The 70,774-nt window shown below is 49.7% G+C and overlaps 1 non-coding gene across 1 annotated transcript; it reads left to right on the forward strand.

Moving 5' to 3' along the window:
• The first annotated feature begins 36,523 nt into the window (after window positions 1–36,523).
• trnai-aau lies at window positions 36,524–36,597 on the forward strand. The gene has a single exon. It is a non-coding gene; the product is annotated as a tRNA-Ile (tRNA).
• Window positions 36,598–70,774: the final 34,177 nt, after the last annotated feature.

The following is a 70,774-nucleotide window of genomic DNA, read 5'->3' on the forward strand; positions in this document are numbered from 1 at the left end:
AATCCCGCTGTACCGCTCACTCTCCAGTCTGTTTAATAGCCCACCCAGAGTAATCCCGCTGTACCGCTCACTCTCCAGGCTGTTTGATATCTCACCAAGAGTAATCCGTCGGTACCGCACACACTCCAGTCTATTATCCCACACCGAGTAATCCCGCTGTACCGCTCACTCTCCAGTCTAATATCCCACCCAGAGTACTCCCGCTGTACTGCTCACTCTCCAGTCTGATATCCAACCCCGAGTAATCCCGCTGCACCACTCACTTTCCAGTCTGTTTAACATGCCCCCCCCCAGAGTAATCACACTGTACCGCTCACTCTCCAGAGTGCTTAATATCCCACCCAGAGTAATCACGCTGTTTTGCTCACTCTCCAGTCTAATATCCCATCCAGAGTAATCCCGTTCGACCACTCACACTCCAGTCTGTTTAATCCCCCATCCAGAGTAATCCCGCTGTACCGCTCACTCTTCAGTCCAATATCCCACCCAGAATAAACTTGTTGTACCGCTCACTCTCAAGTCTGTTTAATATCCCACCCAGCGTAATCCCGCTGTACCGCTCACTCTCCTGACTGTTCAATATCCCACCCAGAGTAATCCTGCTCGTCCGGTCACTCTCCAGTCTGTTTAATATCTCACCCAGAGTAATCTAGCTGTACCGCTGACTCTCCAATCTGTTTAAAATCCCACCCACAGTCATCTCGCTGTACCGCTCACTCTCCAGACTGTTTAATCCCACCAAGAGTAATCCTGCTGTGCTGCTCACTCTCCAGTCTAATATCCCATCCAGAGTAATCTCGTTATACTGCTCACTCTCCAGTCTGTTTAATATCCCACCCAGAGTAATCTTGTTGTACCGCTCACTCTTCAGTCTGTTTAATATCCCACCCAGAGTAATCCCGCTGTACCGCTCACTCTTCAGTCCAATATCCAACCCAGAATAAACTTGTTGTACCGCTCACTCTCAAGTCTGTTTAATATCCCACCCAGCGTAATCCCGCTGTACCGCTCACTCTCCTGACTGTTCAATATCCCACCCAGAGTAATCCTGCTCGTCCGGTCACTCTCCAGTCTGTTTAATATCTCACCCAGAGTAATCTAGCTGTACCGCTGACTCTCCAATCTGTTTAAAATCCCACCCACAGTCATCTCGCTGTGCCGCTCAGTCTCCAGTCTAATATCCCATCCAGAGTAATCCCGCTGTACCCCTCATTTTCCAGTCTAATATCCCACCCAGAGTAATCCCGCTGTACCGCTCATTCTCCAGTCCAATATTCCACCCAGAGTAATCCCGCTGCACCGCTCACTCTCCAGTCTAATATCCCACGCAGAATAATCCTGCTGTACCGCTCGCTCGCCAGACTGTTTACTATCCCGCTCAGAGTAATCCCGCTGTACCGCTCAATCTCCAGTCTAATATCCCACCCAGAGTAATCCCGCTGTACCGCTCACTCTCCAGTTTAATATCCCATCCAGAGTAATATCCCTGTACCGCTCCCTCTCCAGTCTAATATCCCACCCAGAGTAATCCCGCTGTACCACTCACTCTCCAAACTGTTTATTATCCCACCGAGAGTAATCCCGCTGTAACGCTCACTCTCCAGTTTAATATCCCATCCAGAATACTATCCCTGTACCGCTCCCTCTCCAGTCTGTTTAATATCCCATCCAGAGTAATCTCGCTGTACCGCTCACTCTCCAGTCTGTTTAATATCCCACCCAGCGTAATCCCGCTGTACCGCTCATTCTCCAGTCTGTTCAATATCCCACCCAGAGTAATCCTGCTCGTCCGGTCACTCTGCAGTCTGTTTAATATACCACCCAGAGTAATCTAGCTGTACCGCTGACTCTCCAATCTGTTTAATATCCCACCCACAGTAATCCCGCTGTACTGAACACTCTCCAGTCTAATATCCCGCTCAGAGTAATCCCGCTGTACCCCTCATTTTCCAGTCTAATATCCCACCCAGAGTAATCCCGCTGTACCACTCACTCTCCAGACTGTTTATTATCCCACCGAGAGTAATCCCGCTGTTCCGATCACTCTCCAGTCTAATATCCCACCCAAACTAATCCCGCTGTCCCGTTCACTCTCCAGTCTGTTCAATATCCCACCCAGAGTAATCCCGCTGTTCCCCTCATTTTCCAGTCTAATATCCCACCCAGAGTAATCCGGCAGTACCGCTCACACTCCAGTGTGTTTAATATCCCAGCCAGCGTTATCCTGCTGAACCGCTCACTCTCCAGTTTGTTTAATATCCCACCCAGAGTAATCCCACTGTACCGCTCACTCTCCTGTATAATATCCCACCCAGAGTAATCCCTCTGTACCGCTCACTCTCCTGTATAATATCCCACCCAGAGTAATCCCGCTGTGCCGCTCACTCTCTAGTCTAATATCCCACCCAGAGTAATCCCGCTGTACCGCTCACTCTCCAGTCTGTTTAATATCCCACCCAGAGTAATCCCGCTGTACCGCTCACTCTCCAGGCTGTTTAATATCCCACCCAGAGTAATCCCGCTGTACCGCACACACTGCAGTCTATTATCCCACACCGAGTAATCCCGCTGTACCGCTCACTCTCCAGTCTAATATCCCACCCAGAGTACTCTCGCTGTACTGCTCACTCTCCAGTCTGATATACAACCCCGAGTAATCCCGCTGCACCACTCACTTTCCAGTCTGTTTAACATGCCACCCCCAGAGTAATCACACTGTACCGCTCACTCTCCAGTCTGTTTAATATCCTACCCAGAGTAATCCCGCTGTACTGCTCACTCTCCAGTCTAATATCCCACCCAGAGTACTCCCGCTGCACCGCTCACTCTCCAGACTGCTTCATATCCCACCCAGAGTAATCCCGCTATACCGCTCACTCTCCAGACTGCTTCATATCCCACCCAGAGTAATCCCGCTGTACTGCTCACTCTCCAGTCTAATATCTCACCCAGAGTACTCCCGCTGTACTGCTCACTCTCCAGTCTGATATCCAACTCCGAGTAATCCTGCTGCACCACTCACTTTTCAGTCTATTTAACATGCCCCCCCCCAGAGTAATCACACTGTACCGCTCACTCTCCAGTCTGTTTAATATCCCACCCAGAGTAATCCCGCTGTACCGCTCACTCTCCAGACTACTTAATATCCCACCCAGAGTAATCCCGCTGTATTGCTCACTCTCCAGTCTAATATCTCATCCAGAGTAATCCCGCTCGACCACTCACTCTCCAGTCTGTTTAATCCCCCATCCAGAGTAATCCCGCTGTACCGCTCACTCTCCAGACAGTCTCATATCCCACCCAGAGTAATCCTGCTGTGCCACTCACTCACCAGACAGTTTAATATCGCACCCAGAGTAATCCCGCTGTACCGCTCACTCTCCAGTCTAATATCCCACCCGGAGTACTCCCGCTGTACTGCTCACTCTCCAGTCTGATATCCAACCCCGAGTAATCCCGCTGCACCACTCACTTTTCAGTCTATTTAACATGCCCCCCCCAGAGTAATCACACTGTACCGCTCACTTTCCAGTCTGTTTAATATCCTACCCAGAGTAATCCCGCTGTCCCGTTCACTCTCCAGTCTGTTCAATATCCCACCCAGAGTAATCCCGCTCGTCCGCTCACTCTCCAGTCTGTTTAATATCCCACCCAGAGTAATCCCGCTGTACCGATCACTCTCCAGTCTGTTTAATATCCCACCAAGAGTAATCTAGCTGTACCGCTGACTCTCCAGTCTGTTTAATATCCCACCCCAGAGTAATCCCACTGTACCGCTCACTCTCCAGTCTAATATCCCATCCAGAGTAATCCCGCTGTACCCCTCATTTTCCAGTCTAATATCCCACCAAGAGTAATCCCGCTGTACCGCTCACTCTCCAATCCAATATTCCACCCAGAGTAATCCCGCTGCACCGCTCACTCTCCAGTCTAATATCCCACCCAGAGTAATCCCGCTGTACCGCTCACTCTCCAGTCTGTTTAATATCCCACCCAGAGTAATCCCGCTGTACCGCTCACTCTTCAGTCCAATATCCCACCCAGAATAATCTCGTTGAACCGCTCACTCTCAAGTCTGTTTAATATCCCACCCAGCGTAATCCCGCTGTACCGCTCACTCTCCAGTCTGTTCAATATCCCACCCAGAGTAATCCTGCTCGTCCGGTCACTCTCCAGTCTGTTTAATATCCCACCCAGAGTAATCTAGCTGTACCGCTGACTCTCCAATCTGTTTAATATCCCACCCACAGTCATCCCGCTGCACCGCTCACTCTCCAGTTTAATATCCCACCCAGAGTAATCTTGTTGTACCGCTCTCTCTCCAGTCTGTTTAATATCCCACCCAGAGTAATCCCGCTGTACCGCTCACTCTTCAGTCCAATATCCCACCCAGAATAATCTCGTTGTACCGCTCACTCTCAAGTCTGTTTAATATCCCACCCAGTGTAATCCCGCTGTACCACTCACTCTCCAGTCTGTTCAATATCCCACCCAGAGTAATCCTGCTCGTCCGGTCACTCTCCAGTCTGTTTAATATCCCACCCAGAGTAATCTAGCTGTACCGCTGACTCTCCAATCTGTTTAATATCCCACCCACAGTCATCCCGCTGTACTGAACACTCTCCAGACTGTTTAATCCCTCCATGAGTAATCCCGCTGTGCCGCTCACTCTCCAGTCTAATATCACATCCAGAGTAATCCCGCTGTACCCCTCATTTTCCAGTCTAATATCCGACGCAGAGTAATCCCGCTGTACCACTCACTCTCCAGTCTAATATCTCACCCAAACTAATTCCGCTGTCCCGTTCACTCTCCAGTCTGTTCAATATCCCACCCAGAGTAATCCCGCTCGTCCGCTCACTCTCCAGTCTGTTTAATATCCCACCCAGAGTAATCCCGCTGTGCCGCTCACTCTCCTGACTGTTTAATATCCCATCCAGAGTAATCCCGCTGTACCCCTCATTTTCCAGTCTCATATCCCACCCAGAGTAATCCCGCTGTACCGCTCATTCTCCAGTCCAATATTCCACCCAGAGTAATCCCACTGCACCGCTCACTCTCCAGTCTAATATCCCAAGCAGAATAATCCTGCTGTACCACTCGCTCGCCAGACTGTTTAATATCCCGCTCAGAGTAATCCCGCTGTACCGCTCAATCTCCAGTCTAATATCCCACCCAGAGTAATCCCGCTGTAACGCTCACTCTCCAGTTTAATATCCCATCCAGAGTAATATCCCTGTACCGCTCCCTCTCCAGTCTGTTTAATATCCCATCCAGAGTAATATCCCTGTACCGCTCCCTCTCCAGTCTGTTTAATATCCCATCCAGAGTAATCTCGCTGTACCGCTCACTCTCCAGTCTGTTTAATATCCAACCCAGAGTAATCCCGCTGTACCGCACATTCTCCAGTCTGTTCAATATCGCACCCAGAGTAATCCTGCTCGTCCGGTCACCCTCCAGTCTGTTTAATATCCTACCCAGAGTAATCCCGCTGTCCCGTTCACTCTCCAGTCTGTTCAATATCCCACCCAGAGTAATCCCGCTCGTCCGCTCACTCTCCAGTCTGTTTAATATCCCACCCAGAGTAATCCCGCTGTACCGATCACTCTCCAGTCTGTTTAATATCCCACCCAGAGTAATCTAGCTGTACCGCTGACTCTCCAATCTGTTTAATATCCCACCCACAGTAATCCCGCTGTACTGAACACTCTCCAGACTGTTTAATATCCCACCCAGAGTAATCCCGCTGTGCCGCTCACTCTCCAGTCTAATATCCCATCCAGAGTAATCCCGCTGTACCCCTCATTTTCCAGTCTAATATCCCACCCAGAGTAATCACACTGTACCGCTCACTCTCCAGTCTGTTTAATATCCTACCCAGAGTAATCCCGCTGTACCGCTCACTCTCCAGACTGCTTCATATCCCACCCAGAGTAATCCCGCTGTACCGCTCACTCTCCAGACTGCTTCATATCCCACCCAGAGTAATGCCGCTGTACTGCTCACTCTCCAGTCTAATATCTCACCCAGAGTACTCCCGCTGTACTGCTCACTCTCCAGTCTGATATCCAACTCCGAGTAATCCTGCTGTACCACTCACTTTTCAGTCTATTTAACATGCCCCCCCCAGAGTAATCACACTGTACCGCTCACTCTCCAGTCTGTTTAATATCCCACCCAGAGTAATCCCGCTGTACCGCTCACTCTCCAGACTACTTAATATCCCACCCAGAGTAATCCCGCTGTATTGCTCACTCTCCAGTCTAATATCTCATCCAGAGTAATCCCGCTCGACCACTCACTCTCCAGTCTGTTTAATCCCCCATCCAGAGTAATCCCGCTGTACCGCTCACTCTCCAGACAGTCTCATATCCCACCCAGAGTAATCCTGCTGTGCCACTCACTCACCAGACAGTTTAATATCGCACCCAGAGTAATCCCGCTGTACCGCTCACTCTCCAGTCTAATATCCCACCCGGAGTACTCCCGCTATACTGCTCACTCTCCAGTCTGATATCCAACCCCGAGTAATCCCGCTGCACCACTCACTTTTCAGTCTATTTAACATGCCCCCCCCAGAGTAATCACACTGTACCGCTCACTTTCCAGTCTGTTTAATATCCTACCCAGAGTAATCCCGCTGTCCCGTTCACTCTCCAGTCTGTTCAATATCCCACCCAGAGTAATCCCGCTCGTCCGCTCACTCTCCAGTCTGTTTAATATCCCACCCAGAGTAATCCCGCTGTACCGATCACTCTCCAGTCTGTTTAATATCCCACCAAGAGTAATCTAGCTGTACCGCTGACTCTCCAGTCTGTTTAATATCCCACCCCAGAGTAATCCCACTGTACCGCTCACTCTCCAGTCTAATATCCCATCCAGAGTAATCCCGCTGTACCCCTCATTTTCCAGTCTAATATCCCACCAAGAGTAATCCCGCTGTACCGCTCACTCTCCAATCCAATATTCCACCCAGAGTAATCCCGCTGCACCGCTCACTCTCCAGTCTAATATCCCACCCAGAGTAATCTTGTTGTACCGCTCACTCTCCAGTCTGTTTAATATCCCACCCAGAGTAATCCCGCTGTACCGCTCACTCTTCAGTCCAATATCCCACCCAGAATAATCTCGTTGTACCGCTCACTCTCAAGTCTGTTTAATATCCCACCCAGTGTAATCCCGCTGTACCACTCACTCTCCAGTCTGTTCAATATCCCACCCAGAGTAATCCTGCTCGTCCGGTCACTCTCCAGTCTGTTTAATATCCCACCCAGAGTAATCTAGCTGTACCGCTGACTCTCCAATCTGTTTAATTTCCCACCCACAGTCATCCCGCTGTACTGAACACTCTCCAGACTGTTTAATCCCTCCATGAGTAATCCCGCTGTGCCGCTCACTCTCCAGTCTAATATCACATCCAGAGTAATCCCGCTGTACCCCTCATTTTCCAGTCTAATATCCGACGCAGAGTAATCCCGCTGTACCACTCACTCTCCAGTCTAATATCTCACCCAAACTAATTCCGCTGTCCCGTTCACTCTCCAGTCTGTTCAATATCCCACCCAGAGTAATCCCGCTCGTCCGCTCACTCTCCAGTCTGTTTAATATCCCACCCAGAGTAATCCCGCTGTGCCGCTCACTCTCCTGACTGTTTAATATCCCATCCAGAGTAATCCCGCTGTACCCCTCATTTTCCAGTCTCATTTCCCACCCAGAGTAATCCCGCTGTACCGCTCATTCTCCAGTCCAATATTCCACCCAGAGCAATCCCGCTGCACCGCTCACTCTCCAGTCTAATATCCCACGCAGAATAATCCCGCTGTACCGCTCGCTCGCCAGACTGTTTAATATCCCGCTCAGAGTAATCCCGATGTACCGCTCATTCTCCAGTCCAATATTCCACCCAAAGTAATCCCACTGCACCGCTCACTCTCCAGTCTAATATCCCACGCAGAATAATCCTGCTGTACCGCTCGCTCGCCAGACTGTTTAATATCCCGCTCAGAGTAATCCCGCTGTACCGCTCAATCTCCAGTCTAATATCCCACCCAGAGTAATCCCGCTGTAACGCTCACTCTCCAGTTTAATATCCCATCCAGAGTAATATCCCTGTACCGCTCCCTCTCCAGTCTGTTTAATATCCCATCCAGAGTAATCTCGCTGTACCGCTCACTCTCCAGTCTGTTTAATATCCCACCCAGAGTAATCCCGCTGTACCGCTCACTCTCCAGTCTGTTTAATATCCCACCCAGAGTAATCCCGCTGTACCGCACATTCTCCAGTCTGTTCAATATCCCACCCAGAGTAATCTAGCTGTACCGCTGACTCTCCAATCTGTTTAATATCCCACCCACAGTAATCCCGCTGTACTGAACACTCTCCAGACTGTTTAATATCCCACCCAGAGTAATCCCGCTGTGCCGCCCACTCTCCAGTCTAATATCCCATCCAGAGTAATCCCGCTGTACCCCTCATTTTCCAGTCTAATATCCCACCCAGAGTAATCCCGCTGTACCACTCACTCTCCAGTCTGTTTATTATCCCACCCAGAGTAATCCTGCTGCACCGCACACTCTCCAGTCTAATATCCCACGCAGAATAATCCCGCTGTACCGCTCGCTCGCCAGACTGTTTAATATCCCGCCCAGAGTTATCCCGCTGTACCGCTCACTCTCCAGTCTTTTTAATCCCCCATCCAGAGTAATCCCGCTGTACCGCTCACTCTCCTGTATAATATCCCACCCAGAGTAATCCCGCTGTACCGCTCACTCTCCTGTATAATATCCCACCCAGAGTAATCCCGCTGTACCACTCACTCTCCAGACTGTTTAATATCCCACCCAGAGTAATCCGTCGGAACCGCACACACTCCAGTCTATTATCCCACACCGAGTAATCCCTCTGTACCGCTCACTCTCCAGTCTAATATCCCACACAGATTTCTCCCGCTGTACTGCTCACTCTCCAGTCCGATATCCAACCCCGAGTAATCCCGCTGCAGCACTCACTGTTCAGTCTATTTAACATGCCCCCCCCTGAGTAATCACACTGTACCGCTCACTCTCCAGTCTGTTTAATATCCTACCCAGAGTAATCCCGCTGTACCGCTCACTCTCCAGACTGCTTAATATCCCACCCAGAGTAATCCCGTTGTATTGCTCACTCTCCAGTCTAATATCCCATCCAGAGTAATCCCGCTCGACCACTCACTCTCCAGTCTGTTTAATCCCCCATCCAGAGTAATCCCGCTGTACCGCTCACTCTCCAGACAGTCTCATATCCCACCCAGAGTAATCCCGCTGTGCCACTCACTCACCAGACAGTTTAATATCGCACCCAGATTAATCCCGCTGTACCGCTCACTCTCAAGACTACTTAATATCCCACCCAGAGTAATCCCGCTGTATTGCTCACTCTCCAGTCTAATATCCCACCCAGAGTAATCCCGCTGTACCGCTCACTCTCCTGTATAATATCCCACCCAGAGTAATCCCGCTGTACCACTCACTCTCCAGACTGTTTAATATCCCACCCAGAGTAATCCGTCGGAACCGCACACACTCCAGTCTATTATCCCACACCGAGTAATCCAGCTGCACCGCTCATTCTCCAGTCTAATATCCCACCCAGAGTACTCCCGCTGTACTGCTCACTCTCCAGTCTGATATCCAACCCCGAGTAATCCCGCTGCACCACTCACTTTTCAGTCTATTTAACATGCCCCCCCCAGAGTAATCACACTGTACCGCTCACTTTCCAGTCTGTTTAATATCCTACCCAGAATAATCCCGCTGTACCGCTCACTCTCCAGACTGCTTAATATCCCACCCAGAGTAATCCCGCTGTATTGCTCACTCTCCAGTCTAATATCCCATCCAGAGTAATCCCACTGTATTGCTCACTCTCCAGTCTAATATGCCATCCAGAGTAATCCCGCTCGACCACTCACTCTCCAGTCTGTTTAATCCCCCATCCAGAGTAATCCCGCTGTACCGCTCACTCTCCAGACAGTCTCATATCCCACCCAGAGTAATCCCGCTGTGCCACTCACTCAGCAGACAGTTTAATATTGCACCCAGAGTAATCCCGCTAACGCTCACTCTCCAGTTTGTTTAAATCCCACCCAGAGTCATCCCGCTGACTCGCTCACTCTCCAGTCTAACATCCCACCCAGTGTAATCTCGCTATACTGCTCACTCTCCAGTCTGTTTAATATCCCACCCAGACTAATCCCGCTGTATCGCTCACTCTCCAGTCTAATATCCCACCCAGAGTATTCCCGCTGTACCGCTCACTCTCCAGTCTGTCTAATATCCCACCCAGAGTAATCCCGCTGTATCGCTCACTCTCCAGTCTAATATCCCACCCAGAGTAATCTCTCTGTACCGCTGGCTCTCCAGTCTAATATGCCACTCAGAGTAATCCCGCTGTACCGCTCACTCTCCAGTCTAATATCCCACCCAGAGTAATCCCGCTGTACCACTCACTCTCCAGTCTGTGTAATATCCCACCCAGAGTTATCCCGCTGTACCGCTCACTCTCTAGTCTATTATCCCACCCAGAGTAATCTCGCTGTACTGCTCACTCTCCAGTCTGTGTAATATCCCACCCAGAGTAATCCCGCTGTACCGCTCACTCTCCAGACTGTTTAATATCCCACCCAGAGTAATCCCGCTGTACTGCTCACTCTCCAGTCTGTTTAATATCCCACCCAGAGTAATCCCGCTGTACCGCTCACTCGCCAGACTATTTAATATCCCACCTAGAGTAATCCCGCTGTACTGCTCACTCTCCAGTCTGTTTGATATTCAACCCAGAGTAATCTCGTTGTAACGCTCGCTCTCCAGTGTGTTCAATATCCCATCCAGAGTAATCCCGCTGTTCCGCTCACTTTCCAGTCTAGCATCCCACCCAGAGTAATCCTGCTTTACCACTCACTCTCCAGTCTGTTTTTAACACCTGTGCTGGGAATCTCCCCTACTCGGCGGAGCGGGTGACCCCAGCGTGTCGGAGTGGCTATAACTACTTCGGTGTCGGGCCTCCCCAAAAGGTAGTCTCCTCACCTCTAGAGGCCAAGCCCTCACATTGTGGGGCAAGGCCAGCGTCGGAGTAGTTCACACTCGACCCGCTGGCGTGAGCGGCCTCTGGCGCCATACCAGCCGGGGCCAAAAGGACTGCTGACGTCATACCGTAACATGCGCAGGGGAGGGGGTCTCTTCCGTCTCTGCCATGTTGAAGATCATGGCAAAGGCGGAAGGGAAAGAGTTCCCCCATGGCACAGACCCTCCCCGCGATCAGTGGGCCCCGACCGTGTGCCAGACATCGTGGGCGCACCCACCGGGGTCAGATCTCTCCGTGCCCACCCCCCCCAGGACCTCGGAGCTCGCCCGCGCCACCAATACCTGTCAGGTAGGTGGTTTAATCCACGCCAGCGGGAGAGACCTGTCAACGACGGAACTTCAGCCCTTCGCGGGCCGGAGAATTGCCGTGGGGCTCCCACTGACCGACGTACCACGATTCCCGCACCCGCCGAATCTCGGGGCGGGTGCAGAGAATTCGGGACACAGCGAGGGCGGGATTGACGCCAGCCCCGGGCAATTCTCCAACTCCCTTGAGTCGGAGAATCCCACCCCTGATCTCCTCAGCTATTCCGGCCGGTGATGTCGGAAGCAAAGTCGATCGAATTTCATGGAATGGAAACCACCTAATGAAGACATTGGGCGCAATAGTCGTGTGCTGCCGTTTATGCTCCACACATTATATTCAGACTGTTTGAAGTCGAGATGGAATCACAACTCCAACTAAACAGACCGCTGTTAACTACAGTTAAATCTGTCAAACGTGTCTGTAATATGAAAGTAGCAGATGTTTGAGCAAGGATAGAACTGACCCGAATAGGAATGATGTTTCTCAATTAATGAGCCACACATTGAAACTGACTTTGACTCAATCTCTCATCTTCCAGTGCGATCTCTGACCTGTTTGCAATGTTCTGGATTTTCGGGTACCTGCAATTTTAACGATGAAACCTGCAATGCTGGGACCACCAGCTGCCAGACTGTTTCCTCTACAAGCATCATCGGTAATGTTTCTTTCCAAACCAATTCTTTTCCAGATTGTATGAAAATGGAGATCCCCATTTTTAAACATTGAATTCAGTAGCGGTGTTTTTCTTCATTGGCTTCTAACCCATGGCCGGTGATTCCAGTCACTCGAGGGAGGATTGGGGAGGTCTTGTGATGCAGTGCGCAGCCTCACTGCCCTTAGTTTCCAGTCCAGCTCCAGGATTGGATGACCAAGGATGGGGTGTGCATGACGTAACCAAACAGGTTTGAGTGACAACCTGTAAATCCTTCCACCAGATGGAAGTGGCAGACACCAACATTGGGAGCATTGGTCAGCCATAGAACATAGAACAGTACAGAACAGGCCCTTCGGCCCTCAATGTTGTGCCGAGCCATGATCACCCTACTCAAACCCACGTATCCACCCTATACCCGTAACCCAACAACCCCCCCCCCCCCACTTAACCTTACTTTTTTTAGGACACTACGGGCAATTAAGCATGGCCAATCCACCTAACCCGCACATCTTTGGACTGTGGGAGGAAACCGGAGCACCCGGAGGAAACCCACGCACACAGGGGGAGGACGTGCAGACTCCACACAGACAGCGACCCAGCCGGGAATCGAACCTGGGACCCTGGAGCTGTGAAGCATTTATGCTAACCACCATGCTACCCTGCTGCCCATGTGATGGAAAGAGATTTGGAGCCCCTACCATCACTCTCCCTAACTCCAGTTTAAAGCATGCATGTTGCACTGCATGTTGCATCCGGTTCCTTAGACAGCACCTTCCAAGCCCATGACCAGAACTATCGAGATGGACAAGGGCAGCAGATAGGTGGGAAACCGCCGCCTGGATTGTTGGAGGAAAGAGCCAGCACAGTCTCTATGGGCTGAATGGTCTCCTTCTGTCCTGCGCTGCTCTTTGCTTTCCCCAGAGCGAGATAAGAGTTGGACACGGGGCAGAGATAGTCGAGGTTGTTTCTTGGCCAATGACCAGGAATTGATAATGGTCTGGGATAAGCTGAGCTGAATTACTCTCCACAGTCACATTGATCAAAGCCGGAATCTTGGGGAAAGTAACCGGCAGCAGCTTCCAACTCCAGTCTGTGCTTCTTTCCAGAGGGAATAACGACCAGGCGAATTAGCCAACAGTGTTCCACTGCATCGAATGACTTCTCTTTGAACAGCGGAGTGGTTTCCATCTCCCAGAGCAACAGTTTCTGTGAATCTGACCGCTGCAATAATCAGATAGTATCAGGTAAGTTTACAATGAGTAATATTCCAATTGGGATCTGAGGAACACATTTCAGGAATGTGTGTCATGCATTAATTTTCAGCAGCTGTTTGGGCCCCAAACTGCAGGATTAACACCCGCCACTTCCACACTGTTGTAGCAGCCTCGCCCTTTGCAAAGCTTTTGGTCAAAACTCCCCTCACAAAGCTGGTTCTACTTGATGTTTGACACCACGCCTGTGTACGGATTGGGTAATGTTACTATGTTTTAACCCATTGTAAATGCACGGTCTTGTAATTCATTTATTTCTGTGCAATGTATCAGTTGTCCTCATGAGAACACAACACATCATCAATTGGATGTCCCAGCTGAGGGAGTTTAGTGTGACAACTCTTGAAATGGTCTTGCATTGAGTTCAGATACAGCTCCCATCAAATATCCATTCTTGCTCCTGGTCCCACAGAAGGTGTGGGAACCATCAAACAAATTGGGAACAAATTGGGAACAGGGTTCAGCTATTCGGCCCATCAAACCAGCTCGACCATTCAAAGAGCCGATGATTGATCAGATTATATCATTGTAACCTCAGCCCTGCATTCCTGTCTATCCTCCGATAACCTTTAACCCCACACACTCCCCAATCGTGAAGTTTTCCTGCATCTTAACCCTTCCCATCCCGAGTTCAGGGATTTCTAGCACTTACACATGGTTGGGCTAAAAACATCGTATTGGCATTCAGGAAAGATGGGCGATAGCGGGTTTGAGCCTGATTTAGCCCCGAATCCTCACCTTGCCCTTTGCCCTGTAGCATTGTAGTCATATGGAAACGAATAGCCGCCGGGGTCGGAAACAAGCGACGGATTTCCAGCTTTCGAGATGAACCTGGGTGTGTTACAGTGAAATTGTATTGAGGAGGTTCTGAAGGTTTTATCCAATGAGTGTTTCTATTTCAGAGCCTGCCAATACCACAGTCAATGGATTGCAATGTTTCGGATGTTATAACTCATCCTCCGAGTCCTGCATTAACAGTCTGAGGAAAGTGAATTGTGTGGGAGCAGAGAATCGCTGTTTCAATGCGACAGGAATACAGGAGGTATTGGGTAGGTTTGATCATTCTCTTCCGTTTCTCCTCTACTCAATTTAAACGCTTTCTTCGATGTTCAGGTGTGTCCCAGTCTTGTCATTTTGAAGGGAATTCTGTTGAGGAAGAGAGGATAATAGAACAATACAGCACAGGGCAGGTCATCGGCCCATCGTGCCCGTTCTATCCCATTTGTCCCAATCAGTCTGCTCTGTCCCTATAAGTTGACGGAAATCTACAGACTGCTCCTTCAAGTTAAATCCATTGACCAACTTCACCCAGGTTATGCCTGCCTGTGTTTTAAAAAAATAATTTAGGTGATGTGAGCATCGTTGGCTAGGCTAGCAGTTATTGCCCATCCCCAATTGCCCCTTGAGGAGGTGGTGGTGAGCTCCTCTGTTCACCCGCTGCAGTCCCTTCCCTGTACGTACAACCCCTGTGCTGTTAGGGAGGGAGTTCCAGGATGTTACCCCAGCAACAGTGAAGGAACTGCGATATATTTCCAAGTCAGGATGTGTTTCAGGTAATGTGTTTCCAGGTTGATGCTGCCCTTGTCTTTCTAGATGGTGGTGGCCGTGTGTTTCTGAGATGCTGCCTAAGGAGCCTCGGTGAATCTTGTGGAATGTACACACAACTGCTATTGTGCTTTCCTCATCAGCATGTGGATAATAGAACGCGTTCTAACGAGGAGCAGCTCCACGGAGATGTAATCTCTTCTCTCTCTGTTTCCAGTGGGAATTGGGATGGATCTTACCACCAGAGGATGTGTTTCTGAGAATATCTGCCAAAGGATAAGTTTGCTACCATTTTCTATAATACTGAATGAGGTGGCGTGTTGTGAAGAGGATCTGTGTAACGGTGATGTGAGCACTACCACAGGTAAAGGTCACACTGCCACAGTGGAGGGTGTTAGTGCTTTTTCTCTTGTATGTTTGTACTCGACAATGTCTTTGTGTTGCTGGACTCTGTTCCCTACAAAGACCATTTTCGTTGTGGAAAAGCGAGTTTGGGCAAAGTTGTTCCCATCTCAATGAATGGTGAACACCCACAGAGCAGTGATCAATCAGATTAATTATTGAGCAAAATTAAAACATTCGGCCCGTCTAGTCTGTGCCAGCATTTCGAAGGAGCTATCCTTTTTTTAAAATTTAGATTACCCAATTATTTTTTTTCCATATTAAGGAACAATTTAGCGTTGCCAATCCACCTAACCTGCACATCTTTGGGTTGTGGGGGTGAAACCCATGCAGACACGGGGAGAATTTGTAAACTCCACATGAACAGTTCTGACACTGTCTGTTATATACAGAGAAAGCATTTCACTGATAATGCTGGCCACTAAGTCATTACCACCCCCCCCCCCCCCCCCCCCCACCCAAAGCAACCTGATTTGTTTCTGCGCCGGGTGTGGATCCTCCACCTCAGCTAAGACGTGGTGGGGATATAATGGCTAGGTGCCCGTCTTTTCCGATGAGCATCTGAGGGGCGGTTTGCCCCTGTCTCCAGGACCGGCCACAGACATAGCTCCAGCCACCATCTTCATTTTTGAGACGCCAGGGTGCCCATGATGTGGTTTAGCCAATATGGCTCGCCGGCCTCGACTTGGAACTATTACTCGAGCTCCCCTTGGCAGTATCCCGCCTTCCTCAGTGATCTGCTCTCTTCTGCTCCAGTAAGGGTGGAATTCTGCCTGGGCCGGTCTTTCCATCTTCCCCGTTCGTACGATGTATTTTAGTTTTGATAAAACCCCGTCCCTTTTGAGTCCACAAATGAAAGTTTTGTGCGGCCACTGGAAGGGCGTCCAGGAAATGCAGTGTCATCACGGTTTCCTCTATTCTGGGTACTAATGCCAGCATGTCCGGTATTGGCAGCCTGCTTAGTGCATCAGTATTTGCCACCCAGGTTCCCGGCCGATGCTCAAGTTGATACTGGTACGCTGCCAGTAGTAGGGCCCAGCCTTGGATCCGGGCCGAAGCTATTGGTGGTATTGCTTTGTCTTCTTTCAGCAAACCCAGCAGTGGCTTATTGTCTGTGATTATCGTAAATTTCCCCCCATACAAGTATTTGGTGAAATTTCTTCACCGTGAAGATCACAGCCGGTCCTTGTTGGGCGTACTTTCACTCTGCTGCTGCTAATGTCCTGGAAGCAAACGCTACAGGCCCTTCCTGTCCGTTTTGCCCTTTGATGCCAGAATTACACCAACGCCATATGGAGACACATCGCAAAGGAGCACCAACTCTTTCCTGGGGTGATAGTGTGACAAGAGGTTTTCTGAGGAGAGCTGTTCTTTGATCTTCTTGAAAGCCCTGTCTTGGCGGGCGGACCACTCCCAGGCTTGCCCCTTTTTTTAGTAATTGGTGCAGTATGAATTTTCTATAGTATGCCACCAGCCCTAAAAAATCTTAACTCTTGGATTGTGGTGGGGGCCGGGGCATCTTTAATCACCCTAACCCGATCCTCCAAAGGATGTAGTTTTGACTTGTCAACATTGTACCCCAGATAAGTTACTTGAGGTGATAGAAAAACACATTTCTCCCTCTTGAAGTGCGTACCTGCTGCTGAAACCTCCGAGGGACTTCCTCCAGGTTTTGCAGGTGTTCTGCCTTTTTCCTCGTAATGAGGACGTTGTCCAGGTAAATGGCGACCTGTGGTAGCCCTTGTAATATATTCTCCATAGTTCTCTGGAATATCACACAGGCTGACGATACCCTGGAGGGTAATCTTGCATACTGAAAAAGGCCCTTCAGGGTGTTTGTTGTTGAGAATTTTTGGGGCTCTTCATCCAGCTTCAGCGGTAGATATGCGTGGCTCATATGCAGCTTTGAGAATAGGAGTCCTCCAGCCAGCTTTGCAGACAAATCCTCAATCCGGGGAATTGGGTATTTGTCCAGCCGTGAGTAGCGATTAATCGTTTGTTTGAAATCTCCACAAAGGCGGACAGAGCCGTCCGGCTCAAGGATAGGCACCACGGGTGCCGCCCACTCTGCAAACTGGACCGGTTTAATTATTCCCTCACATTCCAATCTTTTGATTTCCGTATCGACTGTCTGCGCTAACGTGAAGGCCTTGTAGTATTTTGGGACTGCCTCTGGATCTACATGCAATGTCGCCTTTGCTCCCTTTATTGTTCCGAGCCCTTCTCGGAAAACCTCTGGGTATTTGCACAGGGGTTCGCTCAGGCGGCCATTTTCCAGCTGGAAAATGTTTACCCAATCCAGATGGATCCCTTTTAGCCAGTTTCATCCCAATAAGCTCGGTCCCACACCTTTCACTACCAATAAAGGCAGCCTAACCAGTTGATCTCCACAAGCCACAGGTACATGTGTTGTAGCCAACAGTCTCAGTGGTTCCCCTGTGTATATCCTCAGTTTTGCCGAGGTCCTGGTTAGGGATAAGGGTTGGAGTCCAGTGCGAATTTTATTAAATACTGATTCCCCTATCATTGACACAGCTGCTCCCATGTCGACTTCCATCAGTTGGGACGTCCATTCAGCCTTATGGTTAATTAATGGGTTTTGATTGAACCATCGTTACACAATTTAGTTATTCCTCATCAGAGGTAGGTGGGGATTATAGGGTGTGCATTCTCCTGTACTCCAGTCTATGTGACCTTCTCCAAGATGTTGGTTTTGTGCTTCTATTTCTCCTCTCTGGCTCCGAACTCTGGCAACAACTACAATATTTTGCTTGGCGAAAGGCTGCAGGGGTTTCCGTCTGTCTGGACCTAATTTTCCCATGCTTGGGAGCGGTTCTGCGAGTAGGCCTGGGTAACTTAGTATCCGAGTCATTCCTGAGGGTGGCTATGCAGTTACCTATCCTTCAGCAGTAGTCCCTTAACTCGTTTTCACTGGTGTGGACATCGACCTCCATCGGAGTACCCTGTAACTCATGCGCTCCACTTGCTACTTTTTCTCAGGACAAAGCCAGCTGCAATGCTTGTTTGTAATCCAGCTCAGCCTCTGCTAACAGATGTTTCTGTGTTGCTAAATTATTTATTCCGCACTCCAGCCGTCTCGGAGCATCTCATTTAGCATCAGGCCAAATTCGCAAGCCTCTGCTAATCACCTTAATCTTGTTAAAAAGTTAGTGACTGACTCCCCCGTGTCTCAGAATGCTGAGTAAACCCGGTACCTTCGCAGGATCAGAGCTGGCTCAGGGTCATAGTACTCTTTTACTAAGTCCGTCAATTCCTGGAAAGTTTTCGTGTCCGGTGCCTCCAGAAAAGTGAGACTGTGCATAATGGCAAAGGCTGCTGGCCCACACGCAGTCAGCAGAATGACCCGTTGCTTTTCACCTGGAGTTATATCATTTGCTCTGAAAAAGTATTTCATCCGTTCTACATATTGGACGCAGGGTCAAAAGAGTCCAACTTCCCAAATAAAGGCATTTTGCCCGTCAGTGGCTGACCTTCAATATGTGGCAGCTGCTAATGAGCAGGTTCCTTTGGGTCGTTCCGTTTTCCTCGTCGCCACTGTAATAAGTTCACAGAGGCAGAAGTCCTTTCACCAGAATTCCTTTTATTTACAAACCCAACAGCTGACCAACTAGGTGCATTCAGCTTGCTGTCTACACTGGGAGTGTAGAGGATCTGACACTCCCTGTTATATACAGAGAAAGGGGTGCCCTGATTGGGCCACAAATCAGGGAACTCATATTCTAATTGGCCAATCTCAAAGGCCTGGCCTAAGTCATTACACCTTGTCCTTCTACATGGAGTTGCTAAGGAACCTTGGCAAATTTCTGTGGTGATTCTTGTGAATAGTAATAATGATAATCTCTATTAGTGTCACAAGTAGGCTTACATTATAATAATAATCTTTATTATTGTCACAAGTAGGCTTACATTAACATTGCAATGAAGTTACTGTGAAAATCCCCGAGTCGCCACATTCGGGTACACAGAGGGAGAATTGAGAATGTCCAATTCACCTAACAACCACATCTTTCGGAACTTGTGGGAGGAATGCGGAGCACTGGAAGAGAACATGCAGACTGTGCACACAGTCACCCAAGGCGGGAATTGAAAATGGGTCCCGAGCGCTGTGAAACAACAGTGCTAACCACTGTGCTTCGTGGCTGCCACTGTTTATCAGTGGTGGAGGGATTGAATGTTTGTGGAAGGGGGAGTAATCAAGTGGGCTGCTTTGTCCTGGACAGTGTCAAACTTCTTGAGTGTTGTTGGAGCTGCACTCATCCAGGAGAATATTCCAGGGCCGGCATGGTAGCACAGTGGTTAGCACAGTTGCTTCACAGATCCAGGGTCCCAGGTTCGATTCCCGGCTTGGCTCATTGTCTGTGTGGAGTCTGCACGTACTCCTCATCTCTGCGTGGGTTTCCTTTGGGTGCTCTGGTTTCCTCCCACAGTCCAAAGACGTGCAGGTTAGGTGGATTGGCTGTGCTAAATTGCCCTCAGGTTAGGTTGGGGTTACTGGTTTACGGGGATAGTGTGGAGATGTGGACTTTAGTAGGGTGCTCTTTCCAAGGGCCGGTGCAGACTTGATGGGTTGAATGGCCTTCTTCTGCACTGTAAATGCTATGATTCCTGACTTTTGCCTTGTGGATGGTGGGCAGGCATTATGGGATCAGGAGGGGAGTTACTCGCCATATGATTCCGAGCCTTTGGCCTGCACTGGTAGTCACAGGATTAATGTGGCTAGTCAAGTTCACTTTCTGATCAATGGTAACGCCCAGTATGTTGATTGCGGGGGATTCAGCAATGGTAAAACAATTGAATGTCACGGGATGATGGTTAGATCCTCTCTTGCAGGACTTCTTCATTGCCTGGCCCTTGTGCGGCATGAATCTAACTTGCCACTTGTCAGCCCAAGCCTGGATATTGTCCAGGTCTTGCTGCATTTGGACATGTACTGCTTCATTATTTGATGAGTCGTGAATGGTGCTGAATATTGTACAGTCATCTGCAAACATCCCCACTTCTGACCTTATGATGGAAGGGAGATTATTGGTGAAGCAGCTGAAGATGGTTGGACTCAGGACACGACCCTGAGGAACCCCGGCAGCGATGTCCTGGAGCTGAGATGATTGATCGCCAACCACCATAATCATCTTCCTTTGTGGCAGATATAACTCCAACCAGGAGAGAGTTTTGCCCCTGATTCTCATTGACTCGTTTAGCTCGGGCTCCTTGATGCCATAATTAGTCAAATGCTGCATTAATGTCAAGGGCAGTCTCTCTCGCCTCGCCTCTGGCATTCAGCTCTTTTGTCCATGTTTTAACTAAGGCTGCAATGAGGACAGGAGCTAATGAGGTCAGGAGCGAAATGACCCTGGCGGAACCCAAACAAAGTGTCTGTCAGGAGGTTATTGCTGAGTAAGTGCCGCTTGATGGCACTGCTGATGACTCCTTCCATCACTTTTTTGATAATGGAGTATAGACTGATAGGGTGATAATTAACTGGGTTGGTTTTGTCCTGTTTCATGTGTACGGGACACATCTGGGCAATTTCCAAATTGCCACATTGATGACAGTGTTGTAGCTGTACTGGACAGATCTGCTAGGGGTGCAGCACATTCTGGAGCATGTCTTCAATGCTATTGCTGGAATATTGTAGTATCCAGTGCCGTAAGCTATTTATTTTTAAAAATATTTTATTGAGGCATTTATATTATAAATTTTAACCGAATAAACAATCATACCAAGAAAAACAAAACCTAGTCAACATGGCTTACATAAACAACACACGAACAGCAATTCAACACCAACCTACTCTCACCTGACCCAACTCTTTCTGCCTCCCCTCTTTAAACCAACCCCCCCTGCTGACAGCTTAGTCCTTTCCAAAAATGTCGATAAACGGCTGCCACCTCCGGGCAAATCCTAGCATCGAGCCCCTCAGGCTGAATTTAATCTTCTCAAGCCTGAGAAACCCAGCTATGTCACTAACCCACACCCCCGACTTGGGCTCAGAGTCCTTCCATGTTAGCAAGCTCCGTCTCCGGGCTACCAAAGGAGGCAAAGGCCAAGACATCGCCCCCTCTCGCCCCCTGGACTCCCTGGTCTTCTGACACACCAGGAACTGCCACCTCTAGACTCGGGACCATTTCGGAAACTCCGACATGACGTCGGCAAACCCCTGCCAGAATCCCCAAGCTTCGGACATGCCCTAAACATATGGACGTGATTTGCAGGCCCACCCGCACAATGCCCACACCGATCTTCCACCCCTTCAAAGAACCTGCTCATCTGGGCCACAGTCATATGTGCCCGGTGGACCACCTTAAATTGTACAAGGCTAAGCCTGGCACATGATGAGGATGCATTAACTCTCCTCAGGCCATCCTCCCATAACCCAGTCTCCAACTCCCTACCCAACTCTACCTCCCACTTCTGATTCACCTCCTCTATCGTGGCTCCATCCCAGTCCATCAGCTCCTTATAGATTTCTGATACTTTCCCCTCCCCCACTCCCGCTTTTGACATTACCTTATCCTGTAGCCCGTGGGGTGGCAGGTGTGGGAAGGTCGATACCTGCCTCCGCACAAAGTCCCTCACTTCCAAGTAACAGAACCCATTCCCACCGGGCAGCTCAAACACCTCCCCCAACTCTTCCGAGCCCCCGTCTCTGAACAAATCCCCAAACTGCTTAATTCCCACCCGCTGCCACCCCTGAAAGCCCCCATCCAGCCCCCCCAGAGCAAACCGGTGGTTGTCACATATCAGTGTCCACACCCTCCAGCCCCATGTACTGACGCCACTGTCCCCCCAGCCTTACAGCCACCACCACTACTGGGCTTGTGAAGTACCTGGCCAGTGAGAACGGCAGAGGCACCGTGTCCCCAAACTCGTGTCTTCCATCCGCTCCCAAACCCACCTCTCCCCCACTACCCATTTCCTGACCATCGCTATATTCGCCACCCAGTAGTAATTTAGAAAGATCGAGAGAGCTATCCCCCCCCGGCCCCGCTCCAGCAACACCTTCTTCACCCGCGGGACTTAACCTGCCCATACAAACCCTGAGGTCACCGCATTCATTTTCCTAAAACGCACCTTGGGAATGAAGATTGGGATGCTCTGAAATACAAACAAGAACCTTGGGAGGACCTTCATCTTAACCGTCTGAACCATCCCTGCCAATGACAATGGGAGCGCATCCCACCTCTTAAAGTCCCCCTTTATCTGCTCCACCAACCGAGCCAGATTTAACTTAGAATTTACAATGCAGAAGGAGGCCATTCAGCCCATCGAGTCTGCACCGGCCCTTGGAAAGAGCACCTCACTTAAGCACCATATCTCCACTCTATCCCCTATCACCAGTCTAACCTTTTTTGGACACGAAGGGCAATTTATCATGGCCAATCCACCTAACCTGCACATCTTTGTACTGAGGAAACCAGAGCACCCGGAGGAAACCTATGCAGCCACGGGGAGGACATGCAGACTCCGCACGGACAGTGACCCAAGCCAGGAATCGAACCTGGGACCCTGGCGCTGTGAAGCAACCGTGCTAACCACTGTGCTACCATGCTTCCCTTGTGCAGCTGCTCCCACCCCCGCTCCACCTGAATGCCCAAATACTGAAACCCCCCCCCTTCTGTAGCCATCTGGGATGGCCACTTTCAGTCTGTAAAATAAACACTCGCAGAGCATACAGGGAAAAATGGACAATGCAAAGCAACAAGCAGGCACAGAGCCTGAATGGATGTTTGGAAGGCAGTCTGCAGACGGAACCGAAACTCTGGTTCGATTTACATATTGATGGCCCGTCTCCCAGGAACAAAGGACTAATGCTCAGGTAGCCGATACGGTCTCAGACATTCCGGCACCTCTACCCCAACAAGAAGACACAAACAAAGCAAGGCCAACGGCCACCTAAGACACGTCCAGCCATCAAGGCACCCGCCCCTTTATTGGTTTAGATCGATGACAATGATCAAGAAGCTGCCCAATTAATTGGGACCAAGTTTAAGGCCCGCCTAAAAGCGCGTGAAGCCCCTCCAAGTATAAGAAGGAACCCCTGCGAAAGGTTCGCTCTCTTGGATTTGGCTCTCAAGCAGAGAGACCCTTCCACCAGCACCACCAGAAGCAGTAAGTTCAAGTTCAACGCTTGCTACCAGATGGATGACCTTAGCTGTTCTCCTGTTACCTCTTCTAACCCAACAGCCTCAGATCCGAACAACGGCCACTGTTCCTCTGACCTAAGTGGGCACCCGAAGTTAAGTATAGGTGTTAGTGAGAGATATAGTTTAGCCTGTAGTGTTATAGTGCATGGGTAAATCATACTGCGTGTAAATAAAGTAGCATTGACTTTGAACTAACTAACTGGTGTATTGGCTCTTTGATCGGTATTCGGGTTGAACCTTGTGGCGGTATCGAGAGATACCAGGTGACTCTGAAAGCATACTCATATTTAGGATTAAGATAGGCGCCCTTATTAGCTCAAGTTAAGTGAGACCCTGTGTTCCACACCCGCATACTATCTCCGCCAGGCCCTCGACACTCCGAATTCCAGGCTATGTTCTGACATCGGTGTGTGAACGGTGGCATTTTACGACTAAACATTCAGCGCAAAACAGCCACCAATCCTACGTTTGGTGGGGGACTAGCAGGCAGGCAGCGTAGAGCCCCCGGCTCTAGCTGCCGATACGGTCAGAGAATTGCCGGGTCCGCAGGCGCGCATGCGCATAGCGGCGGCCTGCAGCGCGCGGATCTGGCCTGCCAAATAGTGACCCCCCCCTTTGGCTGGCTCACGACCCCCGGACCACCCTCAACAGTGCCCCCAGCCCCTGCCAAAGTCCCCCATGCCCACGGAACGGCTCTCCCCCGACTGGTGGCGCTGGACTGAGTCCGCAGCCACCACGCCGAGTTCCTGACAAACAATAGCATGAGAGACTCACACCATTGGGAACTCAGCCAGTGGGGGGTGGAGCATCGGCGTACTACTCATACTAATCGAACAGGATTTTGGCGTCGGCGACTGGAGAATCCCGCCCCATGTCTTTCAAGACTTGTGGGAGGGAACCGATGCACCGGAAGGAAACCCGTGCAGACACGGGGAGAATGTCTGTGCGGAGTCTGCACAGTGACCCAAGCTGGAAATCAAACCCGTATCCCTGGCGTTGTGAATGCAACAGCGCGAGCCGCTGTGCTACCGCACTTCCCATCTTTTTTCCCATCCATTGATGATCGTGATGTTTGTGGAGTCGCAGTCTAACGATGCATACTCTCGTTGGTTGTGGCAAACCTTAAACAACATAACGGGGCTACAAAGCAAAGCCAAGAAGAATCTCTGGCAGCAGCGCACCCTCCCCAATGAACTCTATGCATTCTATGCTCGGTTCAAGCAGGAAACCATCAAACCATTGTCAACTTCCCCAGCAACCTTGGACGCGGCCATACCTACCATCACATCTTCCAAAGTCAGATCAGCCTTCTTAAAAATGAACCCTCAAAATCAACAGGTCCTGACACAGTCTCCAATCATGCATTCAGATCCTGTGCGGACCAACTGGCGGATGTGTCCCCGGCCATCTTCAACCTCTCCCTCTATGTTCCGAGTTTCCCACCTGCTTGATGAAGACAATCATCATACCTGTTCCAAAGAAGAACCAGACAACGTGCCTCAATGCCTTGATATCTATTATTATGAAGTGTTTCGACAGGTTGGTCATGAGACACATCAACTCCATGCTCCCAGAATGCCTTAATCCACTGCAATTCCCATATTGCCACAATCGGTCCACATCAGATGCCATTCTCCCTAGTCCAACATTCACGCCTGGAGCATCTCGACAACAAGGCCTCCTAAGTCAGACCCTATTCATTGACTACAGCTCGACCATCAACACCATAATCCCAGATGATTTCATATTAAAATTCCAAAACCTAGGACCTCTGCAACTGGATCCTCGACATCTTGACCCATAGACCACAATCAGTAAGAATAAACAACACCTCCTCCACGATAGTCCTCAATACCGGGGTCCCACAAATCTGCGTACTTAGCCTCCTACTATACTCCCTATACACACACGGCTGTATGGCAAAATTTGACTCCAACTCCATCTACAAGTTTGCTGATGACAGAACTGTAGCGTGTCGGATCTCGAACAACAATGAGTCAGAGTGAAGGAGGGAGATAGAGATCCTAGTAGCGTGGTGTAACGACAACAATCTCTCCCTCAACGTCTGCAAAACTAAGGAGCTGGTCATTGACATCAGGAAGCAAAGTATCGTACACCCCCCCCCCCCCCCCCAACCCCCCAACCCCAACCGTCTGCATCAATGGTGCCAAGGTGGAGATGGTTGACAGTGCACATCACTAACAATCTGCCCTGGTCCACCCACGTTGATGGTACGACCAAAACAGCACCTCTACTTCCTCTGGAAACTAAGGAAATTCGGCATGTCCACACTGACTCTTACCAATTTTTACAGATGCAACATAGAAAGCATTCTCTCTGGCTGCATCACAGCTTGGCATGGCAACTGCTCGGCTCAAGACCGTAAGGAACTGCAGAGAGTCGTGAACACAGCCCAGTCCATCACGTGAAACCGTCTCCCATCCATTGAGTCTGTCTACACCTCCCACTACCTCGGGAAAATGGGCAGCATAATCAAAGATTACCCCCTCCCAATTCATCCTCCCATTTCCATCTAGCTTTGTCCAGTGACAGTCTTGCCCTGTTCACCAACAGTCCGTATATGTTCCCCCTCTCCTTACTGTCTCTGTTCGTTAGTTCCTCTAGTAGAAAGTCCCTCGGGGCCCTGGGGTACTTTACCATCTCCTTGCCGAGAATGTGTTTAATTTGGAGGTGCCTGAGCCCCTGTCCCGTCAGCAGATCCAGGTCCTCCGTCAGCTTGTCCAAGGTCGCGAGTCCGTCCCCTCTGTATAAGTCCCTAACGGCTACCATCTGAAATCTGGCTAGTGTTCTCGAAATTAGAAATAGGAGATGGAAGTTTGAGAAATAAAATGTTTATTCAAGTGAAGAGAGTGGGATGAGGTAGTGAGATGGAGAAAATAACAAATGGAATGTTGATGATAGTGTGAAGGGATCTCTGATGTAGAAATAACATTTATTCCTCAAATTTGTTCTGTATCATTTTTTAAATTTCAACTCATGACAGAATGAATCTACTGATTAATTTAATTAACACCAACGGTGATAGGTAAGGGAAGTGGGCTTATGTAAGGTGCTCTTTCATAGGGTCGGTGCACGCTCGGTGGGCCAATGGCCTCCTTCTGCACTGTAGGTGTTCAATGGTTCTAACACTACAACTTTGCTGGCTGATGGAAGCAAGGTCTTTTCAATATTTTTCAGGCAGAGGTGGAGAGTTTCTTGGTGAGCCAGGGAATAATAGATTATCAGGAGGGTGCTGGGAAGGAGGCGTGAGGGGAAGTCCAAGCTCCTTTTAATCAAGTGTGCATTTGGTTTGGAGTTCACTCAACATGTCCATGACTATGAATTCCAGTAACAACTGATGTTAAATTAACAGCTCTATATTTTCCTGGATTCTTGTCTAGCCTCTCTCACTATGACAAAAAAAAAATACCTGAAACTTTTTAAATATCGGAAGATATTTGGTAATTTCCTCACCTCTTTAAATAACTGACAAGAGTATCTTTTAGTCCTTTGACATTTGAGTCTCCAAAGACACCTGATTTGCTCCAAGCTAATGTAAGATATATGTTAAACTAGCTAAGTTTGTCCCACTGTCTTGTTTAAAGATTCAGGTACATCGGCCCCAGTTGTAACCAGCACCTCGACAACAGTGGAAAACAGCACCTCGACCCCAGTTGCAGCCAGCACCTCGATCCCAGTTGCAGCCAGCACCTCGATCCCAGTTGCAGCCAGCACCTCGATCCCAGTTGCAGCCAGCACCTCGATCCCAGTTGCAGCCAGCACCTCGATCCCAGTTGCTGCCAGCACCTCGACCCCAGTTGTAACCAGCATCTCGACCCCAGTTGCAGCCAGCACCTCGATCCGAGTCGCAGCCAGCACCTCGATCCCAGTTGCAGCCAACACCTCGATCCCAGTTGCTGCCAGCACCTCGACCCCAGTTGTAACTAGCATCTCGACCCCAGTTGCAACCAGCACCTCCACCCCAGTTTCAAACAGCACCTCGATCCCAGTCGCAGCCAGCACCTCGATCCGAGTCGCAGCCGGCACCTCGACCCCTGTTGTAACCAGCACCTCGTTCCGAGTCGCAGCCAGCACCTCGACCCCTGTTGTAACCAGCACCTTGATCCCAGTTGCAGCCAGCACCTCGATCCCAGTTGCAGCCAGCACCTCAACCCCTGTTGCAGCCAGCACCTCCACCCCAGTATCAAACAGCACCTCAATCCCTGTTGCAGCCAGCACCTCCACCCCAGTATCAAACAGCACCTCGATCCCAGTCGCAGCCAGCACCTTGATCCCAGTTGCAGCCAGCACCTCCACCCCAGTTGCAGCCAGCACCTCCACCCCAGTTGCAGCCAGCACCTCGATCCCAGTTGCAGCCAGCACCTCCACCCCAGTTGCAGCCAGCACCTCCACCCCAGTTGCTGCCAGCACCTCCACCCCAGTTGCAGCCAGCACCTCCACCCCAGTTGCAGCCAGCACCTCCACCCCAGTTGTAACCAGCACCTCCACCCCAGTTGCAGCCAGCACCTCGACCCCAGTTGTAACCAGCACCTCCACCCCAGTTGCAGCCAACACCTCGACCCCTGTTGTAACCAGCACCTCCACCCCAGTTGCAGCCAGCACCTCGACCCCAGTTGTAACCAGCACCTCGATCCCAGTCGCAGCCAGCACCTCCACCCCAGTTGCAGCCAGCACCTCGATCCCAGTTGCAGCCAGCACCTTGATCCCAGTTGCAGCCAGCACCTTGATCCCAGTTGCAGCCAGCACCTCCACCCCAGTTGCAGCCAGCACCTTGATCCCAGTTGCAGCCAGCACCTTGATCCCAGTCACACCCAGCACCTCGATCCCAGTCACACCCAGCACCTCGATCCCAGTGGCAGCCAGCACCTCCACCCCAGTTGCAGCCAGCACCTTGATCCCAGTTGCATCCAGCACCTCAACTCCAGTTGTAGCCAGCACCTTGATCCCAGTTGTAACCAGCACCTTGATCCCAGTTGCAGCCAGCACCTCCACCCCAGTTGCAGCCAGCACCTTGATCCCAGTTGCAGCCAGCACCTCGATCCCAGTCACACCCAGCACCTCGATCCCAGTTGCAGCCAGCACCTCGATCCCAGTCACACCCAGCACCTCGATCCCAGTTGCAACCAGCACCTTGATCCCAGTTGCAGCCAGCACCTCCACCCCAGTCACAGCCAGCACCTCCACCCCAGTCACAGCCAGCACCTTGATCCCAGTTGCAGCCAGCACCTCGATCCCAGTCACACCCAGCACCTCGATCCCAGTCACACCCAGCACCTCGATCCCAGTCACACCCAGCACCTCGATCCCAGTTGCAGCCAGCACCTCCACCCCAGTCACAGCCAGCACCTTGATCCCAGTTGCAGCCAGCACCTCGATCCCAGTTGCAGCCAGCACCTCCACCCCAGTTTCAAACAGCACCTCGACCCCAGTCACAGCCAACACCTCGATCCCAGTTGCTGCCAGCACCTCGACCCCAGTTGCAGCCAGCACCTCGACCCCAGTCACAGCCAGCACCTCGACCCCAGTTGCAGCCAGCACCTCGACCCCAGTTGCAGCCAGCACCTCCACCCCAGTTGCAGCCAGCACCTCCACCCCAGTTGCAGCCAGCACCTCGATCCCAGTTGCAGCCAGCACCTCGATCCCAGTTGCAGCCAGCACCTTGATCCCAGTTGCAGCCAGCACCTCGATCCCAGTTGCAGCCAGCACCTTGATTCCAGTTGCAGCCAGCACCTCCACCCCAGTTGCAGCCAACACCTCGATCCCAGTTGCAGCCAGCACCTTGATCCCAGTTGCAGCCAGCACCTTGATCCCAGTTGCAGCCAGCACCTCGACCCCAGTTGCAGCCAACACCTCGACCCCAGTCGCAGCCAGTACCTCGACCCCAGTCGCAGCCAGCACCTCCACCCCAGTTGCAGCCAGCACCTCAACCCCAGTTGCAGCCAACACCTCGATCCCAGTTGCAGCCAGCACCTCGATAGCAGTGGCAGCCAGCACCTCGACCCCAGTTGCAGCCAGCACCTCCACCCCAGTTGCAGCCAGCACCTCAACCCCAGTTGCAGCCAACACCTCGATCCCAGTTGCAACCAGCACCTTGATCCCAGTTGCAGCCAGCACCTCGACCCCAGTTGCTGCCAGCACCTCGATCCCAGTCGCTGCCAGCACCTCAACCCCAGTTGCTGCCAGCACCTCGATCCCAGTCGCTGCCAGCACCTCAACCCCAGTTGCAGCCAGCACCTCCACCCCAATTGCAGCCAGCACCTCGATCCCAGTTGCAGACAGCACCTCGATCCCAGTTGCTGCCAGCACCTCGATCCCAGTTGCAGCCAACACCTCAACCCCAGTTGCAGCCAGCACCTTGATCCCAGTTGCAGCCAGCACCTTGACCCCAGTTGCTGCCAGCACCTCGACCCTAGTTGCAGCCAGCACCTCGACCCCAGTCGCAGCCAGCACCTCGACCCCAGTCGCAGCCAGCACCTCCACCCCAGTTGCAGCCAGCACCTCGATAGCAGTGGCAGCCAGCACCTCGACCCCAGTTGCAGCCAGCACCTTGATCCCAGTTGCAGCCAGCACCTCCACCCCAGTTGCAGCCAACACCTCGATCCCAGTTGCAGCCAGCACCTTGATTCCAGTTGCAGCCAGTACGTCCACCCCAGTTGCAGCCAACATCTCGACCCCAGTTGCAGCCAGCACCTTGATCCCAGTTGCAGCCAGCACCTCCACCCCAGTTGCAGCCAGCACCTCCACCCCAATTGCAGCCAACACCTCGATCCCAGTTGCAGCAAGCACCTTGATCCCAGTTGCAGCAAGCACCTCGACCCCAGTTGCAGCCAGCACCTCGATCCCAGTTGCAGCCAACACCTCGATCCCAGTTGCAGCCAGCACCTTGATCCCAGTTGCAGCCAGCACCTTGATCCCAGTTGCAGCCAGCACCCCCACCCCAGTTGCAGCCAGCACCTTGACCCCAGTTGCAGCCAGCACCTCCACCCCAGTTGCAGCCAGCACCTTGATCCCAGTTGCAGCCAGCACCTCCACCCCAGTTGCAGCCAGCACCTCCACCCCAGTTGCAGCCAGCACCTCCACCCCAGTTGCAGCCAGCACCTCCACCCCAGTTGTAACCAGCACCTCCACCCCAGTTGTAACCAGCACCTCGACCCCAGTTGTAACCAGCATCTCGACCCCAGTTGCAGCCAGCACCTTGACCCCAGTTGCAGCCAGCACCTCGACCCTAGTCGCAGCCAGCACCTCGACCCCAGTTGCAGCCAGCACCTCGATCCCAGTTGCAGCCAGCACCTCGACCCTAGTCGCAGCCAGCACCTCGACCCCAGTTGCAGCCAGCACCTCGACCCCAGTTGCAGCCAGCACCTCCACCCCAGTTGCAGCCAGCACCTCGATCCCAGTTGTAACCAGCACCTCGACCTCAGTTGCAACCAGCACCTCCAACACAGTTGAAACCAGCACTTTGATTCCAGCTCCAATCAATACAACTGCAGTGACTACCAACAAAACAACTGGGAATCAAGTGAGAAATGAAGGTAAGTGTGCTGTGGGTCCAGACACAAACAGTTCAGCCTTCCCAACAGGAAACATTGGGTGATCCAGTGCAGAAATCTGAACTCTACATTTCCTAGCCACCCCAGAACTTCACCTCAAGTGCAAATAAATGCTCTGATTGAGGCAAAAAGCATAAAATAATTATTGAAGAAAATCCTCAGGATGACATGCCAGTAGTTACTCATATTTCCTTTCATCTTAAAAAAAAACAAATCAAAATTGCAGTCCAGTTTTTGTTTAACTAACCAGACAGAAAAGGATCCCACAATCAGGTCAGTGATCATCTCATTGACTGGTGGAGCAGGTTAGCGGTGGGGTGGGGGGTTAAATGGCCTCCAGTTGTTTTGATATCTAATGTTCACATTCTCAATCTGTCCGGAAGCACAAGGCAGAAACAAGAGTTAATATTGCAGGTAGACGCTCTTTCCGCATCACTGCAGAAACTTGGAGATGTGACATATTTTAGTCAACTCAAGAGTCAGGTGCAAATAAGAAACGCATAAGTGATGACAGGTTGGAGGTCAGGAGTTAATTAACATGTAAATAGTAACGATTTGTCAACCTTATTCTGTTATTTAATTACCAATGCCAAAACCCCACTGTCAACATCCTGTGGGGTTAAAATTAACCAGAAATGTAACTGGACTAGTCATATAAAAACTTTGGCGACAAGAAAAGGTCAAAGGCTAGGAATTCTGCAGTGAGGAGTTGACCTTTTTTTTTAAAAAAGGTATTTTATTACAAACATGCGTCAAAACAGGTTACAGCAAATAAACACCCCGGAAAACATACTTCCCAACGACAGTCTGGACAAGCGTTTCCCCTTTTTCACCCTCCGCCATCCGGCTGAGACGAACAGCCCCACAAACACGGTCACAAATATTCCCCAGCTTTTCTCAAACCCCCCTGCTGAGCCCCTTAACTCATACTTTAACTTCTCCAGAAGCCGGAAGTCGTACAGGTCACCCAACCAAGCCGCTACCCATGGTGGCGATGCCGACCGCCACTCCAGCAACATTTGCCGGCGTGCCATCAGAGAGGTGAAGGCCAAGACATCGGCCTTCCTCCTCTCCATGAGCTCCGGCTCCTCTGAGACCCCAAATATCGCCACCAAAGGGTCCGGGTCCACCTCCTCCTCCACTATCCTGGCTAAGACCGCAAACACTCCTGCCCAGAATCTTCCTAATTTTTCGCAACCCCAAAACATGTGCGAGTGATTCGCTGGTCCCTGCCCACACCTCTCACACTCATCTGCTACCCCCTGAAAGAACCCAATCATTCTCGCCCGAGTCATATGCACCCTGTGCACCACCTTAAACTGTATCAGGCCCATCCTTGCACAAGAGGAGGTCCCGTTTACCCTTCACAGTGCCTCACTCCATACTCCCCAATTGATCTCTCCTCCAAACTCTGCTTTCTATTTCTCCTTGATCTTCACCACCTGCTCGTCACCCTGCTCCCTCAGCCATTTATATATATCTCCAATTCTTCCCTCCCCTTCCACATCCAGAAGCAGCAGTTGTTCCAGCAGGGTGTATCCTGGCAACCTGGGAACCCCCTCCAGACCTTTTGCACAAAGTCCCTAACCTTCAGATACTTGAACTCACTCCCCTTCGGCAGCTCTACCCTATCCCATAGCTCCTCCAGATTGGCAAACCCTTCCTCCAAATGCAAATCCCTCACCTTGACCAGCCCCACTTCCCACCACCTTCTGTATCAATCCTCCCCGGTTCAAACCCATCATTCTCACACAGCGGCGTTAGCACCGACATCCCTTCCACCCTAAAATGCCTCCTCAGCTGATTCCATATCTTCACCGTGGACTGCACCACTGGGCTCCCTGAATACCTACTCGGAGCCATTGGCAATGCTACCGTCATCGTAGCCCTCATACTAGACCCTTTACAAGATTCCTCCTCCATCCTAGCCCACTCTACCCCTTCTCCTTCCCACCACCGCCGCACCTTGTCCACATTCGCCGCCCAATAATAATGAAGCATGTTTGGCAATGCCAACCCCCCCCCCCCCCCCCTGCTGCCTCTGCCTCTGTAGCAGGGTCCTCCCCACCCTCGGCACCTTCCCTGCCCATACAAAGTCCGAGATGATCGTGTCCACTTTCCAAAAAAAGGCCTTTGGTATAAAGATTGTGAGAGTCTGAAAGTTAAACAAGAACCTTGGCAGAATATTCATTTTCACCACTTGGACCCTCCCACCAACGTTAAGTGCCGTGTATCCTACCTCCTAAGATCCCATCTGGCCTCCTGCACCAGCTTAAGTTCCACTTATGGAGCCCCATCCATCCCCTTGCTACCTGAATCCCCAAATACGTAAACGTATCCACTGTCTTCAGTGCTTCCCAAAAAATGGCCGCCAACATCTCCCCATTCTGATTCAACTCCACATGGTTTTCCCCCTAAATTAGCCCGCTGTCCCAGCTTACTCACCGGGAATACCTCGCTTTTCCCTACATTCAGCTTATACCCGGAGAACCCTTCAAACCTCCCCAGCAGGCCCTTCCCATGCTCTCTAATGGATCCGAAACATACAACAAGAGGTCATCGGCATGGAGCGACACCCGATGCTTCCTCTGCCCCCTCATAATCCCCCGCCACTCCGCCGACCTCCTACGAGACATCGCCAATGGTTCTATGGCCAGTGCAAACAGCAATGGTGACAGCGGGCATCACAGCCTTGTACCCTTGTGTATCTCAAGGCTTCGTGAGCTCATATCATTCGTCCTCACCCTCGCTCTTGGTGCCACATACAGCAACCGCACCCATACCACAAACCTTGGCCCAAACTCAAACCTTCCCAAAACCTCGAACAAGTACCGCCACTCCACCAGATCAACTGCCTTCTCCGCGTCCATGGAAACCACCACCTCCGGTACCAGAGCCCCCGGCGGATTCACCACCACATTCAGCAGCCGTCTTATATTACTCCCGAGCTACCTGCCCTTCACGAAGCCTGTTTGATCTTCTGCATCCATCCCCGGGACACAATCCTCAATCCTGCCCGCCAACAACTTAGCCAATACTTTCACATCCGTGTTCAACAGTGATATGGGTCTATACGACCCACATTCCACCGAGTCCTTCCCTTTTTCAGGATTAGTGTGATTACTGCCTGCGTCATCGTCTCTGGCAACTCCCCCTTCTCCAATGCTTCATTAAACGCCCCCAACAGATGTGGTGCCAGGTCCGTCGCAAATTCCTTATAAAATTCTGCCGGGTACCCATCCGGCCCAGGGGCCTTCCCCAACTTCATATCCCTGATACTATCCAGCACCTCCCTCAGCCCCAGGGACTCCTCCAACACCTGCCTCTTTGCTTCCTCCACCTGGGGAAATTCCAGCTCATCCAGAAACCGCCCCATGTCCCCCTCCTCCCCACCAGGGTCCACCTCGGAAAGTCCCGAGTAGTACACCCTAAACGCCTCCTTTATCTTCCCTGCCTCTGACACCACATCCCCAGCCCCAGTCCCTATCTTAAACATTTCTCTGGACGCAGCCTGTTTCTGCAGCTGGTGCGCCACCATGTGGCTCGCCTTCTCCCCATACTCATATTGTACCCCCCTTGCCCTACGCAGGTGCCCTACCGCCCTCCCCGTTGTCAGCCTGTCAAATTGCCCCTGCAACCTTTTTCCTCCTCACCAATCCCTCCACGGTGGGCACCCTGGAATATTCCCTGTCCACCTCCACTATCTTGCTCACTAGATGGTCATGTTCCTCCCTCCTTTCCCTATCTCACTCGGGCCTTAAATGAAATAATTTCCCCCCGGACCACTGCCTTTAGTGCTTCCCAAAAATGGCTGCTAACACCTCCCCATTCTGATTCAAGTCCACATACTCCTTAATCGCCCCCCGCACCTTATCACAAAAACCTCCATCCGCCAACAACCCTGAGTTAAACCTCCACTCCGGCCTCTGCTCTCATCACGTTCAAAACCAAATCTCCAGCGACTGGGGCGCATGGTCCGAGATAACTATCCCCACTTATTCTGCCCCCTCCACCCCAACCAAAATCTCCCAACTCACTACAAACTAATCAATCCTCAAATAAAACCTTATAGACATGTGGAATGAAGGAATACTCCCTTCCCCCTGGGTTCTGAAAGCGCCATGGATCCACCATACCCATCCTCTCCATAAACCCCCCCCAGCTCCCTCGCCATTCGTACCCTACCCATCGACCTGGGGCTCGACCTATCCACCCTCAGCTCCAGGACGCAGTTACAATCACCTCCTATGATCAACTGGTGTGTGGCCAAATCCTCAATCGCTTCCAGAAACTCTCTCATAAAACCCACATCATCCCAATTTGGGGCATACACATTTACCAACACCACCGGCTCCCCTTCCAATACTCCACTCACAATCACATATCTCCCATCCGGATTTCTCACCTCCTTCGCTCTCACAAATCCCATTTCTTTGCTCATTAAAATCACCACTCCCCTAGTTTACAAATTTGATTTGATTTGGATTTGATTTGACTCATTGTCACATGTACCAAAGTACAGTGAAAAGTACTTTTTCCAAGGGAACATACACAGTACGTACATAGTAGACAAAAAGAATCAACAGATTCTGACAAATGGTACATCGACAGACAGTGATTGGTTACAGTGCAGAACAAGGGGCCAAACAAATCAAATACATGAGCAAGAGCAGCAAAATCAAACCCCAAGTGAAAAACCAGTCCGACCCACCCCTTCCTTAACCTAACCTGGCCCTTCACATGGAGGTGCATCTACTGCAGAAAGACCACGCCCGCTGTCAAGCTCCTGACGTGCGCGAACACCCGCGACCTTTTAACCGGCCCATTCAGTCCCCGGACGTTCCACGTTACCAGCCTTCGAGTAACTGACTTCCTGAATCCCAAAGTCTATCTACCATCCACAAGGAGCGCAGTGGAGTGTTCTCCAATTACCCGGATGAGTGCAGCTCCAACAAATGTCACAAAGCTCTACACCATTATTGGCACCTCTTCCACAAACATTCAATACCTCCATCACTGACGGTCTGTAGCAGTCATGTGTACCGTCTACAAGATGCACTGCAGGAACTCACCAAGGTTCAATAGGCAGCACCTTGCAAACACACGGCCACTGTCATTGAGAAGGACAAGGGTGGTACATATTTGGGAACATCTCCACCCGGAAGTTTCTCTCCAATTCACTCAACCAGTGGTTGGGAATGTATCACCATTCCTTACCATCACTGGGTTAAGATCCAGGAACTCCCTCCCTAATAACAGTGTGGATGTACCTATACCTCAGAGGCTACAGCGGTTCAAGGAGGCATCTCACGTTCAACACTTTTTTAAAAACAATTTTCGCCACATTTTTATCATACAAACAGCAAAAGAAAAACAAAAAGAAACAACGGCAAAAATAACCCCACCAATATACAGCCTGAAACATCAACTCGCAAATTCCAAAAATAAGTTAAATAACAGAAACAAAAAACAGAATAATATGTACATGGCCGGTTAGCTCAGATGGTTAGAGCGTGGTGCTAATAACGCCAAGGTCGCGGGTTCGATCCCCGCACTGGCCAACAAAGCGACCCCATCACAAAATGATCCGAGCCTCATATGTTTATGAAGGGGCTGGTTTAGCACAGGGCTAAATCGCTGGCTTTGAAAGCAGACCAAGTCAGGCCAGCAGCATGATTCAATTCCTGTACCAGCCTTCCTGAACAGGTGCTGGAATGTGGCGACTAGGGGCTTTTTACAGTAGCTTCATTTGAAGCCTACTTGTGACAATAAGCGATTTTCATTTTCATTTCAAAAAGAAATCAAACCCCCCACAAGTGTTCAATGGCAACGAGTACCCGAAAGTGCATGATAAACAAACCCATGAATTGCAGAAACCATCCTTCGCACCCCCTTAGCTCAAACTTCACCTTCTCCAGGATCAAGAATTCTAGCAGGGCCCCCCCGTCCCGCCAAGACACAGGGTGGAGAAGCTGACCTCCACTCCAGCAGAACCTGCCTACGAGCAATCAGCGAGGCGAAGGCTAAAACGTCTGCCCAGCATCCGCCTGCAACTGGGCCGGTCCAACACCCCGAAAATGACCTTGAAAGGATCTAGCTCCAAGTCCACATTAACACCCCCGAGATGATGTTAAAAACCTCCCTCCAATAGCTTTCGAGCTTTGGGCAGGACCAAAACATTTGCACATGTTTTGTGGGGCTACTCCCACGCCGCTCGCAGACACTGGGAACACAACTGGCCCTGCTGCCTTCCCTAATTGCATCCTCCCGATTACCTACCTGACCCCCTGCTGCCCTTCCAGCCCAGCCCAAACTTCCTCCCCCAACCTCGGATATTCCAACCTGTCCAGAAACTCCCTCACCTCCCCTAGTGGCTTCAACCTATACACCTTTCCGTAAAACCCCTCAAAAACTTGATTAATCTGCTCCGGAGCCAACACCACTTTCTCCGTCCTTTCCTGCACCTGGACTGTCTCCCTCGCCGTCGCCTTCCTCTGGAGCTGGCCAACCATCATACGCCCCGACTTCTCCTCATATCCATAAACTGTCCCCCTTGCCTGCCTCAGTCAGCGCACCACGTTCCTGTCGACAGCCGGTCAAACTATGCCTGAAGCTCCTTCCTCTTGTCCCGAAGGGTTGGAGCTGCATCTCCTGTGTACTTCCTGTCCACCTACAACATCTCCTCTATTAACTTTTGACGGTCCTCCTTGTCCAACTTAGACTTAAATGAGATCACCTCTCCCCTTATTACTGCCTTCAGGGCCTCCCACACCACTGCCTGCGACATTTCCCCTGTACAATTAAATCCCGCATACTCCTCAATCACCTTCCCGAACTTATCGCAGAAACTTCTGTCCCCCAACACCCTACAACCATTCTCCACCCCGACCTCTGGGCCACCCCCCTCTCCAACACATTCAACCAATGCGGCACATGATCCGAGATCGCTATCGCAGAATACTCCGATCCCTTGACTACAAGCAATAACGCCTTCCCTACTGCAAAATAGTCTATCCTCGAATATACTTTGTGTACCTGGGGAGGAGGAAACAAATACTCCCGTTCCCTCGGATGCAGAAACCTCCACAGGTCCACTCCTCCCATCTCTCTCATAAGCCCGGTCAACGTCTTTGCCCCCTCTGACTGGGCAAGTGAGCGCGGCTGAGACCTATCCACCCTCGGCTCTTGCACCAGATTCCAATCCCCCCCTCTCGTAGCTCATGCGTGTCCAAGTCCAGGATGGCCCTCAACACCTTCCTCACAAACTCTGCATCATCCCAGTTGGGGACATATACACTCACCAGTGTCACCAACCTCCCGTCTTTTTTTTTTCAATTTAGAGTACCCCCCCGCCCCGCCCCCCCCCCGCCCCCCCCCCCCCCCCCCCCCGCCCCCCCCCCCCCCCCCCCCCCCCCCCCGCCCCCTCGGGCTCTCTCCAACTCCCCTACTGCTTTCCCCGTGAACACCAGCCTGAACTCCATCTGGACCCTCTGCCTTTCCTTCAACAATCCTGCCCGGGGACTTCCACGTACTTCCTGTCACCCTCAAAATCTCGTCCACCAGTCTTACCATCTCTGCTCGTTCCTCCTTTTACCTGGGCGCCTGGATCGAAATGAGCTCCACCTTAAATCAATAAAAACATTACACAGAAGTGAGGTGATACAGTTGTAATATACCTCTGGTAGTCCTGGATACTTTAAACTAATAATCCTGGGATATTATAAACACATCCTTAAATTTAATGCCAATGCCTTTCAATGATCTAATGATGGTTGAATAATGATGGTTATTCTCCAATAACCATCAAAAGAGAATACAAGAAAAACAAATACCTCCTAATATCTCCTCCACAGTTCAATGTCCTCCTTCTCCTGCCAGTCAATTGTCCCTCAAACATTTCATCACTCCTCTGGGGCGAAATTCTCCGACCCCCAGCATGGTCTGAGAATCACCTGGGGCCGCCGAAAATCCCGCCCCCGCCGTGGCAGAGATTCTCCGCCACCCGGGAATTGGAGGGGGCGGGAATCACGCCACTCCAATCGGTGAGGCCCCTGCGGCGATTCTTCGGCCCGGATGGGCCGAAGTCCCGTCGCTGGGAGGCCTCTCCCACCGCCGAGGTTTGAACCACCTCTGGTGGCGGCGGGATCGGCGCTGCTACCGGGCCCCCGGGGTCCTGGGGGGGGGGCGCGGGGCGATCGGACCCCGGGGGGTGCCCCCACGGTGGCCAGGCCCGCGATTGTGATTTCCTGCTCAGACTCTGGGCCAGTACCCTGGGGGCACTCTTTCTCCTCCGCCGCCGCCACGGCCTCCGCCATGGCGGAAGCGGAAGAGAAACCCACATCGTGCATGCGCCAGGGGTGACGTCAGCGGCAGCTGGCCGCTGACGTCACCGCCGGCGCATGTGCCGACCGGCGAAAGCCTTTCGGCCAGCCCCGCTGCCGGGCGGCGGGCCTGAAAGGCCGCTGGCGCCGGTTTTTTGCACCAGTCTTCTGGTGCCAACCCCTCCGGCGCGGAGCTAGCCCCCAAAGGTGCGGAGAATTCCCCACCTTTGGGGAGGCCCGACCCCGGAGTGGTTGGCGCCACTCCCCTACGCCGGGACCCCCCGTCACGCCGGGTAGGGGAGAATACCGCCCCTGGTGTTCCAAAATAATGCTCTTGGTTGTGGATCGGTACACGTGACAATAAACAAATCCAATCAAATCCAATCCGATTGGTCGGGTCCCCTTAGAGCGGATAACAGACTGGTCCAAACGTTGAGGTGCATGCACGCAAAGAATCTGAGGTGAGGAGGGAGAAATGTAGCGGCAGAATATCCTGGATGGGATTCTCTCAGCCCGGGGCCAGGCCAAAGAATCCCTGCAACTGGCGCGAATCGTGCCCCGACGCCAGCACGCGATTCTCCGCAGAGATATTATTGTCGCGGCGCCGTTCGGGGGCTGCTCTACGCGGTCCCCCTCTCCCGCCGATTTTTGGATCGGGATGGGCCGAGCAGCTGTCGTGCAAAACCCGAGTCCCGCCGGCGCCATCCACACCTGCTCTCAGACGGTGGGAACTCGACGTGGAAGGGTCGGGGGGACGACCTGTGGGGGGGAAGGGGGGTCTGACCCGGGGGGGGGGGGGGGGGGGGCTGTTTATGTGGGCTGGGCCGGCCTCTCTGGCTGGGGGCCTCCTTTTTTCTGCGCCGGCCCCTGTGCAATGTTGCATCGGGCCGGCGCGTTGAAGGGAGCCACTGTGCATGCGCAGCGCCCAGTTGACCTTGGGATCGGCAGCTGGAGTAGCGTGAACTGCTGCAGTGCTGTGCTGGCCCCCTGTAGGGGCCAGAATTGCTGATCCTGAGGCCGTGTTGACCCGTTGAGTAATGCAACGGCATTTCTGACGGTGCCAACACTTTGCCTCAGGATCACAGATTCCAGCCCGCTGTGTTTTACTTTTGAGAAAAAAGGCTCAGCCAGCAGGATTCCCGAACCAGGTCTGAGGGCAGGGCAGCCAGCAAATGCTCATGGAAGCCCGTGCCAAAGGAGACAAATGTTTCACTTTAAAGAAATTGATGTTCTCTGGGAATTATCTGTTTCTAGCAAAGTGCCAGGGTGGGGATGTAGGTCCCAATTTCTCTACTTGTGGATGTGGGGACGCCAATGCTCTATAAAATCTCACCCTCTATTTTCGACTGATGTGACTGAGGCTGCATGTAGATGAGAAAGAAGGGGGATTGCCAAGGGACAGCCTGTAGGTGTACAACATGACGGTAGATATTTGTGAAAAACAGTCGTAATGATGCAGGATTGCAAAGAGAAATCATTGCATTTTTTGCATCAATTGGATGGACAAGGAGCAAAGAAGGTGGGTGCTGTCCCATGATTTCATGAGCTTTTTAATGTTATTTCTAACCAAGGATCAGTAATGACACTAGTAACTACAGAAGTCATCGATTCGGTTCAATTCTACTTTGATGTGAAACCAGATCCAGTGTATCTGGTGTCCAACTGAAAATCACATTGAATTGGAGTTGAAAACCATGAATGAGGAAACTGATTGCTTTAAGAACGACCACTGATTGGAGAAGACAAAATTACAATTTCCCATTTCGTTGTTTTTACAGAACCTGTTTCAAATGTCAGTGTATTGACCAACAATTCAAAACCAATGGAAAACATGGATACCGTTTTCCTGACTTGCCATGCCTCAGGCTTTATACTATCACGGATATGGTATAAGGATGATCGAGTTATCAAGGATAATGACAGAATAATAACATCTCCTGACAATGTTACACTGACTATAATCAGTGTTAACAGATATGATTCAGGAACATATAAATGTAAGGCAAGCAATGATTTTAGCAACAAATCTGGCGACACCAAACTACAAGTTAATTGTAAGTTCACAGGCATCACAAAACATTTTTTTGTAATTAACATTGGTGAATATATTAGTTATATATAATTCAGTCATTTTCTTGATTCCTTTGAAGATGGCCCAGAGGATATCAATATTACACCGCCAGGGCCAGTTCAGATAGAACAGGGAGAAACTCTTACATTAAGCTGTGCTGCCTCCTCAGTCCCACCTGCTACATATGAATGGTACAATGGGAGTAGGCTGTTAAAGACAGAACAAACTTATAACATTGAATCAATGAATTTGAATGCCGGTGGGAGTTATACTTGTCGCGCAAGTAACAGCATAACCGATAAAAGCACAAACACTACCATACAGATAACTGTACAAGGTAAGTAAATGATTCAGTATATCGTCAATATATTTTAAACAAAACTCGAACATTAATGTGCTTTATTTAGCTATTTTTGTCTATGCTGTTCTTTGGAACAAAATAAGAAACCAATCGGCATTAAGATTTTCATAATTCAAACTGTCAATAAATATGACATTAGGCATGGATATGTTCATTTATTTCTACGATCAAGTCTATAGCAACTGATAACAGTTAAATCAATTTTGAGAAAAACTTTGCTTATTCATAAGGATTTTCGTGATAAGGAAATTCCAAGTAAGGTTTTAATAAGGACACATTATCCACGGGTATGGAAAGCGAAATGGTCTCTTACATATTTTAATATGTGGGATGGACGAAGTTTATCTCGCTCACCATATGATGTTGCATTTGAATTAAGAGCTATAGCGACTGATCTTCTATATTTTAGTAATCATTGCAAAAACAATATATTATCACCCAGCCTTGTCTTTTTCTCTAATGAAGCTAAGGCACATGCAGCCTTTCCTGATTTCCTGAACTGCAATAACAATCTTCATCCCCTCACACTCCTTTCAAAATCAAAATAATTTCTAACACAAGCTCTCTTAATCTTCACGGTGAACTGGAAAATATATAGGTCGGAGTCCTTCTTCATCTTGACTACATCTTTTCATCATTGACATTCTCATTATACCCAAACTGGCACTAAATATAGGCTGATGAATGGATCCTACAAACTTATTATCACTGTCTTGACGTTCGGATTGAATACCTTTCAAGATATAAGATCAGAATATTAACTGCTCCTTTTGTGCATTTTCTAGGAAAATCCCAGTTTTAAATTCCATTCAGAATCTTGCATTTACTTTTAATTTTCCATTCATTTTTTGGAAAATTAGGAATTAGTTACTCCCCTGTTGTTTGATTTTATCGTATTTATAACAGTAAAGTTTTCCTCAACTTTATTGAATTCAATAAAAAGTGTTTAAATGAGATTGCTTTTGGCTCGAGAGGATTCCGTCATGACCATTTAATAATCGTTAGATTATTGAATCTTGGTAACAGTCAAGCAATCAGATAGTAGAAGCTTAGATGTGTACATGTTTTACTGATGTGCAGTTGTTCCTAGAAATTTGAGATTAGTTTCAATACTTGTTTTATTGCAGTTTCAGATCAACCCAGCTCCATCAAATTAAGCAAAGGCATCATAGCTGCCATAGTGATTGTTGCTCTTCTTATTCTGGGATTAATCAGCGGGATAAGTGCATGGTTGATCAAAAAGAAAGCATGCGGGTAAATACTGTATTCAAATGTTACTGGCACCTTTCATAGTTTTGAGTTACAGTAAATGTGTGTGAAATATTGTTTCAAATATTTCTATATCACTGTTCAAATGTATACAGTTATAAGGAATGTTCACATAGACACAATTAATTAATGGGTTATGATTCGGATTGATGGAACTATCCCTTTCTTAGCTCCATACACTGGTATTATAACATTCCTATACTGTTGCTGATGCAGTGACTTAGCATTTCATTTCCCGGTACTCCAAATCGAATACAGTGAATCCTTTAGTTTACCACCAATTTTTCGCTGCTTCCCATTTGGCTCCAAATTTTGATATTTGACTATTTATGATAATATAAATAATGAAATTAAAATAAAACAGAAATGTATGGCTTTGCACTTGTAATCTACGTTATATCTCCAACTTGGGCGGCATGTAGATTAGTGGCTAGCACAGTGTTAAGCATCGTTGCTTCACAGCTCCAGGGTCCAACGTTCGATTCCTGGCATGGGTCACTGTCTGTGCGGAGTCTGCACATTCTCCCAATGTCTGTATGGGTTTCCTGCGGGTGCTCCGGTTTCCTCCCACAAGTCCCAAAAGACGTAAGTAATTTGAACATTCTGAATTCTCCTTCAGTGTACCTAAACAAGCACTGGAGTGTGGCGACTAGGGGCTTTTCACAGTAACTTCATTGGAGTGTTAATATAAGCGTTCTAGGGTCCGGTTTAGCTCAGTTGGCTGGACACCTGGTTCTTGATTCAGAGCAAGGTCAACAGGGCATCATCAATTCTCGGAGCAGCTGAGGTTATCCATGAAAGCCCTGCCTTCTCAATTGGGGCGGCACGTGGTACAGTGGTTAGCATTGGGACTACGGCTCTGAGGACTCGGGTTCGAATCCCGGCCCTGGGTCACTGTCCGAGTGGAGTTTGCACATTCTCCCCGTGTCTGCGTGGGTTTCACCCCCCAACCCAAAGATGTGCAGGGTAGGTGGATTGGCCAAGCTAAATTGCCCCTTAACTGGAAAAATATTGGGTACTCTAAATTTATAAAAGAATATGTAAGCCGATTTGTGACAATATTAAAGATTATTATTGTATTATTTTTGACCAATGCTCTGCCCCAATTTACCTGAATTGATGTTGTCTTCACCGATGTGACTTCATTGTCGCTGGATAAATGTCCCGGAATGCCCTCCCACCATCAGGGCAATTAGGGATGGGCAATAAAAATGCTGGCCCAGCCAGAGCCACCTAATCCCATGAAATAGTAAAAATAATGTGCACGTTGCCAGTATGTGTTAAATTTCTTCCTTTCATTTAGCAAAACAGGTTCACTAATACTACGACATTAATAAACATAATTTCTGTTTTAGACAATAATGGCAATGCAGTTTCCTGCTGAAAAAAATTACATTTAGTTATGTTGCACAACATTTGTTTAGGTTCAAAGATCCAACGCAAGGGCTATATGCTACGAGCATTCCTACAATAGTAAACAGTAAGTGAAATATTTCAGCATTTCATGTTGCTGTAGAGCAGGGGTGGGCAAACTTTTCCGTGCAAGGGCCACATTCAGAAATTCACAATTCACAAAGGGCCGCATAGTATATTAAGTAAAATAATTACTTCACCCGGTTATGATTCTGGGCGCCTCATATAGAACATAGAACAGTACAGCACAGAACAGGCCCTTCGGCCCTCGATGTTGTGCCGAGCAATGATCATCCTACTCAAGTCAACGTATCCACCCTATATCAGTAAGTAACCCAACAGCCCCCCCCATTAACCTTAAAAAAAAAAATAAAATAAAAAAAATCTTTTTTTTTAATGACTTGGAGGGCCGCAGAAATACCTTTGGCGGGCCGCATGCGGCCCGCGGGCCGTAGTTTGCCCACCCCTGCTGTAGAGTTTCTTGAATGGAAGTTAATTTAACTAAGCATATATCTGACAGATTTTCGAAACTTTATATTTGCATTTCAATGTTGACAACCTAATGCAACAATTCCTGTTGAGTGCTTTGTAAATAATTGCCCAGAGAGCTGAAACCTGCGTTAAAAGAAATTGATGTCAGTACGTATCGCTCAATGTTCTGCTTAATTCAGATTTTGAACAAGATACTAACTGGTGAATGGTAGAAGGAAACAATCTTTTATGCAAAGTAGATCTTACTGAAAACCCTTAACATGCATTGTGATGTCCCTTGTGGAGTCCCTTTAGGTGGCTAAAATGGTACTGCTGACAAAGAACATCAAGCTATGTATTTCAAACAAAACTGATTTATTTACTCTACTTTAAATTATTTGCTCACCTTACTGAGTAATAGCTAAGAAAAGAACAGTATTAAATCTATGCCACAGAAATCTATAATATCTCTCCAATACAAGTAACACCCTGGGCTGGATTCTCCGATTTTGAGACTAAGTGCTGACATCGGTGTGGAAACAGTGGTGTTTTACGACAGCAAAAACGGTGCAACAGATGCACCGATTCAGCAACTCTAAATGAGCTTGCGCCATCGGTACGTGGAACACAATCGGTTCCATGTGAAATGGAGCCCGATTCGCCGGTTTCGTGATTGCCGCACATGAGACTCAAACATCGCAACCAAACATGTTCGTGTGTGGGTCATTCCCCCACACACACCGTCCCAGTCAACAAGATGGCTGGAAGGAGAGCAGCACCATGGTTCAGAGACGCTGAGCTGGACACCTTCATGGACGCCGAGGAGGAGAGAAGGATGACCATCGGCGTGCCTGGGCGCAGGTGGCAGACACAGTCAGCGCCATTGGCTATGTCGTCCGGAGTGGCATCCAGTGCAGGAAGAAACTGCACCACCTCATCAGGGCGGCCAGGTTGAGTAGGCAACGCTGTGCCCCTGACACCAAAACCCCCCCCCCCCCTCCCGCACACATGTAACCCGGACCCAACCCCCCGCCCACAGGGGATGGATGAACCCTGCCTCACATGCCAGCACCATACCAGCGGCAGTGGCCGGATGCCCTGGCCACTAACGCCATCATCTACCCAACCCCTGGACTACATGTGTCAGAATGCCTAACAGTGTTGTTGTTTGTGTTTGCTCCCCCCCCAGGAGAAGGCCGCCCACACCCGCCGGGAGCGGGAGATAACCGGAGGGGGACCACTAGACCTGCGGTCCTCACCATGCCCGAGCAGAGGGCACTGGGTGTGGTCGGTGGCCCGGAGGAAAGGGAGGTCGCCGATGTGGAGGTTGGCAGTGGGTGAGCAAGTTGCGCATCCCCATGACACATGAGTGGCCAACCCTCTCCCCACCCCCCACATCCTCACCCCCACGCACCCCCTCATTCCACAACCCCCTCACCCCCCCCCCCCCCCTTCCCCATCCCGCTGTCTAACTATACATGCTGTCTTGTTTCTTACAGGACCTGTCGGAGATGGGCCCAGCCCATCCTGGGCCCCCCGCCCCCAGCCAGTGCCAGGGCCGGTGCCCCCAGGCGGCCGAGCACTGACGGTGGGAGCAGCATGAACATCAGCCCTCTGACCGAGACTCAGTAGGCCCTGGGGTTCGGGTCGGAGGAGAACATGGACGTTCTGCCACAGCTGTCTGCAACACCCTCCACCATCTCAGAGACTATTACCTCGGATGGGCACTTTAGTGAAGAGGCTCCTGGGACACTATCTGGTGCGCACCACACAGTCAGTCCGGTGCAGCAGGTGGAAGTAGGAGCAGCCGAGGGGCTGGATGGTTGGAGGGCAGGCCGGCCCCATGTACCAGCTGCCGCCCAGACGGGTCCCGGGCTCCTGGTACATCCAGTCCCACCCACAGTCGAGATGCAGGCAGAGACCCAGCGTCTACAGGATGGAATGAAGGCGGGCTTCCAACACCTGAAGGCGCAGGTGGAGGAGTCCTTCCGCGTGCAGTAGCAGGGGATAGTGCCGGTCATGCGTGCCAACCAGGCTGACACCGCACAGGTGGCATCTGTGGTGGAGGCAATGGGGGCGATGGTGTCGGATATGGGTCAGCATGTGCAAGGCCTGGGGCATTCTGTGCAAGCGGGACTAAGGCCCAGGACAGGGCTGCCCTCTCATAGGCAGCCATGTGCCAGAGCCAGCTGTACATTGCAGCGGCGCTCCTCAGCGTGGCCCAGTCACAGCAGGCTATGGCTGAGGATGTTGGTAGCTTTGCCCAGACGCTGGCTGGCGTGGCGCAGAGTCAGAAGGAGGTGCCCAACACCCAGAGGGACGTGGCACAGACACTGGCCAATGTAAAACACACCCAGAAGGACGTGGCCCAGTCACAGGCTGATGTGGTGCAGACCCAGAGGAATGTGGCCCAGACTCAGAGGGTTCTGGCTCAGTCACTGGCTGATGTGGCATGCAACCTCAGTGGGTGGCACAGTCCCAGATGGAGATGGCCCTCCCTGTGCTCCATAGCCGTGAATGTGCAGACCCTTGTCGAGACCAGGGCCTGCCTCCAGAACTGGCAGCACTAGGTGGCAGGGGTGGGGGGGCTGGGGTGGTGCCTCGGGGGTGGCTCTGCTCGCATCCTCGCCCCATGGAGTAGCCTGGGCGCCATCGGGCAAACCAAGGGAGGAGGAGGTGACGAGGCCCTCGCCAGTGACTCCCGCAGGGGAGGTGCCAGAGCACCGCAACACCTCGGACACCCCCCCCCCCCCTCCTGTCCCTGGTGCATCTGGTGGGCAGCAGGCAGAACAGGGCAGCAGCATGCCACCCAGGTTGCCTGACCAGCAGCCAGGTCCATCCAGGCCGGTTCGCCCCAGGAGATGTACGCCAACGGGGACCCTTGTTGCAGGGCAGGAGTCACAGCAGGCTGCCTCCACTCCTGCTGTACCATCTGAGGAACCACCTCGGCATAGTGTTAGGGCTCGTGAGGCCAGAAGGTTAGGTACAAGTTAAGTTGACATGGACGCAGGGCACAGTTGAGTTATTGGGGCTGCGGCACAGACTGTATATATTTGTTCATAACAAACACTTGTTAACACCATTCAACCCTGCCTCGGTGCTCTATCTGATGGGTGTGGAGGTGGGGCGGTTAGTGATGGCTAGTGGGAGTGGTGGGGTGGGGGCCAAGTGAAGGCCCCGTGGGTGGACCCTGCCCGTCCCTGCCCCCCCCCTCCCCCCTCCCTCACAGGCCCGACTGTCCCCGGCACCCCCACCCCAGGAATTCAACGCAACCATGTGAAGGACTGGCCAGCTCATGCGGGTGGTTTGGTGGTGTGGGAGGTGAGGGGGTTTGGTGGTGTGGGAGGTGAGGTGATGTGGGTCTGGGATGGTGGTGTTCCTGCCTCCCCCCCCCCCCCAGTCAGTGAAACATGGGGCGACGAAGGCGTCCCGTGCTCGCTGGCTCTGGTGATGGTGTTGTGCGGCCTCCCAGGCCTGCTGAGGCCCCATGTCCTGCTCATTGTCCATCACCTCCCCCTCCTCGTCTGATGAGGCCTGCCCTTGCCCCACATCCTCCTTGAGCACATAGCCCCTCTGCTGCGCGATGTTGTGGAGGACGCCCACGATAACAGCATGGATCCACCTTTGCACCGATGTCTGCGAAATCCCGGACAGATCCCCACTCAGTGATTGGAAGGACCCTGTGGCATAAACGTTGTGGGCAATCATGACCTTTTTTTTAAATTTTAGAGTACCCAATTTTTTTCCAATTAAGGGGCAATTTTAGCATGGCCAATCCACCTACCTTGCACATCTTTTTGGGTTGTGAGGGCAAAAGACATGCAAACACGGGGAGAATGTGCAAACTCCACACAGACAGTGACCCAGAGCCGGGATCGAACTAGGGACCTCGGGTCCGTGAGGCAGCAGTGCTATCCACTGCACCACCATGCTGACCCTTGGGTGATCATGACCTTGACGGTCACCGGGAGTGGGTGTCCTCCCCCATACCCCCGAGGTGCCAGGTGTGGCATCATCTGGTAGATGTGTCTGACAGTCTCTCTGCTCATCCGCAGTCTCTGTCTGCATTCCCGGTCCATCAGGCCCTCAAACGACATGCGGTTGTGGTACATGCGAGGCCTTATCCAGTGCCCCCTTGGCACCCCGTTCTCCTCCTTGCCCTGTTGTGCGGCCCGCCATCCAACCGTGCGGCTGCCACCAGCCCCTCTTCAGCCCGCTCCTCTACTGCAGCCTCCGCCTCCTCTCTGAGCGGCCTCTGCTCACGTTGCCACAGGGCATCTTGCAGAGCTGCGGCCATCGCCACGGCAGCCAACATGGTGGGTTGGTGTCCGAATGCCATTATCTGCAGGGGGTGAAAGGCCAATGTGTTAGCATGGCGCATACTCTCGTGCCCAACCAGGTACCATGGGCTACATAGTGGCCCCATTTGGTACTGCGGGCCCCACCCACGCATGCCCCTTCCACCCCCGCGCTCTGGCCCCGTCGGTGCCCGTGGTCCTTTGGTGTCAAACCAGCGTCTACCGCAATTTCGGTGTTGGAAGCTATTCTCCGCCCAAACGCGTTTCATAATTTTTGCATCGGCAAACGGAAGAATCCAGCCCTCTATCTCAAGCCTTCTCCAACACCTTTTCCCAGAACCCTAAGAGGCACAGTATATTTTTATGACTACACTGTGGTGCCGTCTAGTGTTGAGATACATGAACATCATCTTGTTAACTCTTTCCACTCCCTACATTGTACATGTCATTGCATCCCCCATTCTTTAAAATGTTTATACAGTAACAAAAGTTAGAGTATAAGCAATGATATCACATCGTACATTGATATATATACCAAAAAGTTAACAAGTGAGTCAAAATTTGTTGAAGTTATACAAATTAAGTCTTTCAGGTTTCTTTCTGATTCTGGATGATCTTCCCTATCCAGGCGACTGAGATTCAGATGTTTCTGATTTCTTCTGAGAGTCATCTTGTTTGTCATCAGATATTGAGGTTGTAGGATTCAATAAGTTACTATAAAACTCAATACATGGAAATAAAGTTTGCGAAGACTTTACTTTTAAAAGAGCATGTCTGTTTCTTCTGTTTCTGTCATTTTAACAACATACAAGTGAGGTGCTGCTTGACATATGACCTTAGCTAAGTCAGACCATCCTCCAGTGGGAATCTGACTTCTCACTAGATCACCTGGTTCAATTGGTTCCAGCAATTTTGCATTTTCGTTGTAGTATTTCTCCTGAAGATACGTTTGATGCTGCATTTTCTCTATGACTTGCTGAAGATCAGGATCAGCTAGTTGTAAACATAGAAGGGTTGTACGCAATGAACTATACGTTAACAATTGCGCAGGAGATAAACCAGTTGTGAGAGGAGTCAAGTTCTTTCTTGAAAAGTTGTTTCCCAATGTGAACTCCTTTTTCTATCTTGCCATTGGATTGCCGATGAAGAGCACTAGGCGTGATATGAGTAAAGTTATACTTTTGAGCAAATTCTGTCCAATCATTACTATCAAAGCAAGGCCCGTTATCTGTCTTGCTTTGCTAGGTATTCCATGTTGAGCAAACACTTCTTTAGTCACTTTAATCACGGATTTGGAAGTAGAATCAGACAATTTCATAACTTCTGGGTAGTTGGAAAAGCAGTCCATGATCAATACATAATCTCAATCATGAAAATGAAAAGGATCAATACCAACTTTTAACCAAAGAATCTTTTCTAGATCGTGAGTTGTAAATTTCTCTTTTCTCTGCATTGGCTTACGCCGGCAGTGTCACACTCTAACACAAAATTGGTTATGTCAGCATTTATTTCAGGCCAGTATACTGCTTGTGCTGCACAACCTTTACATTTTTCTACACCTAAATGGCCTTCATGAATCTTATGCAGGATCATGTGTCGAAACTTTGTCGGAATTACTATACGATCAAGGTGAAGTAGAAATCCATCTGTCACACTTAGATGAGATCTAATATTTCTGAAATTTGAACAACTTCCCTTTGGCCAACCATTCTTCATTTGGCTGATTACATGTTGGAATAGTGCATCGTTTTCAGTTTCTGTTCTGATCAGTTGAAGCTATTTCATTGGAGACAGGAAGAGTTTCAGCAAAAAGTTTTGCTTGAACTTTTACAAGTTGAACTATCTCAGGCTGCTGCTCATCTGGTTCAGTAGTACAAGATAATGCGTCAGTTAGCTGTTCTTTGGTTTCAAAGTCGTACCTTTGTGCAAGTTCTGTTGTTCTGTAGTTACTCTTTGTTTTCTCAATGTCAGTTCCTTTTGGTTTATTTGATTCATCATTGAGCTCTTTGTGCTTCTCAGCTGGAAACATTGCTAGTATGTCCTCAGTATCTTCTTGCACAGGTGCAGGAAGTTTGTCGGTGCTGTGAATTTGTTTCACAAGATTTAAGTATTGACACGCTTGTACAACTAATAGTGACGAACGTCTAGCATCAACAATTTCAATTCGCCTCTGTGTCTTTGTTTGTCACCAAGAGATAGCATGAACCCAAAAAAATAATCATGTTACCATTGTAGTCACGTGACTGGCAGTCAGTGTCTTGAACCTTAGGAAGCCCACGTAGCTTGGATAAATAAAAGCTGTTAATTAAATTAGCATTTGCACCAGTGTCAAGTTTAAACACAATCTCGGATCCATTAACTTGTAATGAAATGATCTATTCATCTTCCAAGCTGATTGATTTTATCGGATGCAATATCTGTGGAGAAAATTAGCACTTCAAAGTTTTCTGATACTTTTCAACAATGCCAACAAAGAATGTATCTTCAAGACAGTGGCCATCTGTAACAGTATCAGGTGTCACCATTTTTGCTATATCTGCATTTGTATTAATACTCTAAACATTCATATTTTTGTTGAATGAAATAGATTTTTGAACTGTGGCCCTCTTGTCGCTGAGCGGCACTGCAAAATTATTCCATTTACCGCATTTGGAAGAAGTTTTTCCGAGAGCCAAGGATTTTTTTCTGTGGGTGGGCATGTCCACAACGTCTACACATCTTGTCGCTGCTTGCGTAATATGCAAAATGAACATGCGCAGAACGGTTGACTTCCAAGCCTGCATGCGCAAAATGGCTATGTGCATGCGCAAAATGGCTGTCATCTGGAGCACGCCGATTTTTCAACTGTGCCAGTTCCAAAGGCGTCAGCACCGATTTGCACTTTCGCACCACTTTCCCAATTCAGTATATTGGAGTACTGATTTCTTGAAAGTTCACTTGCACAACACATTTCAATTGCATCTTCCAGTGTTACATGTTTAGGCGTTCTCAAAATTTTTCATTTAAAAAAAAATAAATTTAGAGTACCCAATAATTTGTTCCAATTAAGGGGCAATTTAGCATAGCCAATCCACCTATCCTGCACATCTTTTGGGTTGTGGGGGTGAAACCACGCAAACACGGGGAGAATGTGCAAACTCCACACAGTGACCTAGGGCCAGGATTCGAACCCGGGTCCTCAGCGCCGTAGACAGCAATGCTAACCACTGTGCCACCATGCTGCCCTTCAATTTTTCATTCTTAATGCCAAAAATGATTTGGTCCCGCCGCAGAGAGTCTGTAAGGATTGAAAAGTTGCAGGTCTGCGCCTTTAGTCTCCGATCAGTGATAATACAATCAATGGACTTTCCATCTTTCTGAATCCTCTTTTTAAACACATATCTCTCATTGGTCCCATTAATCCGAGCTTTGCAGTGAAGATTGAATTTCTCAATCATCACATTAGATTTTTTTCTAATTATTAGTGGAGAAATGGAAGGTATTGTATTGCTCAATTGCCTGCTCTCCTGGGATTGTTAAAAATTATGCAATTTTCCACTGATCGCCAGCTGTTTCAAGGTGAAAGGCAGATAGGTAAAGCTCAAAGTGCTACTTGAAAGTTTTCCAATTAACATCAATATTACCCGAAGTCCGGAACTGTTTGGGAATCTGCAGTTTCTCCACGAGGTCTTGACTTGTCTGGATGAGCAGATGCAACAGGCTTGCAAACTGTCTTGCAGTTGAAGTCTGAGCACTTTTTAAAAATATTCTGACTAATTCTAGCTACAATACTTTAGTAAGCACTATCTGGTACCATTTGATGTTCCTTGTGGAGCCCCTCAAGATAGCTTAAAGTCACAGTGCTGACAAAGAACATCAAGCTATGTCTTTCAAACAAATCTAGTTTATTTACACTACTTTAAATTATTCGAACACCTTACTAAGTAATAGCTAAGAAAAGAACAATATTAAATCTATGCTACAGAAATCTATACTATTTCTCTAATACAACTAACACCCTATCTCAACCCTTCTCCAACACCTTCTCCCAGAACCCGAGGAGGCACAGTGGGCGCGATTCTCCCAAAACGGGAGAAATCGTAAAGCTGCCGTAAAACCCGGGCGGGTTTTACGGCAGCGCGCCCCTTCCCGACCGGGGACCGATTCTGGTCCCCGGTCGGGGCTAGCAGCCCGACGCCGTAGGCTCCGGCAAGACGGGCTTAACGAAAATCGTTAAGCCCGCTTGCCGGAGTTAGCGCCGGCTGACGCGTCATATGACGTCAGCCGCGCATGCGCAGTTTGGAACACTCCAACCCGCGCATGCGCGGGTGACGTCATCGCGTTTTTGCGCGAAACCCGCGCATGCGCGGGCCGGGTTGCCCCTTAGCCGCCCTGCGAATGGATACTGCGGGGCGGCGGAAGGACAAGTAGTGCGCGGGCATAGGGCCCGCTGCCCGCGATCGGTGCCCACCGATCGCGGGCCCATGGCACCCTTGGCACGGCCGTGGTACGGCCGTGCCAATCGGTGCCATGGTTATTAATAGCGAGTTTGTGACGCCGTTTTTACGAACGGCAAGACCAGGTGTGTTTGCCGTTCGTAAAAACGGCGGAAAGGGCTGGGACTTCGGCCCATCTAACAGCTGAGAATCGCTGTCGGCCGTAAAAAAACGGCGGCAGCGATTCGGGTCGGGACTTCGGCGGGGGGGGGGGGGGGGGGGGGGGGGGGGGGGGGAGAATAGCGGGAGGGCGGCAAAATGTCGGGAAGGCACTCCCGCTATTCTCCCACCCGTCGTGGGGGGCGGAGAATTTCGCCCAGTATATTTGTATGACAACTCTGTGGTACCATCTAGTGTTGAGATACATGAACATCATATAGTTAACCCTTTCCACTCCCTACACTATCATTACATTTATCACATTCAATCTATTTGTCTACACGTAATTTAATCTGAGAGTTGTGCATTTCTTATGGAAGCTCCAAATCTCATAGATTTGAATAGACCTGGATGTGGAGGTTTTGCAGAAACTAATCATTTTGTTTCGACTAATTTGGTGCTCAAATTGTAACATCAGTCAGCTACATGATGCAATAGTGCAGACGTGTGTCTGAATGTAAAACTGGATTACAATAAATCAGGAACCCATTTTATATCTCTCCTGACTTATCTTGAGAAATGTAAAATGGGATTATGACAATCACTCATTTCACAGAGGCAGCACATTGGTTAGCACTGCTGTCTCACATAGCGCCGGGGATCCCGGTTTGATTCCGACCTCCGGTGACCGTGTGGAGTTTGCACATTCTTCCCATGTCTGCATGGGTTTCCTCCGGGTTCTCCAGTTTCCTCTCACAGTTCAAAGATGTGCACATTAGGTGGACTGGCACTTTTTTAAATGCAAAATTGCCCCAGGTGGGCTAACGGGACAGGGTGGGGGATTGGGCCTAGGTGGGGTGCCCGTTCAGTCGGTGCAGACTCAATGGGCCGAATGGCCTCCATCTGCACAATTGAGATTCTATTCTATGATTTCACATAATTGCACAAAGCCAGAACCACTCTTAGTATTTGGTAGGCTGATCTATTTTGCATGCCTTGATTATGACTGCTCCATTGTGTCATAAAATTAACCTAACAACCAATAATCTTGAAGTTAGCAGACATAGAATCCACTTGAAAGCTAGCATCAATGGTAAGAAAGCCTCATGGCCGTGGACCCGGGATCGATCCCTTCCCCGGTCACTGTTGGTGTGAAGTTTGCACATTTCCCCCGTGTCTCACCCCCACAACCCAAAGGTGTGCAGCTTAGGTGGAATGGCCACGTTAAATTGCCCCTTAATTGGAAAGAAAGGAATTTGATACTTTAACTTTTTTTTAAAAAGAAACAATAGTAAGATACAAATAATGCAGTTACTTAGAATATAAAGCAGCTGTTCTAACTCTCCTGGCATCTAGAACGGTTCACTGATTTAGGAGTAATGTTACATTCTTGAAAAATGTGTGCTGAAGGTTTACTGGAATACTACCAGTTAAGTAGGACTTCAGTTCAATGGAGGTACTGGAGTTCCTTGGCATATTCTTCTTAAAACATGGAAGGTGACGGGCATCTCATAATCTCCACGAGGACCACGGGGAAACCTTCATTGATCTCCCCGTGGGACTCGTAGAGTACGAGCTCCCCAGGTAAGGTGCAGAGGCCGCCTGGGGATCGTTATGAGCAAAGGTTAAAAGCAAGCCCAGATCAGGGCCTGGTGAGATAAGACCTCCCTGCCAAGACTGTACTGGGAGTGAGATTCTGCATTATGCAGCCTATTGTAAATACATGTAAACAAATCTATCTTACATTTACCATCAGCTTCCTCTGTGTTATTAATCGGGAGACTTGACTGGTTTCAAAGCTGCAAGATATTGTGATAGGGGAAATGATGAGAAAATGTTGCCAGCCGCAGAGGATTCATTAATATTGCATCGAGGTGCAATTTAATTACCAAAAACTGCAGCTGCGAGATGCTTTAATTTCTTTTTAGGCATTGAGTTATTGTGATGATATAGCATGAAAGTCTGAACAGTAATTTCACAAGGAAATTGGATTGATACATGAGGGGCACTTATTTACAGGGATATGGATAAATAGATGGGGAATGGGATTAACTGGAGATGACTTTCAAAGTTCTGTTCCTGGGATGATGGACTGAAAGACATCCTTCTATTGTGCCATTTTATGATATGACGATGGCTGATTCATTATTTTGTATTTTCACAGACCCTTCTGATGTAATAGGTGGGAATTCAGCAGGAACCTATGAAAATATTTCAAATAATCAAAAGGTTGGTAGGATGTAAGGGTCATTTCAGTTGCTGTTTATTCCCTTATTTCCCTTTATTTTATTTCTACTGTTAAAAGTTTTGATCCATGGATGTTTAATGTACCTGTGATTTTAATGCAAAACACCTGCACCTTTAATTCAAACAGAAAATCCAGAAGGTTTAGACTGACATCATTGATGACCCGAGTTTATTGATGTTACTGGTGACCAATTGGACCCAAAAGGCGGTGTTCTATCCGGTACAGATGGTGATAGATTCTGTTCCCACTGAAAGGGTTCTGAGGCCTAACGAGCTTTCAGTTTCACTTTTGGAAGTTAAGGGAGAAAAGCTTTCCTTTTCCCACTCTGTTTTCTCCAGAAATAACCAACTAATTCTCACTGAAAGGTCACTGTGGGGACCAATTGTCTCTCAAAAAAAGGCTGATACAAGCAGACCAGATAACCTTCTCTGCAGAGCGGGCTGATGTGAAGCCAAAGGCCTCTCCTGAAAAAGCTGTAAGATATTGCTAACTGCAAGGAAGATCATTACAGGCTGCAAACCAGAGATTTTAAACCATGCTCATACTGTGAACAAAGTGCATTAAGGAACTGATCAGCTGAAGCAAGGACTTTTATCTATAACCTTAATCCTTATTATTTTCACCCCTTTCCACACTCTGTTTTTGTCTGTCTTGTGTGTCTGGGTAAAGGGTGGAGCAGTTAAAGGACAAGGTGGGTATAAGCCTGACGTTGTGCAACTGTATTAATTGAATATATCGCATTTGTTCTAGTTATGAATAAACGGTAATTGTGTTTAAACTTAGAAACCTGGGGCGGGATTCTCTGACCCCCCCGCCGGGTCAGAGAATCGCCGGGGGGCGGCATGAATTTTCCGGAGCTGGGGTTCTGGCAGGGGCGGGAGTCGCGTCGTGCCGGTCGGGAGCCGTTGGCAGTGGCCCCCCTCCGGCGAATTTCCGCTGCATGATGGGCTGAGCAGCCGCCCGATTTCGGCCGGTCCTGCCGGCGTAAATCAAACCAGGTCCGTACAGGCGGGACCTGGCTCTACGGGTGGCCTGTAGAGTCCTCGGGGCGGGGGGGGGGGGGGGGGGGGGGGGATCTGGTCCGGGGACTGCCCCTACGGTGGCCTGGCCCGCGATCGGTGACCCACGATCCACGGGCGGGACTGTGCCGTGGGGGCACTCTTGCCCCTTTGCGCCGGCCTGCCTGTCAACCTCCACCATGGCCGGCATGGAGGAGAACCCCCTGCGCACGTGCTGGGGTGACACCAGCACCCCACGCTGACGCTCCCGCGCATGCACCAACCCGCGCTGGCCTGCAGAGGCCCTTTTGTGCCGGCTGGCGTGGCGCCAACCCCGCCGGCTGGTGCGGCCTAGCCCCTGAAGGTGTGGACGATTCCGCACCTTCCGGGTGGTACGATGCCGGAGTGGTTCACACCACTTCTCAGCGCCGGTACAGCCCGTCCCGCCGGCTAGGGGAGAATCCCGCCCCTGGTGACTGTAATTACTGGACAGCCAAAGTTGTGGGTATTTCTCGAATAATTACTTGTTAATTAATTTGTGTTGTGACTCTGGGATGAGTGAGGCTGGAATTGACCATGCACTTGCCCAGCATATTGCAACATAAATTAAGGATTCTGGTCTTAGATTTTTGGAATGGTAGATGGTGAATAATTGGTTTCCGTACAAATTTTTTTCAAAAACACCAGGTTTGTAGTGGTATAATAGGATGGCTTTGGAAGCTGCTGAGGGTTTTCTTCAAGTGAACAACTTGACTCTGGTTTACTTAACAGAACTGTGCAAAGACAAGCTAGTCGAACTGGTAGATGCATGAAAAATAGAGGTTCCAGCTAGAGTTGGGAAGGAAGAGATAAGTGAAGAGATTCCTCAACATTTAAATTTGGAAGAGATGTTAGAAACACAGATGAGCCCACGAGGAAGTGCAGCATCAGAAACATTTTCTGGTGATGACATTGAGCTGGAGAGGGATCAGTTGCAGTCAGTGCATGAAAGGGAATTAAAAAGAAAATAAATGGGGTTGAAGCAAAAGAAAATGGAGCTGAGGCAAAAGGAAAGGAATAAAATGGAGCTGATGCAAAAGGAATTGGAGATGCAGCAAACAGAAAGGAAGCTGAAGCAAAAAAGAGAGCAAAAGAAATGGAGATGAAGCAAAAAGAAATTGTGATGGAAATGAGGATAGAGGAAAAAGAAAGGGAGAGGGAGGAAAAAGAAATGAAGAGGGAGGAAAAAGAAAGTGAGAGGGAGGAAAAAGAAAGGGAGGTGGAGGAAAAATAAAAGGAGAGAGACTTTAAGCTTAAGGCACTGCAAATGAGTGGGAAGCTGACAGAATGTAGAGGGGAGCTTAATCCTAGAATGGAACCCAGTGCAATGTGTTTGCATTTATGCAGGGCTTCCCAAAATTCAATGAATAGGAGGAAGAAACTATTTTTAGGGCATTTGAGAAAATAGCAACCCAAATGGAGTGGCCGTGTGAAAAATGGACATTACCCATGCAGAGTAACTCTGGAGGGGGGAACAGGAAATTTATGCTTCCCTGTTTGAGCGGGTAACTAAGAATTATGACGTGGTAAGAAGACATATTCTGGATGCATATGGAATGGTTCCTAAAGCATTTAGGCAAACGTTTTGGACTTTAAGGAGACAGCTCAGTCAGACTTCTGTGGAATTTGAAAGTATTAAGCAGGTTAATTTTGATTGGTGGATCCGAGAATTGGGACTTGAAACTACCGATGAGGCTCTAAGAGAGGTCATTCTGTTAGAGCAATTTAAGAATACCCTACCTCCTATAGTAAGAACTCATGTTAAAGAACAGAGGTGGACTGCTGTGCAGGCAGCAAATATGGCTGATGATTAGGAGCTAATCCATCAATTTAAATCTTTGTTCTAACATCCCATCATTTTGGAAAGATTTTTTCATAGAATTTACAGTGCAGAAGAACATAAACATAAGAACATAAGAACTAGGAGCAGGAGTAGGCCATCTGGCCCCTCGAGCCTGCTCCGCCATTCAATGAGATCATGGCTGATCTTTTGTGGACTCAGCTCCACTTTCCGGCCCGAACACCATACCCCTTAATCCCTTTATTCTTCAAAAAACTATCTATCTTTACCTTAAAAACATGTAATGAAGGAGCCTCAACTGCTTCACTGGGTAAGGAATTCCATAGATTCACAACCCTTTGGGTGAAGAAGTTCCTCCTAAACTCAGTCCTAAATCTACTTCCCCTTATTTTGAGGCTATGTCACCTAGTTCTGCTTTCACCCGCCAGTGGAAACAACCTGCCCGCATCTATCCTATCTATTCACTTCATAATTTTAAATGTCTCTATAAGATCCCCCCTCATCCTTCTAAATTCCAACGAGTACAGTCCCAGTCTACTCAACCTCTCCTCATAATCCAACCCCTTCAGCTCTGGGATTAAACTAGTGAAACTCCTCTGCACACCCTCCAGTGTCAGTACGTCCTTTCTCAAGTTAGGAGACCAAAACTGAACACAATACTCCAGGTGTGGCCTCACTAACACCTTATACAATTGCAACATAACTTCCCTAGTCTTAAACTCCATCCCTCTAGCAATGAAGGACAAAATTCCATTTGCCTTCTTAATCACCTGTTGCACCTGTAAACCAACCTTCTGTGACTCATGCACTAGCACACCCAAGTCTCTCTGCACAGCGGCATGCTTTAATATTTTATCGTTTAAATAATAATCCCGTTTGCTGTTATTCCTACCAAAATGGATAACCTCACATTTGTCAACATTGTATTCCATCTGCCGGACCCTAGCCCATTCACTTAACCTATCCAAATCCCTCTGCAGACTTCCAGTATCCTCTGCACTTTTCGCTTTACCACTCATCTTCGTGTCATCTGCAAACTTGGACACATTGCCCTTGGTCCCCAACTCCAAATCATCTATGTAAATTGTGAACAATTGTGGACCCTTATTAACCAATCGTCTATCCATGCTACTACTGTACCCTTAATGCCATGCATCTTTATCTTATGCAGCAACCTTTTGTGTGGCACCTTGTCAAAGGCTTTCTGGAAATCCAGACACACCACATCCATCGGCTCCCCGTTATCTACTGCACTGGTAATGTCCTCAAAAAATTCCACTAAATTAGTTTGGCATGACCTGCCCTTTATGAACCCATGCTGCGTCTGCCCAATGGGACAATTTCTATCCAGATACCTCGCTATTTCTTCCTTGATGATAGATTCCAGCATCTTCCCTACTACCGAAGTTAAGCTCACTAGCCTATAATTTCCTGCTTTCTGCCTACCTCCTTTTTTAAACAGTGGTGTCACGTTTGCTAATTTCCAGTCCACCGGGGCCACACCAGAGTCTAGTGAATTTCGGTAAATTATCACTAGTGCATCTGCAATTTCCCTAGCCATCTCTTTTAGCACTCTGGCATGCATTCCATCAGGGCCAGGAGACTTGTCTACCTTTAGCCCCATTAGCTTGCCCATCACTACCTCCTTAGTGATAACAATCCTCTCAAGGTCCTCACCTGTCATAGCCTCATTTCTATCAGTCGCTGGCATGTTATTTGTGTCTTCCACTGTGAAGACCGACCCAAAAAACCTGTTCAGTTCCTCAGCCATTTCCTCATTTCTCATTATTAAAACTCCCTTCTCATCCTCTAAAGGACCAATATTTACCTTAGCCACTCTTTTTTGTTTTATATATTTGTAAAAACTTTTATTGTCTGTTTTTATATTCTGAGCAAGTTTACTCTCATACTCTATCTTACTCTTCTTTATAGCTTTTTTAGTAGCTTTCTGTTGCCCCCTAAAGATTTCCCAGTCCTCTAATCTCCCAGCAATCTTTGCCACTTTATTTGCTTTTTCCTTCAATTTGATACTCTCCCTTATTTCCTTAGATATCCATGGTCGATTTTCCCTCTTTCTTCCGTCCTTCCTTTTTGTTGGTATAAACCTTTGCTGAGCACTGTGAAAAATCGCTTGGAAGGTTCTCCACTGTTCCTCAACTGTTCCACCATAAAGTCTTTGCTCCCAGTCTACCTTAGCTAGTTCTTCTCTCATCCCCTTGTAATCTCCTTTGTTTAAACACAAAACACTAGTATTTGATTTTACTTTCTCACCCTCCATCTGTATTTTAAATTCCACCATATTGTGATTTGCTCCTTCCGAGAGGATCCCTAACTATGAGATCATGAATCAATCCTGTCTCATTACACAGGACAAGATCTAGGGCCACTTGTTCCCTCGTAGGTTCCATTACATACTGTTCTAGGAAACTATCGCGGATACATTCTATAAACTCCTCCTCAAGGTTGCCTTGACCGACCTGGTTAAACCAATTGACATGTAGATTAAAATCCCCCATGATAACTGCTGTACCATTTCTACATGCATCAGCTATTTCTTTATTTATTGCCTGCCCCACCATAACGTTACTATTTGGTGGCCGATAGACTACTCCTATCAGTGACTTTTTCGCCTTACTATTCCTGATTTCCACCCAAATGGATTCAACCTTATCCTCCATAGCACCGATGTTATCCCTTACTATTGCCCGGATGTCATCCTTAAATAACAGAGCAACACCACCTCCCTTACCATCCACTCTGTCCTTCCGAATAGTTTGATAACCTCGGATATTTAACTCCCAGTCGTGACCATCCTTTAACTATGTTTCAGTAATGGCCACTAAATCATAGTCATTTACGATGATTTGTGCCATCAACTCATTTACTTTATTCCGAATACTACGAGCATTCAGGTAAAGTACACTTAGAAGGAGAACATTCGGCCCATCGAGTCTACACCGGCTCTTGGAAAGAGCACCCTACCCAAGCCCATACCTCCACCCTATCCCCATAACCCCAGTAAACCCACCTAACACTAAGGGCAATTTGGACACCAAGGGCAATTTTAGCCTGGCCAATCCACCTAACCTGCACATCTTTGGACTGTGGGAGGAAACTGGAGCACCCGGAGGAAACCCATGCACACACGGGGCGAACGTGCAGACTCCACACAGACAGTGACCCAAGCCAGGATTCGAACCTGGGACCCTGGAGCTGCGAAGCATTTATGCTAACCACTATGCGACCGTGCTGCCCGAAGCAAGAAAGGGGGTAATGAAAGGAAGGCATGTAGCCAACGTAAAGAATGGATAGCTGGGAAGGCTCCAAGATGTCCTACTCTGACCAGGAATGAAGGTACTGAAGGTGAAGAAATGACTCGAAAGCCTAGGTGTTACCATTGTAACAAGGCGAGACATGTTCGTTCAGTGTGTTGGAAGTTGTGAGGGAAATCCATGGGACTTGTGGGTGTTCAGATGGAGGATTCTGAAAAGGGAACAGTAGTGGAGAACACTACAGGGCAGACTGTAGTGTTAAGTGGATGAGCGATACGCAGGGTGTGTGTCTAAGGGGAAGGTCACCCCATTTTCCTCAGTTGATATAGTCAAAATCATAACTAATTTAAGGGACGCAGGTGCTATTCAAACTCTTGTACTGGAGGAGCATTCAGCTTTCTCCCCAGAGAGCTCAATAAAAGCTGTGATATTAGTGAATGGGACAGATGGAGGTTGTATCCCTATTCCATTGTATAAAGTACAATTACAGTGTGATTTAGTATCATCAGTAGTTGTCAGAGTGGTTCAGGAATTCCCAGTGGAAGCAGTAGACTTACTTTTGGGAATGATTTGGCAGAGCTTCACCCATGTTTGCAAGGAGTCCGAGGAAGGTATTGTAGACATGTTTATTCAATTATTTCCCCTTTTATATCTGCATTTACATTTTTGATCCATGGATGTTTACTGGACACGTAACTTTTTGCAATGCAGCCTGTATCTTTCATTCAAAGAGGAAGATCCAGAAGGCTATGCAGTTTTAGACTGACATCAGTGATGGCCCAGATTGATTGGCGCAGCTTGTAACCTATGAATGAGCCTAAACGGTGAAGTTCTGCCTGGTAACAGGTCCTGTTCCCACTGAAATAGTTCTGGGACCTAAAGAGCTTTCAGTTTTGTGTTTAACAGCACTGGGAGAAAAGCTGTTTTTTTGACATCTGTTTTCTCCAGAAATAACCAGCTAATTCTCGCCAAAGGAAATTGTGGGGACCAATTCTCTCTGTAGAAAAGGCTGATGCAAGCAGAAACCAAATTCTGATCACCCTCTCTGCAGAGCCAGCGGATACGAAGCCAGGAGCTTCTCCTGGAAATAATTGTACTAAGATATTGTTAACTTCAAGAAAGATCATTATAGGTTGCAAACCAACAACTTTGAACTTTGTGCACGTAAAGTCACAGACAGTCTGAGTGAGATAGCCCTTGTGAGATTTGAAACTTGATAATTTGGAGCAGTGTGGTAATTTGGAGCAGAGTGGGAGGAGGTGATTTTTCCCTTTTGGTTTGTTTTCTTTCTTCTGTCCTTGTAACTGGTAATCTGCAGCGAGTGATCTAGAAAGCAACGTGGGAAGGTAAGTGTGCGCATGCACGGGGGGTTCATTGCCACGTTGGCCATCGCGGAGGACCACCTCAGCCGACGCAGAGGAATAGAGGGCCCCCACGGCACAGGCCCGCCCGCGGATCAGTGGGCCCCGATCACGGGCCAGGCCACTGTGGGGCACCTCCCCCCCCCCCCCAAAGGACCCCGTGCTGCCAGGTCCCACCGGTAAGTACCTACTGTAATTTATGCCTGCGGGACCGGCTGAAAACGGGCGGCCACTTGGCCCATCGTAGGCCGGAGAATCGCCGGGGGGACCGCTGCTCGCGGCCTCCAACCGGCACAATGTGATTCCCACCTCTGCCAAAACCCCGGTGCAAGAGAATTCGGCAGCCAGTGGAGGCGGGATTCACGCCACCCCACCCCCCCCCCCCTCCCCCCCCCCCCGCCCCCGGCGATTCTCTCGACCCAGGTCTTTATGCAACAAGGAATTATGGATAAGTAGGGAAATCTCACAGTAAAAAACAAATTTTAAAAACTTTGTATCTAAATGCAAGAAGCATTTGCAACAAACATAATGAACTAACAGTGCAAATAGAAACAAGGTTATGACTTGGTGCGGATCATTGAAACGTGGTTACAGGGAGACCAGGTCTGGGAATTGTGTATATTCAAGGATAAAGATAGGATGAAAGGACAAGGAGGTGGCACAGCCCTGCTGGTGAGGAAAGGGATCAGTGAGTAATGAGAAATGACATAAACACTAGAGATCAAGATGCCGAATCAGTCTGGGTAGAAATAAGAAATAACAAAGGGAAGAAGTCCTTGGTAGGAATAATCTATTGGTCCCAAAACAGTAGTTCTACAGTGGGGTACAGTATAAACCAGGAAATACTGGGGGCTTGCAAGAAAGGTACGGCAATAATAATGGGTGATTTTAATATGCACATAGACTGGAGGAATCAAATTGGCAAGGGTAACCTGGAGGCAGAGTTCATTGAATGCATTAGAGACTGTTTCCTTGAACAGTATGTTGGGGAACCAACCAGGGAGGAGGCTACTCTAGATTTGGCATTTTATAATGAGGAGGGATTAATTAATGACCTCATAGTTAGGATCCACTAGGGAGCAGTGACCATAATATGGTAGAATTCAAGATTCAATTTGGGGGCGAGAAAGTGGAGTCCCACTCTAGTGTTCTGGAATTAAACAAAGGAAATTACATAGGCTTAAGGTCAGATTTGGCCCGTATAGACTGGGCAGAGAGGCTAAAAGGCAGGACAACTGATGAGCAGTGGCAGTTGTTTAAGGATGCTCAATTCCAATCAAATAAAATATATCCCAGTGAGGAACAAAGATGGGAAGAGGGGTAAAAACATCCATGGCTAAACAAGGAGGTCAAGACATTATCAAGACTAAAACTAAGTTAAATCACATTGCAAAGGCCAATGGCAGATTGGAAGATTGGGAAACTTTCAAACATAAACAAAGGGACACTAAAAAAAGTAATTTTAAAAGCTAAAGTAAATTACAAAGAAAACTAGCACAGAATGTTCAAAAAGGATAGCAAAACTTCCACATGTACATAAAAGGGAAGAGAGTCGCTATGGTGAATGTTGGTCCCTAAGAAGATGAAACTTGTGAGTTAATAGTGGGGAATACAGAAATGGTGAAGGTGCTAAATCAATCCTTGCCTCAGTTTCCACGATGGAGGACACGAGTACCATTTCTACTGGAATGGGAAATTTAGAGGTAATAGAAAGGATGGAACTTGGGACAATCTGTATCAATAGGAAAATGGTACTCAATAAACGCTTGGGATTGAGGACAGACAAGTCCCCAGGGCCTGATGGCCTACATCCTAGGGTGTCAAAGGAAGTGGCAGTAGAGATAGTGGGTCCATTCGTTATGATATTCCAAAATTCCATGGACACGGGAAAGGTTCCAGGAGGTTGGAAAAATGCTAATGTAATGCCCTTATTCAAAAAGGGAGGGGGCAGAATGTGGGAAATTATAGACCAGTTAATTTAACATCTGTTGTTGGAAAATTGTTCGAATCAATTATCAAGGACGTAATATCAGGACATTTGGAACGCCAAAGTGTTATCCATCAGAGTCAGCAATGTTTTATGAAAGGCAAATCATGTTTGATTAATTTGCTTGAGTTCTTCGAGGATGTAACAAACAAAGTAGTTAATGGGGATCCTGTAGATGTAGTATATCTGGGCTTCCGGAAGACGTTTGATACGGTGCTGCACAGAAGGTTAATTCACAGGGTGAGATCACATGGGATTAGAGGTAATTTATTAACTTGGACGAAGACTGGACGAAGATGGAAAGAAGACAGAGAGTTGAGATGAATGGGTCTTCTTCTGCTTGGCAAGATGTAACTAGTGGCGTACCACAGGGTTCGGTCTTGGGCCCCAGCTACTGACAATCTATATTAATGACTTGGATACAGGGATAGAAGGATCTATAGCCAAATTTGCAGCTGACACAAAAATAGGTGGGACAGTAAGTTGCAATGAGTAAATAAGAACCTTACAAATGGATATAGATAGATTAGGGGAGTGCGTGAAAATGTGGCACATGGAGTTTAACGTGGATAAGTGTGAGGTCATGCATTTTAGTCGAGAAAATAGAAAGGAAACTTATTATCTAAATGGGGAGATACTTCCGGGTGCTCTGATGCAGAGGGATCTGGGTGTCCTCATGCCTGAGTCAGAGAAAATGAGCACGCAGGTGCAGCAGGTAAGGGAAGCAAATGGAATGTTGAAGTTTTTATAGCAAAAGGAATAGAGTATAAAGGTAAAGAAGTGTTGCTGCAATTATACAAGGCATTGGTAAGACCGCACCTGGAGTATTGTGCACAGTTTTGGTCCTTTTATTTCAGGAAAGATATCGAGGCATTGGAGGCAGTTCCGAGGAGGTTCACTAGATCGATTCCAGAGAAGTTTGTCGTATAAGAGAGATTGAACAGTTTAGGCCTATACTCTACAGAGTTTAGAAGAATTAGATCTAATTGAGGTGTACAAGAAGCTAAAAGGTATGGATAAAGTAAATGTGGAGCTGATACTTCCTCTTGTGGGGCACTCTAAAACAGGAGGTCATAATCTTACAATAACAGGTAGCAAATTCAACACAGATTTGAGGAAAAACTACATCTCCCAAAGGGTTGTGAATCTGTGGAATTAGCTATCCCAGAGCGCGGTGGATACTAGGACATGGAGTACATTTAAGGAGGCGCGGGATTCTCCTGTAATCAGCGCGATCGCCGGAACCCGGCGCCAAAAACAATGCGGATCACTCCAGCATCGGGTACCCCCAAACGGCGCACATTCTCTGGCCCAGAATGGGTTAGTAGCGGCGTGTCACCCGCCGCGGACACATGAAGCCACATCCCCCCCGGAGACCCAACAAAATGGCCGCCCGCCGCGCAGCACCGAGGTTCCAGGAGCGCGACATCAAGACACTCCTGGACACAGTATAGCAAAGGAGGAGGGAGGCCCTGTACCCTGGACACGCCTGCAGGGTTGACCCACACCTCAGCTGGCGCCTGTGGAGGGAGGTGGCAGAGGCCGTCAGCCCTGTGGCTGTAACACCAAGCACAGGTGCCCAGTGCCACAAGAAGGTGAATGACTATGTCAGGGGCAGCCGGGTGAGTCCCCCCCCCCCCGTCCCCCCCCCGATGTGCGGCACACCCCCAGGTGCAACAAACCCTAACCCTAATGTGCTGCACACCTCTGCCAATATACACACAACCGCTGACCTTCATGTATATCTCTGCTTTACACTGTTGCCCTTTATCCCTGCCACCCCCACCACAGGGGAAGTGTGCACACAACAACCGGGAGCATGAGAGGACTGGATGGGGCCCAACTGATGAGAGACCAGTCACTGTTCATGAGGAGAGGGCCCTGGAACTGGCAGGTGGACCTGAGGACCAGGAGATTGCCGATGCAGAGGTCGGTGGCGCACCACCAAGTGAGACCCCCCCATGTCCTCCCTTCCCCTTCCCCCAATATCCCCCTTCCCCCAATATCCCCCTTCCCCATATCCCCCTTCCCCCATATCCCCTTCCCCCACATCCCCATCCCCCAAATCCACCTTCCCCCATATCCCCCTTTCCCCAATATCCCCCTTTCCCCATATCCCCCTTCCCCCATATCCCCATCCTCCAAATCCCCCCTCCCCGATATCCCCCTTCCCCCATATCCCCCGTCTCCCCTTCCCCCATATTCACCCTCCCCTTATCCCTCTTCCCCCATACCCAAATATCCCCCTCCCCGATATCCCCTTTCCCCCATATCCCCCGTCTCCTCTTCCCCCTCCCCCTTATCCCTCTTCCCCCATATCCACATATCCCCCTCCCCCATATCCCCCTTTCCCCATATCCCCATATCCCTCTTTCCCCATATCCCTCTTTCCCCATATCCCTCTTTCCCCATATCCCTCTTTCCCCATATCACCCTTCCCCCATATCCCCATTTCACCCTCCCCCATGTCCCCATATCCCCCCCATATCCCCCATCCCCTTCCCCCATATCCCCCTCATATCCCCCATCCCCCTTCCCCCATAATCCCCCTTCCCATAGCCCTCTTATCTCCCCTCCCCCATATCCTTCATATACCCCTCCCCCATATCACCTGTATCAGCCTTCGCCCATATCCCCGATCACCGCCTGTGTGTCTAATCATGCGGCTATATTGTGTATTGCAGGACCAAACGTCGAGGCACCCGTCCCCGCGGATACTGGAGGGAGGCCCTGTACCCCAGGATGCCCCAGGGCGGCCATGAGACAGGGACAGGCCCGGACCAACACGGAGACGACACCCCCGTCTCGTGCGAGTTCGGTGACGCAGGCGTGTGACACCCAGTGACGAGGGGGGCAGCCACATGGCCCCGTCGCAGCTGAGCCAGGACGCCCCTACCCAGGACAGCCCTACCCAGGGCAGCCCTACGCAGGACAGCCCTACCCAGGACCCCGCTACCCAGGACACCCCTACCCAGGAAAGCCCTACCCAGGACAGCCCTACGCAGGACAGCCCTACGCAGGACAGCCCTACCCAGGACACACGTACCCAGGACACCCCTACCCAGGACACCATTACCCAGGACACCCCTACCCAGGACAGCCCTACGCAGGACAGCCCTACGCAGGACAGCCCTACCCAGGAGAGCCCTACCCAGGACCCCACTACCCAGGACACCCCTGCCCAGGACACCACTACCTAGGACAGCCCTACCCGGGACACCGACACACATGACACCGACACACAGGACACTGACACACAGTGGATGGGTGAACAGGAACCGCCACCCCAGGGGACCATGGACTCTGGGTCGGACAATGATCACAACAACGCCACTGCTATCTCCAACACCCTCCACCATCGCAGAGACACTCACCTCGGTTGGGCACTTGAGCGATGATGCTTCTGGTACACTCACTGGTGCGCACAACACAGCCATACCAGTACAGTAGATGGAGGTAGGAGCAGGCAGGTAGGAGCGGTCAGAGGGCAGGCCGGCCCCGGCAAACATCTGCCGCCCAGATGGGACCTGGGTTCCTGGAGTTACCACCCCCACCCACAGCCCTGATGCAGTCATGGACCCAGGGACAATCGAAGGGGGTGACGGCTGGCTTGCGGCGGCTGCAGACGCAGGTGGAGGAGTGCACCTGCGTCCAGGAGCTGTGAGTGGTGCTGGTCATGCGTGCCACCCAGGCCGAAACCTGGATGGCGTCTGCGGTGGAGGCAATGGGTGCGACGGTGTCAGACATTGGGAGCAGTATGCAACGTCTGGGGCGTTCTGTGCAGGCGGTGTCTGTGGCCCAGGACATGGCTGCCCTCTCACAGGAAGCCATCAGCCAGAGCCAGCGGCAGATCGCAGAGGTGCTCAATGCCGTGGCCCAGTCTCAGCAGGCCGTGGCCCAGTCTCAGCAGGCCATGGCCCAGTCTCTGCAGGCAGTGGCCCAGTCTCAGCAGGCAGTGGACAGTCTCAACAGACCATTGCTGGGAGCATCGGCGCCATTGCCCAGGTGCTGGTCGGTGTCACAGACAGGGATGACCAACTTCCTGAGCTGCATGTCTGCAAACTTGCAGACCCTTGGCAATACCAGGACAGGCCTCCAGGATTCGCAGCGCCAGATATTGGGGGGGGGGGGGGGGGGGGTGTCGGATGGTCGGTCCGTTCGCATCCCTGACCCATGTAGAGGCTCGGGAGCCATTGGGCACCCCGAGAGAGGAGGAGGTGCTGGGGCCCGTTCTGGGTCTCCAGTAGGGGAGGCCCCGAAACACCGCGACACCTCAGACTCTGTCCCCTTCCGTCCCAGGTGCATCTGGTGGGCAATGGGCAGGACAGGCTGGCAGCTCACCATCCCAGTCGCCCGAGCCGGAGCCTGGCCCATCTAGGCCGGGCCACCCCAGGAAATGGCTGCAAAATGGATCCCGTGTCATAGGGCAGGAATCACAGGAGTCCACTTCAAGTTCTGCTGTACCGTCTGGGGAACCACCTAGACGTAGTCAAAGGGCCCGTAAGGCCAAACAATTAGACACTGAGTAAGTTGGCATGGGAGTTGGCACAGACGAGTTATAGGGGCTAGGGTACGTGTATGGATCGTTTGTTATTAAAATCAATTTCACACCTACAGCCCGTCTGTCCTGACCATTGCCACCATCCTCCTCATTCAGGGGGACTGCGCATTGTCCTGCTGCTCCTCCACTTCCTCCTCCTCTGCCTGCGGCACTCTGCTGGGCTATGTTGTGCAGGACACACCACACCTCAATAATGCGGCCGACCCTATCTGGCGGGTACTGGAGGGGCCCCTCCAGAGGGGTGCAGACACCTGAAATGCATTTTTAGCAGCCCAAAGCACCTCTCTATCACACCCCTGGTCGCTGTATGGGCATTGTTGTAGCTGTTCTCCGCATCACTCTGTGGCCTCCGTATAGGTGTCATCAGCTATGACCGCAACGGGTAACCCCTGTAGCCCAGTAACCAGCCCCTCAGCTCGGAGGGGGGGGGGGGGGGGGTCGCAAACATGCCGGGGATGTGAGATGGCATATAGGGCGTCAGTCACTGCATGGGTGCACCGATGTCTGCAAGAGTCTCCTCCTGCATGCCTGATCCGTGAGGTCCTGGTATGACGAGCGGGGCTGGTACACAGGGGGCCTCCTCGGGCGTTATATAAGATGGTTAGATTTACGCTGGCATGACCCGTGGTCACATCGGCGGGACTTTGGCCCATCCGGCCGGGAGAATTCGGGCAGCCCCGGGGTCCATTGCGT

The sequence above is a fragment of the Scyliorhinus canicula genome, chromosome 12, assembly GCF_902713615.1.
Source record: "Scyliorhinus canicula chromosome 12, sScyCan1.1, whole genome shotgun sequence".
NCBI classification, from domain to species: domain Eukaryota; kingdom Metazoa; phylum Chordata; class Chondrichthyes; order Carcharhiniformes; family Scyliorhinidae; genus Scyliorhinus; species Scyliorhinus canicula.